The sequence below is a fragment of the Pelobates fuscus genome, chromosome 11, assembly GCF_036172605.1.
Source record: "Pelobates fuscus isolate aPelFus1 chromosome 11, aPelFus1.pri, whole genome shotgun sequence".
In the NCBI taxonomy this organism is placed as follows: domain Eukaryota; kingdom Metazoa; phylum Chordata; class Amphibia; order Anura; family Pelobatidae; genus Pelobates; species Pelobates fuscus.
Window position 1 is genome coordinate 44,148,655 of NC_086327.1, and position 72,089 is coordinate 44,220,743.

The 72,089-nt window shown below is 43.1% G+C and overlaps 1 protein-coding gene across 1 annotated transcript; it reads left to right on the forward strand.

The window, feature by feature from the left end:
• Window positions 1-227: 227 nt before the first annotated feature.
• On the forward strand, window positions 228-23,090 carry KMT5C (lysine methyltransferase 5C). The gene is made up of 9 exons (XM_063436703.1): window positions 228-306; window positions 6,638-6,784; window positions 12,518-12,683; window positions 14,366-14,475; window positions 15,482-15,645; window positions 16,472-16,491; window positions 17,472-17,608; window positions 18,189-18,349; window positions 20,933-23,090. Exons 2-9 carry the CDS (start codon window positions 6,675-6,677, stop codon window positions 22,450-22,452), a joined length of 2,388 nt encoding a protein of 795 aa, XP_063292773.1. The 5' UTR covers window positions 228-306; window positions 6,638-6,674; the 3' UTR covers window positions 22,453-23,090.
• The last annotated feature ends 48,999 nt before the right edge of the window (window positions 23,091-72,089 follow it).

Consider the following 72,089-nt stretch of genomic DNA (forward strand, 5'->3'; position numbering starts at 1 on the left):
TTGGGATCTAAACAGGGGTCACTTTGGAGGTGAGTGCCCTCCTGATGAACACACTGTCCATGTGAGGGTTAACAGCGCACAGCATTGACCCCGCTGCCAGGGATACACAAGTAGTAAGTGTGTGAGTCTCCCAGCCCGCTCTGTTTACATAATGCCCACATCCCGTCTGACTGAGCCGCCCGCTGATTGGCACGCTGCCCCCACGTGACGCGTGACGCCCGCAGTCTCCCAGGTCCAGTTATCATGCGGCCGCCATTAAGCTTTCTTCTTTAACGGAAACCCCTTCTAAAATGGGCCGTTTGTGAGGTGAGGATTATTATTGTTTTTCCCACCATATAATTAGGTCTTTACCTCTTTAAGGCAGGTAGAAAGCCCGGTATAGCTAACCCGGAGGCCTGCGCTGGGCTGTTCCATGTAATTCCCGGTATAAGTGGCGTGCGGTGAGCTTGTTGTCACTATACACACCGGGCGGGGCCTTGTGTGTTTGTAACTGTATGTCCGTGTCTGCTGTGATATCATGCGGGGTCCCTGCAGTGCGTGCTGGGGATGCTGTGTGTGAGGAGGGGGGAGGTCTGAGCTCCCATTATTACCCCCATTACATGGAGCTGCTGTCAGCAAACACTACATTTCCCAGGCATGATCAGCAAGCCGACATACTGGCAGAGAGCATCATGGGAAATGTAGTCTGGCTTATCAGGTCCAGCATGTCTCCTGCTTACACACACAAACAAAGTGCTGCCATGCTTGTCTGTAGAACTCAAATCCTGCAATATGTTTCACTAATCAGTGGCTTGGTTTTATATGTGAATTCTTTGTACACAATCGTAGCACTCTGCCAATGCTACCCTTTGTATGTTTAAAAGGTGTGTGTGTGTGTCCAGTGAAACATGGTGAGTTTGACATCCCTAAATGTTGTTATTGCAGCATCTGAATTCTGCATACAACAAGGCAGTACTTTGCATAGGTTATCATTTTGTATGTTTAAGAGGTATGTGTTAAGCAAAACATGGTGAATGTGACATCCCTAAATTTTTATTATTGCAGCACATTAATCCTGCATACAGCAGAGCAGCACTTTGCATATGCTAGCTACACTTGTGTATTTTTAGGAGGTAAGTATCCAGCTAAACTTTGTGACCTACATTTCGGGATGTCTGATGCACCAAGAAGGGCTGTACCTAGATAGGGGGGCAAAGGACTTCATAGTTTCTTAAATAACAGTGCAATGCATTTTATTCACTTTGTAAATGTAAAATATTAGTAGGTTACAGATAGCGGACTTTCAAAAACCTAACCGAGAACAGTATTGACGTTTTATTACATTGTTTTAGAGACTTCCATTTTATACTCTATAAATTGGTTTGTAACTTATCATTTCAGAGTGGGTCATGTTGTTACAAAACCTTCCAGCATTTAAACTGGATTTTATATAATGGATTATATATAATGGATTATATGTTTCTGTTTGAAATTCTGGGAGTTTTGTGTTTTTTAGCATCATTGGTTGTCATTTATAGGTTAGATTAAAGGGACACTCCAGGCACCCAGACCACTTCTGCTCATTGGAGTGGTCTGGGTGCCAACTCCCACTACCCTTAACCCTGCAAGTGTAAATATTGCAGTTTTTCATAAACTGCAATATTTACATTGCAGGGTTAACTCCACCTCTAGTGGCTGTCTACTAGACAGCCACTAGAGGTCACTTCCTGGGTTCTAGCACAGGTTTCCTGTGCTAGAGCGTGGCTGGACGTCCTCACACTGTGTGAGGACCTCCAGCGTCGCTCAAAACCCCATAGGAAAGCATTGAAATGATTTTTCAATGCTTTCCTATGGGGAGACGTAATGCGCATGGGTGGAATTTCTGCGCATGCGCATTAGGTCTCCTCGGCCGGTGAGCAAGATTAGTCTCGCCCACCGGCCGGCGACGTAATCACTAGGAGGAGCGTCGCGGAGGCGGAGACAGCAGCGAGGGACATCGCCGCTGTCCCAGGTAAGTGACTGAAGGGGTTTTCACCCCTTCAGTAACCGGGGATTGGTGGGTGGGAGGGAGAGGGACCCTCCAGTGCCAGAAAAACGGATCGTTTTTCTGGCACTGGAGTTTCCCTTTAAGCACTCTACACAATACTGAATATAAATGTGTGCATGTATATAATTTTTTGACAAATCCTCCCCCCTCACATTTTTATATTAAATTATTGCAGAGTTTGATAGTGCTATACTTTCATGTAAATGAATGTATAAACCAGTGCTGATGAAATTATGGAATGGATGCAACTAGTATCCCTTAGAGAAGTCAGCAAGGCCCTGACAGGGTTATTAACTAAAGTGAAAATTCAAAGTCTATTTGAATGTGAAAGGAACACTAGTGTTATCAATACAAAACTGTATTCCTAACACTATAGAGCCCTCTGCTCCCACCCGTGGCAAATAAAGGGTTAAAATATTTTTACACTCGCTCAATTCCCACACTGAGGTCCCTCACTGATGGGTCGGGCTCCTCCGTTGAGTGAATCAATGATTTCTTTTAGGGATTTTAAACTGGACATCCTCAAGCAAAGCTAGCATAGTCTGAGAGCACTGTGAGTGTGTTTAAAGGAGAACTATATTCTTAATACTATAGGGCCCTCTGCAAGACACTGGACATCTTTGTGCACAGCGTGAGGATGTCCAGCATCAAGCTCCTTGTGATGTTTTGATAACTTTAAATTACTGTGATTCATTTTTTTTTTTCTCCCCAATTTTTTTTTTCTACAGCTCAAGATTTGCAGTGGATGTAAAAAAAGGGAAAAAAAAGAGACAGTGCAACTGCATGCAACAAACATGTACTGTGGGCCAAATTCATTAATAAAGGGCATTCTATCTTTCAGATGCATCAAAGTGTAGACATCAGCTGTTTCCTCTGTAGTCTGTTGTGTATTGATTCCTTAAGGAATGCAATGCAAGAGCAGGTGTATAGAAAGGTTTGTAGACCATTGTTCTATTTATAATGAGCGTGTTCTACATTTAATTCAGACCCCAGGGTCAAGCATTTTTTTCTTCTTCTGTGAGCTCTAGACTGTATGTAAACTTACACAAGGTTTTGTCACATAAATAAATCATTGCACACTTTGTATTCATTCTCAACTGTTTATTTTTTTTCTTTCTAATTTTATATATAAAAATTGGTAATTCACTTGGGCTTTAATTAAAAGGCATCAACCATTTCTTCACATGTGTACAAAATGCTAATAATTAGTGAACTTACAGGTTTAGGCACTCTGGGACAAAAGGAGACAATGACTGTGCTCAGAGGTGCTTGTTGGTATTGGATATAATTATACAAATGTAGGTGCCATAAGGTGATGTTCTTAAATAGATGCAATAAGCCGATCTTTGAGGATAAATTAAAAGAAAGATGGCAGATGCAGTGACTAATAAACATTTTTTTTAAATCTGAAATGAGAAGGTGGGTCTTTTGGCTTTATTAAGGCAGAGAGATTTGTAACATGTTCACTGGTCTGAGTTAACATGTTGGTGATTTAGGCATGGATGTGACTTGTTAACAACATCAGAATAATTGGATTGAATGAGTTACGTGGAATCAGGGGGGTGGGACTATTGTTGTAGATATTATAGAGGTAGTTTAATATGATATATAGAACTCTGGATAAATCCTGTATATGTGAAACATTCTACAGGGAAACTATTGTTTAAAAAAAATTGTAAATTGTTGTGTTTATTTCCTTATTGTAACCCCTGCCCCGCATGAGCGGTCACGTTCCTTCAATAAGAGGTGTTTTAGTTCTGCAATTTAAACATTGCAATATCTCTAAAATGACAATGTTTTACATTGCAGGAGCAAAACATCAGGGGCACTTCGCACACACCACTCCATGAGATTCGGTGGCCTGGGTGCCTATTGTACCTCTTTAATAAGTAAAGACACTGACTTAACTCACTAGTAAACAGAAGGGACTGTTTTTATTTTTATTTTTTACTTTTTTTACTTTTTCATAAAATGCAGCATGGCATACAGTTGTAGCTTATTAAAATGTGAAACCGCGTATCCAGCTTGTTTAAACTCTTCACTTTTAAACATACTGAGTAAGCAATGTGACGAGTACTTGTGAGGATTTTTAAGGAAAATTGCTACTCTTGTGACTAAACACGACTTGGTGTAATTTGAATAAAATAGAATTTCATCTACCGGTATATACTATGCTAGCCAAACTGCTTGCTTTTCTGATGAAAAGTAAGTTCACTAACTACCAAGTGTTTGCATGTTCCACTTGCCCACCTCCAAATGACTCCATGGCATCACACAATGAACACTGTACCCAATCAATGGGAACTGTGGGAATTATTATTTGTGCTTTATTTGTGTGGAGTGTTCCTTTAATTCTAGATGTCTTCTGAAACTCCAGAGGGAGCCATTCAGAATACTTTTTAAATTATTTTACTTTCTGTTCTATCAGAAATGTTTGGGCCCATTACAGAGCTCAAGGTCTGGGCCCCCAAGTCTGCATACTGACACATGCTGAGTCCGCTCACAAGGATGCAGAGTGTGTGTATAGTTGATGCAGTGGGTGTGTCTGTAATCTATGTTTGTGTAATGGATGCAGTGTGTGTGAGTAGTGGAGTTAGTGTGTATAATGAATACAGAGTGTCTGTGTAGTTGCTGTGTGTGTATATTACATGCAGAGTGTTTTTTTTTGCAGTGGATATAGTGTGTGTAAATATGTGGGGTAGGATAGGGGCTGCATACTGGGGAGGTTTTAAAAAAAAAAAAAAAGGATTTTAATAAAGTTAATTTTATTTCTCCCTATATGACTCTTACGTGTGGCATAGGAGGGGGGACATTACACTCCCCGTTAGTCCGATGACATTGTGCAGGCGGTTAGATGCTGTATAGTAAAGCGGGGGCCCAGCTAAAGCCATCTTTAGTTTCTGGCAGCTGCTCTTTCCAACTCTCGCAAGCCTGGCATGTGTGCTGCATGGAGCGTTGCGATAGTAACCTAAAGCAACGCTGTGATGGCTGAGTACTCACAAGAGTTGAAAAGAGGAGCTGACGGAAACTGAAGATGTTGTTGTTTGCTGGGCCCACTCTTCACTATACAAGCAGCTTGTCTCCGTGTCCTATTTACTATGCAAGACATTATCTAATACCTTTAGATAAAGCTGTATTTGTGCTTTTTCAAGCAGATATGTCTGTACAATCATGGATGTAGCAAGTTTTATAGAATCTGTAGTAAGATTTGTCAAACACACAAATGTATACTCGGTTTTCTAAATGTAGTTGTGGGATTTGAAGTTGTGGTGAAATCCAAATTTTTATAAAAAATGCTATTATATCTTAGTAGAATTTTAATTTTAGAAGTGTTATCTTTTAAATAGTTTTGCTATATATGATGAGTAAAAAGAAAAGCAAACTGGCTAGTTTCTCACAAGAAGGACAATGTCTCAATTTGCATATGAGAATAAAATAAATATCAATATTTTAATAAAAAAAAATATATATATATATATATATAATATGTAAACTGGGAGTGACCGCACTCAGAGGATTTAATGAAGTCCTGTATAATAAAATTTAAAAAAAAATCATTGACGTTTCAGCCCCAATACATGGGCTTTCATCAGGATGGCAATAAAACACATAAATACAAATACAACATACTTATATAGGTAAACATAAGGGTACTCACTGCCTTCATGTGTGGGGAGACGGCAGCTGGCGTTCCGGGTGCACGTGGGCAAGCCGATCAAAGTGCCTTAACCGAAGTTGCTAGGTGATCAGTGGAACGCAAACCGTGTATAAGTTACTGCACTTCAGTATCGGTGAATATTGAGCTGATCCAGCTGTGTGCAGAGCGGCAGTCTGGACCACCCAGACTGTTAAGCTTCAGCTGTGCCTAAAAAGGCTATCAATTTTTTTTTTTTTTACAAGAGACTAAAAAATAAAGATATGTCAGCACTATTAAACACAATGGAGAGTGTGCTTTGATATGACCGTTTACTACACAGCTTTTCTCTAACGTTCGGTATGGGAGAGTGGCTAATCCAATCACACTCCGCCAGCTTGGATCTCCCTTCCTTTTTACAGGAAGGGAGATAACACTTATTGTAGGTTAGTGGGGTGAATTGGAACTTTATAAAAAACTTTCCATAAGTATAGATTACTAGACTGTAGCTATGCTTGCTACTTGATTTAGGAGAGCCCAAATCTTGTCCCTCTCTTTTTTTTTTTTTCTTTCATCCCAGTGGTCATTTTTTCTTGAAGCTCCGTATAGTTGTTGTTTAACAAAGCTGTATAGCAGGTCCCCAGCAATAGTACTCACAGTAATGTAAATTACGTTAAATGTGTTTTTAGAAATCAGTCTGTGTAAATAAGATTCAATGTTCTTGAGAATATTTGAGAAATTTTAGATGACTTACTAATTTCAACCCCGCATTAGGTACCCCTACTCACACCCCTAAAACTAAGGTATCTTCTTTTGTCCATTTCATATGTTGGGAGGTAGGCATTGATGTGTGAGTGAGTGCAGCTATTTTTTTTTTTTTTATATACATGCATAATTCTCCATGTGTGATGTTTACTTGACTTGTATCACTCCTGATAATCATTTATTTTCCATTTTTATTTCTCCATTTTCTTCAGGTGAGAACAGCATGAACCAAGGCCTGATACTAATACTATGGGTTCCAACCGAGTAACTGCAAAAGAACTTTGTGATAATGATGACCTGGCAACAAGTTTGGTGCTTGACCCATATTTGGGGTATAGGACCCACAAAATGAAACTGAAGTGAGTTGTGTTTTCCTGTAAATACAGTAATGTTGTATGCAAATACATCATTTCAAACCTGGAAACTACCAATTTATGTCTGAGTACTTGCTTCAAACTTAAGATCTCTGATGTTATTTGTCAAAGTATGCACAATAGCCTCCCAATGCTTTCCTATGGGAGATCATCAAGATTTCCACTGGCGTGGTGTGGGGGAAAAAAGGTGAGTAAAAACACCTTTCCCATGCGATTGGAGACGGGATGGTCACCTATATAATTTAACACTATAGTGTCCCGAATACATGTGTGTATTTCTGACATTGTGTTCCTTTAAGTATGGTAGACTTCAGTGCAAACCATCTGCTTTAATACCAGGCTTACAATTACAGAATGCAGAGGTGACCTTGTTTTAAATATATTCAATCTGTTTTGTAATGTAGTTATAGATGCAATTTATTATTCATCTGAAAAGCATCTTGTCAAACAGGTCAACTTTAAACAACAAAATCTCCTTACAGACCTTTTGAATTACTTTTTGTCCTCCGGGAGGCATAACCACCGGAGTCAAATGCCAGAGCTGAAAAGGCTTGCGCTGTGCATCTGCACAGCAACAGCCTTTCAGCCAATCAGGTAATCAGGAGAGCCGTGCTGAGCGCGGGATTCCTGATTACCTCAGATTTTTAAAATGGCATCATTGATGGAGGACTCTATTTCTGTGTCTGCCACAGATTTAGTGGATGCCTCTCTTAAAGGCAGCCCCATCAATGTTAGAAAGCTCCATAAAAGAGCTTTCCTTGCCAGGGAACTTTCCTCTTCATCATCTGAGGAGGATTTGGTCCCAGTTTTAAATAAAAAACATAAAGGAAGACAGCTGGTCTCTTCCGCCAGTTCCTCGTCTGAGGAAAACTTCTCCTCTTCTCCTTCCCCTCATACTCGTTTGAGTAAGAGAAAATTTAAGGGGACAGGACCCCAAAAAAGGAATAGTGTGTTTCCCTCGTTTGAGCACCAGAAACACCTTCCAGAGGAAAAGGGCAAATCTCGTTGGAGGTTAGATAGTCCCTCTCCTTCCTCTTCTAGAGCGTTCGCTCACTCTTCCTCCCAAAGCCGTCCCAGTTCCAGATACGGCTCTCCAGAAATAGACTGGGAATCCGAGGAAGTGGTTCGTTCAGCGGCTTCCACTGAGAGAGGGAAGCTAAGCAACGTTCAGATGGCCAGAGTAAGTCTCCTAGGAAAGACTCTCCCATCAAAATTATTTCACTCCAGATGGGCTATGGAGCACGATTCTGAGGTTAGAGATTTTGCTAAACTAGCCTTCAGATCCCCCTTGGTTAAGGAAGATGACCTTCTCCTCAGGAGCCCCAGAGGTAGACCCTGCGCTGTTATCCATCACAGGGAGCAGCGTATCCTCTGATCCCACAGACCAGACTTTTCGCAATATACAGTTTAAAATTGCTGATGCTGTGGGCCCACTATTACTGATGCTGGATAAGGCAGAAAAAGAAGGCAATGTCCAGAAACCTTCCACTTCATCTCTGTTAGCATCTAAGATGGCCCTTTTAAAAGCGTCTGGCAGGGCAGTGCTAATTATTGGCCAAGCCTTTAATTATATATCGAACATCCGCAGATCACGCTGTCTCCGACCTAGCCCCCAAATCGCATGAGTTCCCAAATTTGGAGGATTCTCACCTATTCGGTCCCTCGTTCATTCAGGAGGTTAAAGGCCGTTACAAGGCAAGGAGATCCTTTTCAGAGCTCAAGAAGACTGTCCCTGGCTACAAAAAGCCCTTTCGGACAGAGGGTCGCCCCTATAGGGCTGCAGGAGCGTCCCGAGAAGCCTCTCACCAGGCCCAGTACCGCCACTACAGTGGAAGACATAAGCTCCCAGGCGGTGGCAGAGGAGCGCATTCCAGAGGCGGTTCAGCTTCCAAAAGAAAACCCATGCATTCAAGTAAGTGTGCCTCCTCATATGCCACTAAATTGGAAGGATATTTCCTCAGACAAATGGGTCCTAAAGATTTTTCAAAGGGGTTTACAACTCCTCCTTTTAAGGTTCCCAGTCCAGAAGTTTGCACCCCTCAGAGAGGTGAACCCAGTGCTAGATGCCTTCCTTTCCTTAGCTTTAAGTCAAGGGAAAATAGAGTTGGCAGACACGTCTATTACAGGATGGGTCATCCCATTGTTCCCAATCCCAAAGTCAGACGGTTCCTGGAGACCGGTCCTAAACGTGAGGCCTCTGAACGCTTTCATCAAAAGGAAAAGGTTCAGGATGGAGGGTTTATCAGATCTTCCAGGCTTAGTACAGAAAGCCTTTTTCTGCATAAAGACCTAAAAGATGCCTTCCATTCAGTCCCCATAGCCAAGAAACACAGGCGTTTTCTCAGGTTTCAGTGGAAAGGGAGAGTGTGGCAGTGGACCGTTTTGGTGTTTGGCCTATCCAACGCACCATACACATTCTCCAGAATTATGAAATCAGTGATAGCTCATGTCAGACTAAAAGGTTTCATGTGTCTATACTATCTAGACGACATCCTGCTCATGCATCCAGATGGGGAAGCCCTTGCTTCTCAAAGGGATTACCTTGCTTCCCTTTTACAAGACCTAGGATTTGTAGTAAACCTACAGAAATCAGTCCTAATTCCCACTCAAAGCATCCTCTTTCTGGGTTTCTTACTGAACACCAGGACTATGTCTCTTGGAATCCCTCAAGACAAATGGGACAAACTACTGGTACATCTCAACTCATCTCTCAGGCACCAGAGTTGGTCCTTGAGAGACCTAGCAAAGATTATCGGGAAATTAATAGCTTTAACACCAGCATACAACAATTCCCCCTTACTTTGCAGAAGAAGTCAGCTGTTTTTAGGGAACCGACTAAGACAGGGTGGCCATTGGGAATCAAAATTAGTTCTCCCCAAGAAGGTCAGAGAAGAACTGAAGTCCATTCTGGAGTTAGAAATTCCACTTCCTCGTCCACTGTTAGAGCAGCCTGCGACAGTCACTCTGACGTCAGATGCCTCAAGTCACGGTTGGGGTGCGTTTACATCCCAGAACGCCATAAGGGGAATCTGGTCAGACCAAGAGAGTCACCTCCATATAAACATTTTGGAGTTACGAGCTATAAAATTAGCTCTCAAGGGCCTAGTTCCTCTAAACCAGTCACGGATGTTGGTAAAAGTCCATTCGGACAACAGGACAGCGGTGGCTTATATAAACCACAGAGGGGGTACAAGATCAAGGGGTCTTTGCTTAGAGGCTCTAGATCTTTGTTCCTGGGCCTTAGCAACCAATGTTCAGGTCTTCGCAGAATATGTTCCGGGAGAGGCGAACGAGCTTGCAGACTCTCTCTCTCGCCAAAGTCTGTCCCTGGCAACGATTCAATTAAAGATTGCTCTTTTCAACGGATAGAAAGCAATTTTGGCCAGAGACAGGTAGATCTGTTTGCATCCCAAACATCGTCTCAAACCCCCAGGTTCGTCTCCCGAACCTGGACAAAGGGAGCTTGGAAAATGGTTATGCTTTCCCCCCCTCCATCTTTACTGATGAAAGTGCTGGAGAAGATCCGCAGGGACAGGGTGCAGAGCTTAGTTCTCGTTTATCCAGTATGGACCTCCAGACCCTGGTATCCCTTGATCCATCAGTTAGTCAAGGGAACCAAGATCCCATTAGGCATGACAGTGGACTGCTTTCAGGGAACCAGCGATCTTCTGCTCAAGCTCCCGCAGCTAATGTGGATCGCAGCCCTGGTAGGCTGTTAACACATCCCCTTTTATCGGATCAGGTCTTGGATATTATTAACTCATCTTTAAGACGTAGAACTAGGGTAAGATATAGAAAGATGATCGAGGAATTCAAAGAATGGGAGGTTTCTTTTCTGTCTAACACACAAGGATCTGATACCATTCCTTTGGCGTTAGAATTTCTTACCCTTACCCTTACCCTTTTTCTTACTTCTGGTTTATCTGTCAGTTCAATCAAGACCTACGGATCTGCCTTAAACTTCCTGATCCCCAACCTTACTCAGGATGCCCTGTATTTGAGATTACTAAAAGGGTTAGCCGTCTGCCGCCCATATACCCCACGCTACACATCTACTTGGGATGTTGATGTCTTATTAAATTTCCTTAAGGCAGACAAAAAACATCCCATTTTTCTCCTGGTCCGGTAGAACTGGACTTGGTCCAAGATTCTTCCGATCCAGGCTTATGTTTAGTCAGTTTGTTACAATCGTACCTTCAACTTTCGGCTGTATTTAGAAATGATATCAGTCAATTATTCATTACATCAAGGAATCCCTTTCGTCCAGCCAAGGTTGATACAATTAGAGGCTGGATACTTTCCGCCATGTCTACGGCTGGAATTGATGTTTCAGTGTTCAAAAGCCATTCAATTAGGGGAGCCTCGGCTACTAAAGCAGCAGGAAAGGGCCTTCCTCTCCCTACTATCTTGAAAGCTGCAAGATGGTTGTCCAGTAAAACCTTTGTTAGATTTTACTGGAGGCCATCAGAAGTTGAACGCCTTCAGTTTCTTAGGACCACCACCAGGTGTGTGCTATTCTACCCACTAGCTTTGCTAGGTGGTTATGCCTCCCGGAGGACAAATCAGAGTTTGCAGGAATCTATGATCTGCAAACTTTCTTTGTCTTAGGGATGAGCATAACCACCTAGCAATAGCGCCCGTCCCACCCTCCTCCAAGTTAGAGTTTTGCCTGCTGGTGGTAGTTAGCTTTCTAAAACATAAGGTTATCTGGTGCTTATTCAACATTTGATAACCGTTCTCTGTTTTGTTTTTTACAGACTATAGCCGTACTCCAAGACAGGACCAACAAACCAAAGATCCACCTAAATAGGAGAAGTCGATGCAAGTAGTCTCGTCGGTTCAATATTCGCATGGACTCCCTGCATAAAGAATATGTTTGCTGAGACTTGTTTCAACATTTCTCTTCTCTTTTATTGAACTTATTTTGTTGCAATTTGTTGAATGTTTCCACTATTCATTTGTTACTTTCCTTTGGCATACATTGTTGCCTTGTTTTTCAGTTCAGCTGTTTTATACAAAGTTTCAAGTATATCTTGTATGTTTTCATGATTTATTAAATATTTTCTTGTTCCCCTGTACTATTGGCATCTTGAACTGTTTTATTTGTGTTTAGACGTTTAAATATATTCCCGTACACTGTCGGAAATATTTATCCTTAGTACTTCGTGGGATGTGCTAACCATCCGCAGTTTCCTAATTTAAAAAATCTGAGGTAATCAGGAATCCCGCGCTCAGCACGGCTCTCCTGATTACCTGATTGGCTGAAAGGCTGTTGCTGTGCAGATGCACAGCGCAAGCCTTTTCAGCTCTGGCATTTGACTCCGGGAGGCTGCCGCATACCCACTAGCTTTGCTAGGTGGTTATGCTCATCCCTAAGACAAAGAAAGTTTGCAGATCATAGATTCCTGCAAACTCTGATCTCTCAGTGTAATGGAAATAATGCATGTTTTTGCATATCACAGTGAAGTGTTTAGTGATGGAGGAATGCAGGAGATCTATCTGTTTCTTAGTGGTTTACTCAGAAAACCAAATACTACTCAAATTGTAGTGGGCTGGAAAAAATCTCCAATTCTATTTTTGCCTCAATTATGCAGTTTTCCATTTCCCTGTTTCGTAAATAAAACTCTTTGTAACAGAAAAGCTTAAGTAGAAAAAAATGAATGGAATCCAAGTCTAAATTAGTCTACATTCAATATATATTTATTTCCCTATTTGCAGTTCATTGCCTTCCATTAGAAGACAGCATCACTTGCGTGAAGCATTGCAAACATTCCGTAAAAATAGGGACCTGGATGCAGCATTTCGCCTCCTGACAACGGGAGATTGGGCCAAACAGTATTTCCAAAACCGCACAAAACAGCATGAAACCACATTGAAGACTCATGTAAGTTTCTTCCCATATATCTCTGCTGTTTACTGGCTATATATCTGTATGTAGTTTTAAGGTGAACACGTTATATTCACTTTAACCATTACCTATGTGCAAAACATTTTGTATCAATAAAATTCCTGGTTACATCTCTGACTCTGCAGGCCTTAGTTAGCATGTTAAAGTTAATGACCGTACAATTAGAAAAAGACTGAACAAGTATGGTCTCCCATGCAGGATTGCCAGGAGAAAGCCTTTTCTCTAAAAAGAATATGGCAGCACGGCTTCGGTTTGCAAAGTTGCATCTGAACAAATCATAAAACTTTTGGAACAATGTCCTTTGGACATTTAACATGCTAACCGAAGCCCATAGAATCTGAGATTTAACTCTTGGGTTTTTGCAATTTCTCTGAGCGCTGCATGGTCTGACTTTCTAACTGTTAAATGATCGACTTTAAATTGTTTGGAACTGGCCTTTCAACCCACCCTAGTTTGATGGGCAACAACAGGTGCTTCTCTAAGATCATTGCTTATGTCTTTCCTACTTGGCATTGTGTTAACACACACCTGAATGCTCCAGACTAGCAAACTTGTAAAACTTTGGCTTTTATAGAGTTGGTCACACTTGCTGGGGATCAAATGATCAATGGACATTTGACTAGCAGCACATGTCTGCTACTTGGCCTCTAAATTCCTTTGCCAGCAGTAAGGGTGTACTTAGTTTTTCACACGTGGCTTCTCCATTTTGGCTTTATTTTTGTTAAATAAACCATGGTAAAGTGTAATATGTTATGTGTTGTAAATCTGAGGTTATATTTACCTTATCTTAAGACCTGCTAAGGAACAGATGATTGTTATGATGTCTGGCTATGTAAAAGCCATTGAATTCAAAGAGGGTGTACATTAATTTTCCCATGCTGTGTTTGATCAATACTTCTTACAAAACGTCTGAGTATTATAATGTGTATTACAGCTTCCAGCATAGTTAAAATGACTCTCCAGTGCCAGGAAAACAATCCGTTTTCCTGGCACTGCAGGTCCCCTCTCCCTACCACCTTCCAATCCCCGGTTGTTGAAGGGGTGAAAACCCCTTCAGTGACTTACCAGAGGCAGCGACATGTCCCACGTCGCTGCTTCTTCCGTCGCCGCCGCTCCTCCTCTTCATTACGTCGGCCAGTGGACAAGACTGATCCCATCCGCCGGCTGGGAAGACCTAATGCGCATGCGCATTAGAGTTCTCCATAGGAAAGCATTGAAAATGCTTTTCAATACTTTCCTATGGGGAATTGAGCGACGCTGGAGGTCCTCACACAGTGTGAGGACGTCCAGCGACGCTCTAGCACAGGTTTTCTGTGCTATACTTCAGGAAGGGCCCTCTAGTGGCTGTCTAGTAGACAGCCACTTGAGGTGGAGTTAACCCTGCAAGGTAATTATTGCAGTTTATAAAAAAAACTTCAATAATTACACTTGCAGGGTTAAGGGTAGCGGGAGTTGGAACCCAGACCACTCCAATGGGCAGAAGTGGTCTGGGTGCCTGGAGTGTCCCTTTTAAAACTCTACTTTGTTGTCCTAATTTTGACGATACTGCTTTCTTGGAGTCTAAATATCAGTGTCTACAGCTGTAAATTAAGATTTACCTTTAAGTGGAATATAGCCAATATATTTTAATTTTTTTAATTTTTATATATATTTTCCAGATATTTAGATATTTGCGGATGTACCTGCCAGAGAGTGGTTTTATGATTCTTCGCTGCAACCGGTACTCACTGGAAAAAAATGGAGCCAAAGTAGTCTCTACTAGATGCTGGTAGGTACAAAGCACTCTCTGCACGAAAAAAGCTTTTAAATGGGACTGCTTTTTGTCCTAATCTCAGTACTTTCTTAACTCTTGGTAACCACCTGATTTTAGTGAGAGTAGTTAGTAAAACTAGAATTGATGGTATAGAAGTAATGTAAGTAACTACTTTCTGTTCAGGTATGCAGTATCACTGAAAAAGATATAGATTTGGCTACAGTGAACGCATGCAGCCAAGTTAAATTTCCTCACATTTTACTTACACAAAGCCCATAGTTTAAACCCTGGTGTTGTGAAAAAAGCCCTAATAGCAGAGAACCATTTTATCACGAAGTATAGAAAGCTCTAGCATATTCCTCGTAACTATACAATGTACAGCAGGAAACATTTGGTCACAAAATTGTATGAGTTGTGCCTTCTGGTAATTGCCATGTATGTGGCACAGTCTGAGTTAAATTGGCACTTAGTAATGAATTATCTGGGTGTCAAAGCTTTGAGTGATTTTTGTTCATACTTTAAACCATCGTGTTGAGATTTTAGTCACCTGGGGTCTGCAGTGACGTCTGAATGCACCTGAAAAAATGACAGAACTCCTCAGTTGTTCTCTGTTGTTTGTAAAACACCACTGACGTTCATATTTTTGTGACATTGTTTTTCCTTCTTGGACAAGTTAGAATGTGATTCCTGCAATTGGTTAGTCATTGAGAACTGCAAACAAAGTCATAAATTTACACACATGGTGCATGAAGGCCTAAGGCCTTGTTTGTGGTAATTTGCCATTTGAGGAAGGGCTGTTGGCCAGATTCCTATTTGATTTGTATTTATTTTATTTGGGTATACTAACCAACAAATTGATGCTATATAACGGCTGTGTGTTTTGCCAATTCTTTTAATGTTGCAAGTGTTTCTACCTTTTGACCGCTGATTATTTTTACTGTTTGCTTATAAAACTGTAAATGAGTTTAAAGCTTTCTAAAATTGAATGTAAGGTAAGTTTATTTGATTTTTATATTTTTAGGGTAAAGAATGAAAAGATTGAACTGCTTGTTGGATGCATTTCTGAACTAACCAAAGCAGATGAAAGTCTTCTGCGCTTTGGGGAGAATGATTTCAGCGTAATGTACTCCACTCGAAAGAAATGTGCTCAGCTCTGGTTAGGGCCTGCTGCTTTCATCAATCATGGTGATTTATTTACATATTGTTATTTGACTTAGATCTGCATGCTCCTATGTTAGTGTACAGGTTGAGTAATAATTAAGGGAATACTGTAGGTCATATAACATCTTCACCTTATTAAAGTTGTTATAGTGCCATAATGCTGCCCTTTTTGTCCTAACTTCCAGTTCTACATATTGTCTTATATTGAGGCTTGAAAGCACAGTTTTAATCCACGCTTCCAAGCCATCTAAATCAGAATATATTCCAGAGTTGGTGACGTCAGCATGCTTAGTGTGCTGATTGTGACTTGCAGGTGCTGCTCATCAGTAATTAGTGCCTGTAAGTATAAACCTTGTCATAAATAGAGCTGCCTGAGGCCCCGTGCACATACAGAATTAGCCATCACAGAAGGATGTGTTTAAATGCTTCTCTGTAAGAAGCATTTGATTGGGAGATTGCTGTGATTGCCTGCATGCGTCTTTGGGCCAGCTTCATACAGGAAGTATTGTATTGGACCGAAGTACTCAACAACAGGCTGCAAATATCTGTATCAAACCTCTGTGCTCAAAGTCCTTTATATAAAGGCATTAATTACAGGGCAAGACTTTCATCTTTGTGCACTCAGATAATTCCCATACCGATACTATACTTGCCAAACTTGACCTGTAGAAGACGGATCTTCATTGATCACTGAAAGCAAACTGTTCTAATGTAATAATGGTCTGACTATGAAATAAGTTTCCTATTGCATCTCCTACTGTTGATTGAACTGATATTAGACTGGAAAATTATTCGTATTTTAACAGTCTCTTGTTTTTTTGTTTTTCTTCTCCTCCTCGATGGTCCGAAGATTGTCGGCCAAACTGTAAGGTATGCCTTTGAAAAATTAATTTATATATAACTGCAGAGTGATCTCAGTACATAGTGGTGCTGACAAAATGCCAACAAACCAGGCCTGCACATGTGCGTTGTTAAATAACTCTAACCTGAGCAGGAAAGCTTGCAAGCAGTGTGTTAGTGCTTGCGGAATACTTTCTGTTGACTTTTTATACTGACGTTAGAAGTAGGAAACCATAAAAAAATCTGGGGATAGCAGAACCGTTATCATTTCTTGTTAGACATGGGATAACACTATAATAAAGGTATAACAGACTCTGATATTTAAATTGTTAGCTATATATTATTAAAATGTATTGTAAGTTGCTTTAACCAAACTCCTGCACTCTAGTCCACTAGCATAAAACAGGGTTATGGTTTCTCACACCATTCTTTTTCACATTAATATTTCTGAAGGTGTGCTTAAGTGATGCAGCAGGCAAGATTTGCATATGGCCATTGCTTGCCAAGCACTGTGTGGGTTTGTGCATGGGCTAGTGGCCCACAGTATTTCCCTGTGGACTGCAATAGCTGAGATTGGCCAGGCTGGCAGACTATGACTATTATTATTACTGTTAAGAGTATGTATGATGCCTGTGGGGGTGTTTACAAGTGATATAAGACAACCGTGCTCATGACAGTCATAACAGAATGGATTGTCATTGGCAACCATGGCATTATGGGAAAAACAGTCTGTCTGCGCAGATCTCTGAATGATACATCATGGTGCTCACATCATGTTGATGAAGATTGCAGGCTTATACATTTCACAAATCCAACCTCTATCTGATAAACACTTATTGTAAGCTGTGCATGAGAGGGCTCATCAACACAGAGATCAGAGTTTTGTGTTGTAAACCATGCATACAGGGTTTCATCCATGTGTTTGTATTTGATGCCCTTAGGAAATAGTGTATTAGTATAATCAACAAAAAAAATCCAAAGTAACTTTTTTTTTTTTCCAATTGTTTTAGTTTGTGCCGACAGATGGGAATGCTGCTTGTGTGAAAGTTCTCAGGGACATTAAGCCAGATGAAGAGATTACATGTTTCTATGGAGACAGTTTTTTTGGTGAGAAGAATGAGATGTGTGAATGCTGCACATGTGAGAGGTGAGCTTTCCTTTTGTTATAATTATTTTACTGATCATTCTTTTATATTAATGTGCATAGTAAATTATAGACTTTAGTTTTCCTCAAATGCAGCTTTCTCTCTACATCGTAAATAGCAGTTGTGTGGCACCAATTGTTTTGTAATGAAAATGTCATTGACAAAAGTGGAAATAAAGTAACACAGTAGATTTTGTAAGATTGCCTTAAATTTGTTATGTATCTTAGCCAACCATCCAAAGAGGACAATGAAGTTGACGTGGAGATGACTCTCCCATGACAGGGAGGCATGACTTATAGCATGGGGGAGATTGAATTAAATTTAGGTTTCCCTTTAACTTATGCTTGTATTCTCAGAATATTCAGAGAATAGCTAAATAAAATAAACACAATCTGTTTGTCTCTTGAACTTGTTATATCCAATTACCACTTCAGTTTTAGTTTAAATAATTTCTGGATATTGAGTTTAGACCATTACTATAGATTAAGTTGCCAATCTATGTAAATTTAAACTTTTACTGTCTTGCAGAAGAAGGGAGGGGGCTTTCAACCTATGTAAATGTAAACTTTTTATGTCTTGCAGGAGAGGGGAGGGGGCTTTCAAGCTACGAAAAAGAGAACAGTCTGAATCTACCTCATTAGAAAAATACCAGCTTCGAGAGACAGATGGCCGCCTGCTAAGGTTGCAAGAGCCTAGTTGCAAGCAAAACCAGCATGGTGCTAATCGAAAAAAGAATCTCCACGGTTAGTTAACATGTTAATTCTTATATTTAATTGACATGATTTCCTGTTTCCCGGTGGCATCAGTGGAGGGAGCAGTGCTGGAACAGCAGGCAAGTCAGTGCTCCCTCGCGCCCACACCCCCTCACAGCAGGGGGAAGTAATCGGATTCAGGAGGAGATGCGGGGAGAGAAGAGGAGATGCTGCGGGGAGAATGGAAGAGGAGGAGGAGCATCTGGGGAAGAGGAGAAGGAGAATCTGGAGGGAGAGGGGGATATGCTGTGGCTAGAGAAGAGGAGAATTACTTCAGACAACTGTATGAGTTATTTTTTCTAAACTTAAAGGGACACTATAGTCACCAGAACAACTACAGCTTATTGAATTTGTTCTGGTGAGTAGAATCATTACCCTCAGGCTTTTTGCTGTAAACAAAACTTCACTGGCCACTCCTCAGATAGCTGTTAGAGATCCTTCCTGGGTCATGGCTGCCTAAAATGCATCCGAACATTCAGTGTCTCCTCCCTCTGCATGCAGAAACTGAACTTTCCTCATAGAGATTAATTGATTCAATTCATCTCTGTGAGGAGATGCTGATTGGCCAGGGCTGTGTTTGAATTGCTGGCTCTGCCCCTTATCTGCCTACTTGTCAGTCTCAGCCAATCCTATGGGGAAGCACTGTGATTGGATCAGGCCACCACTCCTGATGATGTCAGCAGACAGCTTGCTATTCTGAGGCAAACCGTATGCAGAGCTACAGCTTCAGGCTTGAATACAAGTATGATTTTGCTATGTTTAGGGAGGCATGCGAGGCCCAGGGAGGCTAGCTGGTGGTTTAAACACTATAGGGTCAGGAATACATGTTTGTGTTCCTGACCCTATAGTGTTCCTTTAAACCTCAGTATTCAGGTTTAATTGAGGAAAAAAAGTTGGCATGTATTGCGGCTTGGACACTCTGGCTGAAAAGGTTTGCCATCACTGTCCTAGGAGACGGTATGACTTTAGGTTTTCTTTCTTTAGTAACGCAATTGCATACATCTGACTAATTCACATCTCTCCATGTATCATTCGAAGCCTTTTAGAAACCATTTTATGTAATGATAGTACATGTAACAGTACTCCAAGCAACATGACCACTTCAGTCTGCATGTGCAGCGTTTCGCCTAGAAACACTGCACATATGCTTAGAAACGCTGCACATATGGAGATTAACTCCTTAGTTGCCAGAGATGTAACTCCACCTCCGGCAATGTCATTAGCCAATTAGCTTTACATTTCAGAAATTTCATGTTATGTCCTAATAGTTCCCTCTTTATTTATTTTTTTCCCCACATAAATATCTACTCTGCTGATTACTCATATTTCAACCTATAGTCCGGTCATTTCCACTGTCTCATTCAGAGACTGACTATGATATCCATCTTCTGAACTCTGTCTTGTAATGTCATGATAAGGGTTCTGTAACATTTACTCTTTTTATTAATTTAATTTTTTCCTTAACCCCTTAAGGACCAAACGTCTGGAATAAAAGGGAATCATTACATGTCACACATGTCGTGTCCTTAAGGGGTTAAAGCTTGACATCATACAAATGTTTATGCTATATTGTCAAGTGTGCTGCATAGACTTTGTTCTGTAATTACGGTGGAAGCTATATTTATATAGTGTCAAAAACCAAAGTGCTGAACATGTTAAGTAAGGGCCTTTCAATACATCTGCTACAAATTATAAATACAAATTTAGTGTGTCTATTTAGCAATACAAACACATACAACTAATTGGTACTTACTCTTTCTAGACTATATGCAGAGATGCCGACAATTAGTTGTCATTATTCCCATGAGTCTCAGCATCTCTTGATATTTTGTTAGCATAAAGTCATGAGCGTGCACGTAGTTTCTCATACATGGTTAGCGATAGTTCTTGTGAAACTAAGATGGGACAATTAGGGGGTTGATGAGAGGCGGGAAGTAGGCCCACGCAGAGGTGTGCCAGAAAGAAAACACAATATTTATAGCAAGTGTATAAACATTTATTACATACTTTTCTTGTTTAATTTTTTTTTTTCTATGCTTGTGTGAGTGTTCGCTGGTTTAAAAAAATAAATAAAATAAATGTCAAGTGATGCATGTCCCTTTAACCCCTTAAGGACACATGACGTGTGTGACATGTCATGATTCCCTTTTATTCCAAAAGTTTGGTCCTTAAGGGGTTAATAAAACTCCTATAACTGATGTTTCAAAATTATTTGCCTAAATAGCAGCAGACAAAGCTATGTATTATATTGATAGAGTTAATGTTTTAGTGTTGAAATAAATAACTTGGTAAGTCTTCTTGACCAAGCTAGAACTCTATATTTTATGTATGGTTCAATACCTCTGACTTTCAGCAAACTAGAAATCTAAATTCTAAAAACTAAAATCTTATTTTACTGCATGCATACGTATACTAAACTATTTTTTAAATATAATTTTATACAGTGTCTTGTAACTTCATCTTACTATATGAACAGGTGTTTGTATGTAAATTACACTTGAATTATGCCTTTGGGATTTGGTGACCTACTAATAACATGCTCTGATTAGTTTGTAATTTCTCTCTCTCTTTCAGGTTCAAGATACAGGCTGTCGTCCAGTCCAAAAAAGAGGCATGCAAACCGCAGAAATCCAATACTGTCTCCAAGACTCAGGTCACCTACTTCACCTCCAAATTACCGCACTTTGAATCCAGTGAGGTACTCGACCTCTGAAGAAAGGAATTCATACTCCGTGTTGAAATTTGCTCTACCCAAGGGGACTGTTTTAAAACATGTTCGTATCATCCTGCATAACTATAAGAAGTGTAAAGATGGTCACAATCTCCAGAGGACACGTGGTGGTCACTGCTGCAAACTCTCAAAAGAGCCTGTAGTGTCTCTGCGACGGCAAACTATTGGCTTTGAAAAGTTACAAGTCCTATCAAATAATGAGACTGACACAAGCACCCCAAGCATACTGTCTCAAGCAGTTGAAGATGTTGAAACTGTTGTATTAGAACAAAATGCCAAAGATCACTCTTTGTTTGAAACATGTGTAGGAGATAACCGCGTGGAAGAGCAAACTATGGATGTGCTTTGTGAAACACATTCAGTTTTCTCTTTTACTGATTTGGATTCCCAAACTAGCAGACAAAATTGTGATGGTACCTCCAGCTGTGTTTCTGACCAAGATGTTTCAATGGTATTGTTGGACAACAGTAGGTTATCTCCTGATATAGGGACAACATATCAACAGCTAGAGACTATAGACAATGATTCTCCACCTTCAGGCTCCCAAGCTGAAAATCTCCAATGTCTGCTAGATGATGCAAATGCCCCAAAATCAAAATTAAACAATATTTCACCTGTGCAGTTTGGGATAAAACATGTTACTGTAAATCTAGGGAAGCCTGTTGTATATGAAACTCAAAACCTAAAATCAGCCAGTTTAAACACCTCAAACCATATAAATAATACATATAATTACTCTCTACCTGCTATGATCTCTCAGGCCCAGGTCAATTTAACTCATGAAACCCTCAACCACACTGTTGACCAAGACACTGAAAATGTAGAATCTGCACAGTTAAACAAGCCATATACGCGCAAAATGTTCTCTTTAAGGTCCAGACCAATACAGTTTACGGAAAGGAAAGATGCAATTAATAAGGATCACTTAAAACAAAAGAAAGGAGCCTTTATTAATTCAGGGCAAGAAAAGATGAATTTTAATGGTCATGTAAAGATGACCAGTCAGACTGCCCATGCCGTACCTCGTCAGTGTAATCTGGTTATACAAGAACACCTTAATGTAGAAATGCAGTTGGATCCCAAATTGTGTCTAAAGCCATATGTGAAGTTGGGTTTGAACAACACTCTAAAACGAAAATGCTCAGGTACTGGAAAATGCTCTAACACCTCGCTAACAGAAATATCAACTAGTGATTTTATTCAGGAAAGTAATACACAGCAGGCAAAACTCCCAACAGAAGATAAACAGAAAATACATGTCACATTCAGTCCATTTACTCCTTCCAAGAGACTACGCCTGGTGGTGAATCATGGGTCTATAGATCTAGACGTTGCGTCCACCTCAAGCGAAGAAACTTGTTGAATGGTTTATTGAACTTGCCCTTCCTTTCAGCCTATGAAATATAAGTTATTGTATTTTGCTATACGACGGTAGAAGAGAGATTTAACTGGTGCTGGCATTGTCAGAACATTTTACTCAGTTTGGGTGCTAGGATATCTTTCCTCATCTTATGTTTTCTGCCTAATAATGGCCTCTACTTAATCATCTTCACTAATGTCCAAAAGAGCTATTCATAGGAGATGCACACCAGTTTGCCTTAGTTTCCAAAGCAGGTGGAAAAACAACTGTGTAATCCCTTTATCAATCCTTCACTAGTATAGCACAAACAAGTGTTTTTGTTTTGTTTTTCGGTATTCCATTGTAAGTTATGCACCTGCTCCTATTGGGTTCCTATTTTCTTCTCCTCAACTTTAATGGTGCTAAATCAAAGACATTCTTTAAGGATCTGAAATGCACTTGAAATTTATAAGATTATGTCGATGTAATGAAAGAAGAGTTGTTACTTTTAGCGAGTAGTCTATTGTACTAGTGTAGGTTCTGCAGCAGTCAGGTGCGCATGTTGTGTATCTCAAAGGACTGAAATAAATTTTTGCAGGGGGGGGGAATAAATATAAAGATTTGTCACTGATACAAAGTAAAGCCTTAAGCATGATGCCTCACTCCCTCTTTTTCCTTTTCTCTATGATTCAAAGTGCAGAATCAAAATGTTCTTACAGTTGAGTTTATGTTGCATTTTCAAATTAACCCCTTAAGGACACATGACATGTGTGACATGTCATGATTCCCTTTTATTCCAAAAGTTTGGTCCTTAAGGGGTTAAGTGCTGCAAGCTCTTTTTTGTTTTTAATTCCCCCCCCCCATGTTTACCAATGTTTCAAGTAAGTGCACTACCTTTTGTGTAGGTATAGGAAACTAAACATATCGGGTCTGACCTGTTTTAAATTGTTTATGGTTACTTGAACTAAACAATGTTGATCCAAACTACACATATTTTATAGAGTACAGTTCATGCTTGAAAAAGAGCAGTCTCTTAAAACCTTCATCCTACCATATCTCCTAATAAGCTGTCATTTGAATTGACACTGGATTCAATGGGTTTAAAGGAATACTCCAAATACCATAACCACTACAGTGTGCTGCAGTAATTATTGAAAGTAGTTAAACTGTTATTAGAACAAATTTCTTTCTTACCTGACGTCAGTTGATGCTGCTTCCCACCTCCACTTCAGCTAGCTACTGCTTAGGAGCTTCAGTTGGCAATTGTGAACTAAGCCCTGCAGTGCCAGCTTATTGGCTGAGACTGTCAGGCAACAAGGTAAGGACTGCACCGCCAGGCTTAGTTCAGACAGAGTGCTTCTGACACTCCTGTAACTGTAGTGTAGGTAAGGAGCGGTAATAAGTCAATCTTTTTATAATTTTTATTTTTTAAATACTTAACATTGGAGGGCTCCAGGACACTTTGAAAACAAAACCACAACCACACACTATAGCTGGTATTATGCCTGAAGAACCTTCTGTGACCGTTCTTTTGGAGAAGTCCCTAACATGATGCCCTCGTTAACAGCTGTCCGATCCACTTTAACTCAGCCTTACTTTATTTCATTAAATGCTTAACTGCAGAACATTAACCTCTTCATGACAGGTAACCTGTCACCTTATCACAAAGGATTTAAACATACTGGCCCAGGGGTTGTCAAAAATGTGTCCTTTCAGCTGTTTGTGGACATCAGCCCTCCTTAGTGCTAGCCATATAATAACAGAGAAAACACTCTGAGGTTGCCAGTTTACTTGTTTATGTTGGTCTATACAGCTATTGGGATATAGAGAAGTTGAGTTTTGTATTATGGTTTAATTTGGTTATGTTACTTGTTGCAATTTGCATATGGAAAAACAAACACCTCCTTCCGATACAGTTTAATCCGTGTCTCTAGTTTATTGATTGCTAAGAGCTTTATATGCCATATTGTTGTATCTATACAGAATCTAGAATGAATTTTTTCTTAAATGAACGTTCAGAAGAGATTAAGTAATGTAAGACGAGTAGTTTCCTGTATGAAAAGATGAGCCGTTAGTGTTTTTATCTTCAATATTTTAGTATATTTAATAAAAAGCATTTTTAATAGTTTTAGTAATATACCTCCTTGTTTTACTGCAAAATATACCACTAACAGCATAAACCTTCTATGACCTGCAAAGGTGGGGTACAGGGTCTATATTTTTAATTCTAACATTTTATACAAGTGAACTTTTCCTGCTTTTCCATGTCAATGTATGTGGCATGTAATATTATTTACCATGCCTGTGAGCCATGAAACCTCTTAGATATATTTGATAGTGCAAGTGCTTATTCCTGAAACACAGTCTGTTAAATTCTGGCTAAAATATTCATACTTTGACCATAACTTTGCTGAATTTCTAAATCCAAAAGTATATTGGTCTGGAGTTTGTATTTTGTCTTTCAAAGTACAGTTTAAAGGACAACTTAAAACAGACCACATCATCTCAATAAAGCGGTCTGGGAGCAGTGGTCCTGTAGCTATAACCCTGTAATGTAAAACATTGCATATATATATATATATATATATATATATATATATATATATATATATATAAAATTTTAATAGATATGTTTACATTGCAGGGTTAAACACACCTCTTGTGGCTTTCTGCCAGACATCCACTGGATACATTTCCTATACAGTAACTGTAGGTGAGGGGGTACAGCAAAAAAAAAAAAAACGAACAGCTTGCTAAACCTACATGTTTCTTGTTTGCGGCATTTGCAAGCCATCTTTTTACAACCCAGCCTAGACTTTGTGTGTGTCCAATCACAGACTTCCCAGCATGGTTTAAACTCTTTGCAAGTTAGGTGCTCTGGGCACTTGCCTGCCTTTTAAATATAGCTTCACTGAGCTAAACTACCGGGAAATAACAAAAACAGTTGTCTTATTGAGAGCCAGCTGGTTGTAACACCGTTAATTTATAAAATTGCCAATTTCTGCTGAAATCTGCACTTTTTGTAAAATGGGGAAGAGAAAATACTTTTCACACACAAAGCACTTGGGCAAGCTAAAGTGATTTAGGGATCTGGAGTGTCCCTTTAAGGCAGTTAGCAAGGGCCAAAATGTCCAGTCGCCCACTAGCCATTGGCGAATGAAAATTCTACCTTGGCGATTAGAAATTTACCACTACCACCTGTGACTTGAACCCTACAGCCTGTAATGTTTATGCCTGTCTTGTAGATAAACCAGATGTTGTAGATAAACTACAGATGAAATGTTTATGCCTGTCTTCTAGTAAAATGTTCATCCTGCATATTAATGGTGATCTATAGCAGGGATTCCCAACCCATAGTACGCGTACCCCCAGGGGTACAATCCAGTACCACCGAGGGTAAGCAAAAAAAGTAAATCTGTAATGGCACACAGCACAAGTTGGGAACCTGGGTGAAAGGTTCCCACGTGGCCCATGCACATAGGGCCACACGATGGACATGTGCCATGAGTGCCCCGATCATGCGCTGTAGTCTTTTAGAGTGTTCAGACACCTTCTTATCTGCAAGCTGAGCTGGGAGGAAGTGAAATAGAGCCAGGCACTTCCTTCTAGCTCAAACAAACTCTATAGCGTGGGAGGGATGAGGGCCGTGAGCTGGTACTGCTTGACCCCACACGCCCACAATATCTCAACTCCCTTTGATTGCTGGTTTAACTTTTCATCTGCCCGCATAACGCTGTCACTTGCCAGCATAACTTCGCCTCTGAAGGCATAACCCTGCCAAGTGCACCTTAATCCCACCCTTTGGCTTTGTCTGCTCATTAACTCCCAACAATCCCAGACAGCAGAAGCCATCCTTTTGCTCCCATAAGGTAGGAAACTTGAGGGTATGTAGTGTTTGTATCAGTGTGTATATCTGTATGTCCATGTTTCGTATCTGCATGTGTGTCAGTGTTTCTATCTGTGTGTCAGTGTTTCTATCTGTGTGTGTGTGTGTGTCTATCTGCATGTGTGGCAATGTGTGTATCAGTGTGTGTATTAGCATGTGTGTCATTGTTTGTATCTGTATCTGCATGTGTGTGTGTCTGTGCAACTGTATGCATGTCAGTGTTTGCATTGTGTATCTGCATGTGTAGCAGTGTTTATCTGTGTCTGTCAGTGTGTCTGTATCTGCATGTGTGTCAGTCTTTGTGACCGTGTGTGTACATCTGTATGTGTGTATCTGTGAGCCTTTATCTGTATGTTTGGCAATGTTTGTTTCTGTGTATCTGCATGAGTGTCAGTGTGTGTGTCTGTTTATCTGTATCGTTGTGTCTGTGCAACTGTATGTGTGGCAGTGTTTCCATCTGTGTGTCTGTATCTGCAGGTGTGGCAGTGTTTCTATGTGTGGCAGTGTGTGTCTGCGCAACTTTGTGTGTTAATGTATCTATGTCTGGTTATCCGTATGTATGGCAGTGTTTGTATCTGTATAGCAGTGCGTTTTTCTGTATTTATCAGTATGTGTATCTGTGTGCCTGTATCTGCATATATGTCGGTGTTTCCATCTCTGTGTTGATGTATCTGCATTTGTGGCAGTGTTTGTAGTTGTGTCTTCTCCATCAGTATGTGTGTCAGTGTTTGTATGTGTAAGTGTTTATATCCATAAGTTTATCTGCATGTGTATGTCTGTATCTGTATCTGTGTCAGTTGGTTATTGTTTGGATCTCTATCTGTACATTTGTGTGTGCGCATGTGTATCAGTGTCTGTATCTGTGTCTTTGTGGGATTTTGTGTGTGTGTGTCTGCACTGTAAGAAGCATGCGGAACTTAGGCCAGAGGAAGAACAGGTGGAGCCTGGGGCAGAAAAAAACATCTAAATTTGAAATAGCAACTATATTATTAAACATTGTGCTAATATGAGGGGTATAATTTATGGAAATGGTCTGCCAGGGGGTACTCAAGTGAAACAAGGTTGGGAACCACTGATCTATATGATTACTGCATGTTAGACTTGTGCACAGCAAAGACAATTTAGTTTATCTATTCTTCTGGGGGAGAGGGCGGGGGGGTAATGTTTCATGCAATTTGGGTATTTTTCCATTTGAAGTTTTTGTTTTGGACGAACTTCCTCCCTGGGGAGGAGGGTGTGGTATGGATACAGAGGCACACTATAGTGTTAGGAATACAGTATTTACAGGCAATACGGTAAGACAGAAACAAGTAATTATTTCAAAAATAAAAATACATCTATGTAGCATCTATCTACCTATTTATTTAAAGCTTTCGTACAGAGTTTTATACAGAATGTCAAAATGTGATCAAATGTATTGTTACTGTCATATAGATATAAAACTAGATATATACTGATACCAAGGAGTAGAGAACCCCACCCATGTACTTTTGTAGTGATCTATATTTTGCTTGTATTGCTATTTAACTATTGTTTTTGTGATACCCTGTACCTAGCAATGTGTTCCTCCTGGGTCCCTCTCCCGCCCGAGCAGCTACCTGCCGTCAGCCCTCTCCTTCCCCCCCGCGGGTCGTGGGTGGCCCCCTGGTGGGTGGCCAAACCTGATCCAAGCCTCTTTTTATGGTAGCGGCGGCTCCCGCGTGTGTGAAGGTCGGGCAGCGTGGTTTTTGCACGCGCGCCCTTCCCCCCTTCTGTGTACTAATCTAACTTTGCTTGCATCCTGCCTCGTGCAGTGGCCATTTTCTCACCTCCCGACTGCGATTTTCGGCAGGGTTTCTTCCTATCCCCTGCTCTCAAGGCTGTTTAACTCTGGGTTCCCCTGGGCACACCACCTGTCAGGTACTGTATCATATATTCCATATGATTTTATTTTAGCGCATTTTCATTTTTTTCTTTATATGTTCTTTATGGGTTATTAAACCCTATCCTTTTCTTTCCTGTATATTTATCTAGTTTTTTCTCTCTATTGCAGGCATTTTTCCTCTCTGTCAGTTAACCTATCAGCCATATTATGCAGGCTAAGGGTGAAGGGTCTGAGGGCCAGCTTAATGACTTTCCTCAGGGGTTGCCTGAGGAGCATGTGGCATCTGAGGAATTTCAAGCACTTTTAGACTCCACAATGGCGTCTTCTCTCCAAAGGGCCTTTGCCTCTGCTATGGGAGCGGTGTCGTCATCGTTCTCCCAGGCGCATGCGCAGGCTCTTTTATTGCCCTCGGCGGCCACCACTGCCCTACTGGGTACGGGACCCCCTTCTGCCCCTGCCTCGCCCAAGGCCCGTAAGGCTATGGCGAAGGCCAAACACCTCATCTCCCACTCCTCGATGCAGGTTTCACATGCCATGGTGGACTCGATTGAGACGGTCAAAGATGGCGCGCTACCACCACACAAAAGAGCCCCTTCTCGGGCAAAAACGACCAGATTGTGGAAACGGGCTAGATCCTGTGAAGAAGGGTCAGTTACTGACCGGAGTGAGGAGACTGACTCTGAGGAGATGGATTATGCCTCCAAAGATGAGGCCGGCTCGGAGGAGGAAACTCCCCCTGCCGTGGCGACCCGTACTGGGGTTGCCGCTCCCACTCAGGGCACTGTCGCTCAGAGAGCGAGTGGTGACGTGGCCCTTCTGGATCCTCAGGGTAATCCCCTGTTTGATCCGGATGATCTGCGTCATCCCCGCTCTGCTCAGTGGGAACTCCCTGGGCATATTTTCCAATACATTGCGCATCGGATGTGCACTCCCCTCTCTATAGAAGGCCGCAGTAAACTGTGAGCTGAATACCCTAGGCCAATTTCTTAACAAGTCGGGCTGGAAGCCGAAAAAGGGCCTAGATTTCTCCCTGAGAAACTGCCAGGACAAAATCATGGATACTCTGGGGCCCTTGTCCAAAGTATACAAATTACTAGATTCTGCCAAGACTGGAGAATCAGAAATAGACTTGGACGTGGCAATAGGTTGGGTACAATGGGCTATCTGCCTTCTGGGCAACGCAAATATGGCCATGTCGGCCGAACGTCGGAAGGCTATTCTCCTTAAAATTGACCCCAAACTTGCTAGTATGGTCATATCGGAACCAGGTCCCTCGGCTAAGGGGATGTTGTTCGGTGCGGTGCCAACTTCATGAGAGATCTGGGGTCCTATGTTAAAACTTTCGCTGCCATAGCTAAAGCCCAGGCTAATATGAAAAGGGTTTTTTCCCCGAAGGTTTTTGGAGGGGCCAGGTGTAGCAGGAGCCGCCCACCCGGCCGTGGATTCCGGGGCTTGTTCAGAGCTAATCGAGACTTCTTTTTCCCGTCACAGGGCTTCCAAGAGCCCAAAACTCCTCCATTCTTTCCATCCAGAGGGAGACCCTGGAATTCCCGCTACCCTAGAGGTGCCATGTCGGGCAGACGCCCTTATGGTGTGTACACCTTTTTTCCTTCATGTTCAAGTGCGAAGGCGTGCAGATTGGCCCAGTTTTTACAATGGGTGGGCTGCCTTGACAGCAGACGCTTGGGTTCTTCCAAGCTGTACAGGGTTATAGACTAGAATTTGTGTCCATGCCTGTCCAACATTTTGTCCCCAGGGAATTGTGCCTGCCACAGGAGCAGGAATCATTGATCTCCACGGAGATCCAGGAGCTACTCGCCAAAGGGGCGCTCCAAGAGTTGCCGTTCACCTACCCGGGTTTTAACCTTTTTTTGGTACCAAAGAAAGGAGGCGGGGTGCGCTCCGTTATCAACCTCCCACCTCTCAATGCTTTTCTCCGGTACCAACATTTCCAGATGGAAGGCATCCACTGCCTTTGGGACCTCCTCCAGGCGTCGGACTGGCTGACCAAGCTAGATTTGAAGGACTCTTATTTCACGGTTCCTATAGCCGAGGAACCCTGTTTGGGTCACTCCTTAGAGACAAGGTTGAGGCTGGACGACGAGTCCAGAGATGAACTAATTTGGTGGCTGGCTCACATGGAAGCATGGAACGGCAGAGCCATCTTCGGATCGATCCCAGATGTGGTGATCGAATCGGGCGCCAGCTTACACGGCTGGGGTGCGCGTTGTGGCACCGTTTCCACCGGAGGCAGATGGTCGGACTTCGAAAAGACGTTGCACATCAACTGTCTGGAACTGTTAGCAGGGGCTTTTGCGATTCGCAGCCTTACCCCCGGTCGAGCGAACTGCTGCGTGATGCTCAAGATGGACATTGTGCGTTACATCAACCACCTAGGGGGCACAAAGTCACGCATGTTGGCACTCCTGGCAAAGGACTTCTGGCAGTTCTGTCTCCGCAACAACGTCTCAGTGAAGGCGGAACATATTCCGGGCCTGGACAACTCGACCGCCAATTGGAACTCACGTTATTTGAGAGACTCTGGAGACTAGCGCTTCGGCATTCATGGACCTGTTCGCATTCCGACTCAATGCCCATTTGCCGAGGTTCTACAGTTGGAGACCAGATCCGGCGGCTATTGCGACAGATGCGTTCATTCAGGATTGGCCAATGGCTCGAATGTATGCCTTGCCCCCGTTCAACTTGATAGCTCGCACGCTCTCAAAGTTGACCCGCCACGATTGTACGATGGTGTTGATCACTCCTCTATGGCGGTCACGATCCTGGTTCCCTCGATGGCTGGAGTTGGCAATAGATTACCCGCGGTTGATTCTGAATCTTCCGAATCTCCTGGTGGATCTGGATCTCCTTCTACATCTAATGGCATGGCTCCTTTCAGGAGACCTTGGACTATCTCGGGAGTTCCGCAGTCAACTCTCAACCTCCTCGACAAAGCATGCGCACCAGGCACTCGATCGGCCTACTGGTCCGCCTGGCAGATGTGGTCTGTTTGAGTCGGGGAAAGCGTATCGCACCATCAATCTGTGCTGTTCGGCTATTTTGGCTGGACATCATGGTCTGGATGGTTCACATGTCGGTCGGGACCCTTTTGTGTCGTCTGCTTAACCCCTTAAGGGCACATGACATGTGTGACTTGTCATGATTCCCTTTTATTCCAGAAGTTTGGTCCTTAAGGGGTTAAAGGGATTCGTCTCGCCAGACCACCTAGAGCTTGATTTGTTGCCTTTTGGGACGTCAATGTAGTCTTACAGTTCCTGTCGTCTTGGTATCCGACTCAAGATTTGACGCTGAAGCAGCTGTCAGCTAAGGTGGTTATGTTATGTTTGATTTCATGCAAGCAGGTATTGGATGTCAGAGTGCTTGACTGGAATGCCGTTAAGTTTACCCCGGAGGGTATCTCCTTTAACATCTCCAGAAGGACGAAGTCAGCTTAGAAAGTTTTTGTTTATCCTAGGTTCCAAAGCGTCCCAGCTCTCTGTCCAGTGGAGTGTCTCAAGACATATCTGGAAGTCACTCAGCTGTTACGTTCTCCAGAATTGTATCCTCTGTTCATTTCCATTTGCGCTCCACACCTGCCGGTATCTACACCTACGTTGGCACGTTGGGTTCGGGAACTATTGACATTGGCTGGGATTGACACGTCTATCTAGTGGTTCAACTTTGAACTTGCCTTCGTGTCTTTAATAAAATTCAAAAAAAACGTGAACCCAAGCTGTGGGGCAGCTTCAGGAGCACTGGAGATGGGTACTGCAGGGATGATTCTAACCAATATGGCAGACTTAAAAATTCAACTTTATTGTGGGCACCATAACCACTGTATGGTCCCAGACAGATATATACATATAGAGAAAGGAAACTTAATATCCCACAACCGCTATGAACCAAACGGGGAAAACAAAAGTATAATAGGTTGTACCTACAAAATGGCTATAGGAACCTGTGGAAGCTAGCCCTGCTGTATACTGCTTTTGAGTAGAGAAAAGCTGAGAATGTATACGCAGAGGCTGGGTAACAGGTATTGCACAGTGCAGACTTATGCTCTTGCTGGCAGCTGACCTCTACGACAGGGATAGGTGAGTGAAAAAGGCTCTAGAATGACAGGAACAGGTTGGACCAAACGGTTCAATCCAAGTACTGGAACACTGTGAGTCAATAATAGAGCACACTCAATCCTGTCTATAAAGGAATCAGATGTTGCCTTGGAAAGAGGCTATACTCCGTGCTGGAATTACTCAAAACGCCCTTGAACCGCTGGTGATGGCACAATCTACCATACAGGGAGAGTGCCTAGCGGTAACAGACTGTGAGAAGGTAGAGGGAGTTGGAACTTACTTGATAGCAAGGCCTCTAATCGGTGCCAATTGCTAAGAAGCCCCCCCCAAGAAAGTAAAATAAATAATAATAACAGTCTTGCTATAGAGCTTGTCGGTATAACAGCTGGACGGAACAAACTCTCCTATGTATGGAGAGGACCCAATATGGGTAGGGAGACACAGATGTATCCACACTTGGAACGTAAAAACGCTACCATTAGGTGCAGTAAAACTGTCTCCCAGTAACCCGCTAGCTGTCTTTGCTTTGTGTCAGCAGCTTGCCGGTGTGACAGCTGGACGAGACAAAACTCTCCAATATGGAGCAAGACCCGATGTGGGTAGGGAGACACAGATATATCCACACTGTTAAACGTAAGAACGCTACAGGTAAGTGCAGTAACGCCGTCTCCCCAATAGCCCACTTGTTGTCTTTGCTTGATGTCAACAGCTGGAGAGGCTTCTCTCACACTAGTGGAGAGGAGCTAAAGTAATTCACCTGTAAGGAGTAAAAAAAGATTCTGCACTGAAATGATTAGAGTAGCTGAAGAGCTACTTGCTAGCTCAGTAGGTGCTAAGGTAGTTTCCCCTGGTGATCACATCAAATCGTGTAGTTTAAAATAAAGAAGTTGGCGACCTAACGCACGTTTCGGCGCTGCTACAGCGCCTTTGTCAAAGGTGAGGTATGTACTGCTGCCTACAGCGTTTAAATGCCGATCTAGGCGGCTTTTGCAGCCAATCAGGACGATGGGCGTGTACTGCCTCCTGGTGTCCGATTGTGACATTGGATCTATAAACTGGATACACTATCACCCAAAGGCCTAAATGAAGGTTTCACCTTCACCCCGTTCATTGACTCTTGATTCTTCAGCACCTCATGTATATATGTATATAGATATGTAGTATTTTTGATTCACACCATTGGCCCCTCCTAAATAATTCTTTTATGCTTTTCGAATTAATAGAGTATTTCATCATGTACTTGCAGCTCCCATTCTATCACACTGAATCTCTCCAACCACGGCAGAGACTGTGAATAAGTGGAGTGACAGCGAATACAGCCAATCACAATCGGACACCAGGAGGCAGTACACGCCCATCGTCCTGATTGGCTGCAAAAGCCGCCTAGATCGGCATTTAAACGCTGTAGGCAGCAGTACATACCTCACCTTTGACAAAGGCGCTGTAGCAGCGCCGAAACGTGCGTTAGGTCGCCAACTTCTTTATTTTAAACTACACGATTTGATGTGATCACCAGGGGAAACTACCTTAGCACCTACTGAGCTAGCAAGTAGCTCTTCAGCTACTCTAATCATTTCAGTGCAGAATCTTTTTTTACTCCTTACAGGTGAATTACTTTAGCTCCTCTCCACTAGTGTGAGAGAAGCCTCTCCAGCTGTTGACATCAAGCAAAGACAACAAGTGGGCTATTGGGGAGACGGCGTTACTGCACTTACCTGTAGCGTTCTTACGTTTAACAGTGTGGATATATCTGTGTCTCCCTACCCACATCGGGTCTTGCTCCATATTGGAGAGTTTTGTCTCGTCCAGCTGTCACACCGGCAAGCTGCTGACACAAAGCAAAGACAGCTAGCGGGTTACTGGGAGACAGTTTTACTGCACCTAATGGTAGCGTTTTTACGTTCCAAGTGTGGATACATCTGTGTCTCCCTACCCATATTGGGTCCTCTCCATACATAGGAGAGTTTGTTCCGTCCAGCTGTTATACCGACAAGCTCTATAGCAAGACTGTTATTATTATTTATTTTACTTTCTTGGGGGGGGCTTCTTAGCAATTGGCACCGATTAGAGGCCTTGCTATCAAGTAAGTTCCAACTCCCTCTACCTTCTCACAGTCTGTTACCGCTAGGCACTCTCCCTGTATGGTAGATTGTGCCATCACCAGCGGTTCAAGGGCGTTTTGAGTAATTCCAGCACGGAGTATAGCCTCTTTCCAAGGCAACATCTGATTCCTTTATAGACAGGATTGAGTGTGCTCTATTATTGACTCACAGTGTTCCAGTACTTGGATTGAACCGTTTGGTCCAACCTGTTCCTGTCATTCTAGAGCCTTTTTCACTCACCTATCCCTGTCGTAGAGGTCAGCTGCCAGCAAGAGCATAAGTCTGCACTGTGCAATACCTGTTACCCAGCCTCTGCGTATACATTCTCAGCTTTTCTCTACTCAAAAGCAGTATACAGCAGGGCTAGCTTCCACAGGTTCCTATAGCCATTTTGTAGGTACAACCTATTATACTTTTGTTTTCCCCGTTTGGTTCATAGCGGTTGTGGGATATTAAGTTTCCTTTCTCTATATGTATATATCTGTCTGGGACCATACAGTGGTTATGGTGCCCACAATAAAGTTGAATTTTTAAGTCTGCCATATTGGTTAGAATCATCCCTGCAGTACCCATCTCCAGTGCTCCTGAAGCTGCCCCACAGCTTGGGTTCACGTTTTTTTCTATTTTGTACACATACAAGGGTTATGCCCTCCTGGGTCTGCAGACACACTCTAGTTCCCACCCACTGGGAACACTTGCACTAACGTGCTACTTTCTTTTAATAAAATTCCCAGATTTTACTATTAACATGACGTAAAGTCATAATTTTATTAAAGACATGGAGGTGAGTATTATTCCCACCCGCCCTCCCGGTTGTGGAGATGGTTGCAAGTGAAGGTTGTGTAGAAGATCGGTAGGTATTCTCCTTGGAGATTTCATATGTTTTATTATTTGTGAAGCAGGTGTGTTTTGGTAAATCACATGTTATCTTTAATGTCTGTTATATTATTTAATGATGATAGTGGGGATAACTTGCATTGCTGTTGCCAATATGTTATTATGCACATTACGGTTGGAGTTCAGAAATTACCATATTTTTCTCTGTCCCCTTTCTAGCTTGAATTTTCGTGTTTCCGTGTTGGTTTTGCTGTTGGCTACGTAAGCTTAAGTTGGTTCCTATATGCTGGTCTTCGTTCTCTGCAAGAAACAGGGGGATTGTGGGAGTCACAAGCCTGTTATAGTCACTTCCTGTGTTAGGTGATTGGTTGCTTGTGTACTGTACAGTTTTTTTTATTTTTTTGTTTATTTCAGTTATTTATTCATTGCTATCTTTGCTGCTGAGAGTAATAAAGAAAGAGATATGCATAATACTTGCCTCCGTGTCTTTAATAAAATCATGACTTTACGTCATGTTAATAGTAAAATCTGGGAATTTGAGGAGGCTATTGCACGTGTGAGAGTTTAACAATTTGGTGAACGGACGAGCTGGTGTTGTAATTTCACACAAACTAAAGGGACACGCCACTGAATCATGCATTTAATTATACATTTTAAATTTGTCGTATATCTTAAATCAACTTGCCAAAGCTGCTGATATCTTGTCAGCTAATGTGCCACCAGATAGGAGTGGTGAGTTTAGTATTGTTCTGATCAGTTTAATACCTTCCGCGTCTCCTATCAGTGGACGTGTAAATGGCAGCGATTTTTAATTGTGGAATCACCTCCCCTTTTTAGGCCAAGGTGGGAAGATGCTTAGACCACTGGTATATTGGTGCCATCTTGGAGGATTTTTTTTTGGTTTGGTTTTTGAAGCCACAGTGCTGCACCAGTGGGCCTAAAAATTAGGCATGTACACATGTCTGAAAAATTTGGTATTGTTTCAGCCGCTGCTGTAGCAGCGGCCAGAAAAATTGATGTTTGTTTCACAGGCAGAAAGTGCCCTAAAACATGGCGGCTTGAACCCTAGTTGGTGGCGGATAAGTCACGCAAGTCGAACGTCATTCAGAGCTAAAATACAGCAGCGTGGGGGGCGGAGCTTAACCAGCGAGCTAAACGGACGCCATCTCGACAAGCTCCCCAGTAAACGGGCACAATCTATTAAAAATCCCAACACCCTCAGCCGATCCAACCTCCTCCAGCCCCCAGCTGGACTCCCTACCTACTCCCGAGCCGATCGATGCCCTTCTTTGCGGCTTCCACGCAGCAGAAGCGGAGACGGAAGGTTGGGGCCTACCCCACGCTCACTATCCCAGACCTGGAGAAACTATTCGGCGGCTACGGAGCGCGACAAGCGCGGGACGAAGCCTCCCTCCAAAGGTCAGACCATCCGGCACACACACCAGCCATGGGCCGCTGCTCACAGCGTCCACAAGCCATAGAACAAAACCGGGACATAGGGACCATGCTTCAAAGGCCTGCTCCGGCTAAAACTACTCCCGCGGACACGCCGCGTACGGCGCCCCACTACCAACACACTGATCAACTGGAGGCAGAAACAACCTCAGAAGCCCACATAGGGCCACAACACCAACTAGACCCTCCAGCAGACATGACCCCAACATCCAGGCATGATTTTAAAAATCCTATTTTCGGACTTCCATAAAATCCTTGCGGCAGAACTGGCCCCCTTCAAAAAGGACATCACTGCCACTATAAACAGGGTACACACTAATGAAAAACACATTACAGACATGCAAACTCACCTAGCTGAGCTGCAAGAATCAATGCACCACCTTCAGGTGCAACAAAGAGCCATAATGGCACAGCAGACAACCATGGAGGAACGCCATCGGCGCACTAATATAAAAATTAGAGGCATCCCGGCAGCCATCTTGCCAGATGAACTACCGCACTACACAAGACGCCTTCTGGCCACTATTCTGCCTCACACCACGGTCAAGAAGATGGTCACTGAGGAGATCTACCGCCTGCCTACGTCCTCAAAGTTACGCTCAAACACACCCAGAGATGTGATACTCAGGTGCCCAAATGTACACGACAAGATTCAGGTCATGTCTGCATTAAAAGGTAAAACACCCCTGATATTTGAGGGCGCTAGCCTAACCTTTTTCCAGGATCTTACAAAGTCTACCCTCATGTGGCGCAAAACCTTCAGCTCCCTCATCAACAGACTGAGGGCAGCAGACATCACCTATCGATGGGGGGCACACGGATCCCTGGTGATACCACAGAACGGATCCCAACTCACACTTGCCTCCATGGAAGAGGCACCCACAATAATACAGGCCTTGGGACTGGACCCACCGACCGCCAACTCACCCTCAAGACCCTCTACTACCAATTGGGACCCAGAGCGCACCGCAACGTTTGTACCGCGGAACAGAAGCCCTCGGTCCTCGGACCCAAGACAGCCTCAAGGGACTGGCTGACAATGAGGCACAGTAGGGACACCTTCCCAGCGCTCACCTTTACCTCAGGTCTAAAGACTGCAAAGTTATTTTCATTGAAAGTTTAACATTTCTTATAGTACCCCATTGTTCTTGGGGGCAACAATATATATATATATATTTTTTTATTTTTTTTTGTGAGCCCAATTTTGGTAACCAAGTGCCGTTTTGGAAACGTTACCATAATTCCTACAGTTCGTACACTCAATGCGAAAATCACAATTGTTTGTTACCTTGTTCTTTCTCCTGAACCCTGTTTTTGAGCCGGTGGCTGTCAGTTTGTAAGGTCTCCAAACATCTGATAGAGGTTAAAGCCAAGCTCAGTGTCCCATGACTAGGGGACATTACCCTCCTAAGGCTGAATAGGGGCACTAAAATTTAATAAACACACCTCACTACTTTCAAGCTACAAAAGCAAGATTAAATGGTCTGACAAAATGTATATATTGCTAAAGCCCATTAAATGCTGACCTTATATAGATGACTAATCTAGAATACTGAACAGTAGCCGGCCTTTAAGAGGGCAGCATAGTAAAGGTACAGGTTGTATACGACCCATTACCTACCGTCAAAGTGTCCATATGGCAACGTACATTATTCTGCAAAGATTAGGGTTTGTCCTGCACTCTTAGTGGGTGTAGAGCTTTAAGCTCGAGGGTTTGTGAAGTCTAAAACGAGTCAAGAATTGCATACAAAAGCATAGGTCAGGAGAAACCTATCTAACTTCACACCATACCTGAGTTACAAAAGGACGTTTAAACGGTTTATTGTTTATGTTGTTGCGATCCCTACTAGAAGACTGACACACGTACAACAATCGACAGGCCTAACCCTGACATGGACCGTACTTGACTGACACCACAGGCTCAACGGGACCCACTCTCGCACGACTGGTACACCTAAGACGGGGACATACCACAAACGCTTAATGGAGTGACTGCTACACTCTTACCACGACCACCCCCCCCCCCCCCCCGCGACTCCCTAGGTTAGGAGTTTCGATCACGTGAGGCAGAGACCACACTCACGGCAGGAGGCTGCACTGGACAGCCCACACGCTTCAGAAGTCACTCACTAGTACACACCCATCAATATGCCCACGGGACACCATACCGACACATACAGGCACACCCAAGTGTCATAACCATGGAGGCACCACATACTCCATAACTACTTCACACACGGAACGCGGATACCAGCACCGAATATATGACTCAAACACAAAAATAACACAGGTTAAGCGGTTAATGACCTGGATCCAAGTTATTGCTTGTATTTTATAAAATTATATAATTGGTGCAGTCTCACAAGATGCAAGATAAATATGTTGATGCTATATACTGGAAATTATGACTTGCAATGTACTGTTTTACTGTCATGCAAAGCACCTCAAAAATAAAGAATTCAAAAAAAAAAATACAGCAGCGTGTGGACCATTTTTAGCCCAAGGCAGCTCATCTCATCAGGCCTTTTTTAATCGAATGTATCGCCCAGTGTCAGTCCCTTCGGGATCCATCCCTCATTCATCTTAATAAAGGTGAGGTAATCTAGACTTTTTTGACCTAGGCGACTTCTCTTCTCAGTGACAATACCTCCTGCTGCACTGAAGGTCCTTTCTGACAGGACACTTGAAGCGGGGCAGGCCAGAAGTTCTATCGCAAATTGTGATAGCTCAGGCCACAGGTCAAGCCTGCACACCCAGTAGTCAAGGGGTTCATCGCTCCTCAGAGTGTCGATATCTGCAGTTAAGGCGAGGTAGTCTGCTACCAGTCGGTCGAGTCGCTCTCTGAGGGTGGATCCCGAAGGGCTGTGGCGATGGATAGGACTTAAAAAGGTCCGCATGTCCTCCATCAACAACACGTCTTTAAAGCGTCCTGTCCTTGCCGGCATGGCCGTGGGAGGAGGAGGAGGATGACTTCCACCTCTCCCCCTGTTAGATTCCCGTTGTGCTGTGACATCACCCTTATACGCTGTGTAAAGCATACTTTTTAATTTATTTTGCAAATGCTGCATCCTTTCCGACTTGTTGTAATTTGGTAACATTTCCGCCACTTTCTGCTTATACCGGGGGTCTAGTAGCGTGGACACCCAGTACAGGTCGTTCTCCTTCAGCCTTTTTATACGAGGGTCCCTCAACAGGCAGGACAGCATGAAAGACCCCATTTGCACAAGGTTCGATGCCGAGCTACTCATTTCCCGTTCCTCCTCCTCACTGATGTCATTGAAGGTATGTTCTTCCCCCCAGCCACGTACAACACCACGGGTACCAGATAGGTGACAACGAGCACCCTGGGATGCCTGTTGTGTTTGGTCTTGCTCCTCCTCCTCCTCCTCAAAGCTACATTCCTCCTCTGACTCCTCTTCCTCACAATCCTCTTCCAGCGTTGCCGCAGGTCCAGCAAGCGATGCTGATAAGGCTGTTTCTGGTGGTGATGGTGACCACAACTCTTCCTCTTCACGCTCATCTACGGCCTGATCCAGCACTCTTCGCAGGGCACGCTCCAGGAAGAAAACAAATGGTATGATGTCGCTGATGGTGCCTTCGTTGCGACTGACTAGGTTTGTCACCTCCTCAAAAGGACGCATGAGCCTACAGGCATTGCGCATGAGCGTCCAGTAACGTGGCAAAAAAATTCCCAGCTCCCCAGAGGCTGTCCTAGCACCCCGGTCATACAAATATTCATTAACAGCTTTTTCTTGTTGGAGCAGGCGGTCGAACATTAGGAGTGTTGATTCCAACGTGTAGGGCTGTCGCAAATCAAGCGCCTCACTGGCATGTTGTTTCGCCGCTGGATATCGGCAAAGTGAGCCATGGCCGTGTAGGAACGCCTGAAAGGGCCACACACCTTCCTGGCCTGCTTCAGGACGTCCTGTAAGCCTGTGTACTTATGCACAAAGCGTTGTACGATCAGATTACACACATGTGCCATGCACGGCACATGTGTCAACTTGCCCAACTTCAATGCCGCTATCAAATTTTTTTTGTCACACACCACTTTGCCGATATCCAGTTGCTGCGGAGTCAGCCACTTTTCCACCTGTGCGTTCAGGGCGGACAGGAGTGCTTGTCCGGTGTGACTCTCTGCTTTCAAGCAAGTCAAACCCAAGACGGCATGACACTGCCGTATCCGGGATGTGGAATAGTACCTGGGGAGCTGGGGGGGTGCCGTTGATGTGGAGCAAGACGCAGCAGCACAAGAGGACTCAGCCAAGGAGGTTATGGAAGAGGATGGAGTAGGAGGAGTAGAGGAGGTGGCAGCAGGACTGCCTGCAATTCGTGGCGGTGTCACCAACTCCTCTGCAATGCCACGCATTCCTTGATTGTCAGTCGTCAGCAGGTTTACCCAATGCGCAGTGTAGGTGATATACCTGCCCTGACCATGCTTTGCAGACCAGGTATCAGTGGTCAGATGGACCCTTGCCCCAACACTGTGTGCCAGACATGCCATGACTTCCTTTTGCACAATCGAGTACAAGTTGGGGATTGCCTTTTGTGAAAAGAAATTCCGGCCGGGTACCTTCCACTGCGGTGTCCCAATAGCTACACATTTTTTGAACGCCTCAGACTCAACCGGATTGTATGGTAAAAGCTGGCGGGCTAATAGTTCGGACAAGCCAGCTGTCAGACGCTGGGCAAGGGGGTGACTTGGTGACATTGGCTTCTTACGCTCAAACATGTCCTTAACAGACACATGACTGTGGGCAGATGAGCGGGAACTGCTCAAGGCGGGAGACGGAGTGGCGGATGGTTGAGAGGGGGCAAGGAGGACAGCAGTGGTTGACGTGGCTGAAGATGCTGGACCAGGAGGAGGATGACGGCTTAGAGTAGGCGTGCTGCTTGTACTCATGTGTTGATCCCATAGGCGTTTGTGATGTGAGATCATGTGCCTACGCAAATCAGTTGTACCTAGGTGGGTGTTGGACCTCCCACGACTCAGTTTCCTTTGGCACAGGTTGCAAATGGCATCGCAGTTATCAGAGGCAGACACAGAAAAAAAATGCCACACTGCTGAGCTCTGCAATGACGGCATTCTGGTGGTGGACACAGCATGCGTTGATTGGCGTGCTGTCGGGCTGACCCCGGGTGCCGATGCATGCTGTCTGACTGTGCCACTAGCTCCTTGCGACGACCCCCCCTGCTTCCAACTCGTCTCCTCCTCCTCCTCTCTGTCTCCCCATCTGAACTTTCGCCCTGTTCTTCTTCTTGCCGAGCGGGCACCCACGTGACATCCATGGACGCATCGTCATCATCAACCGCTTCGCTTGTATCTGACAACTCAGAAAAGGAAGCAGCAGCGGGTACAACATCATCATCATCACACCGTACCTCCATGTGTTTAAAACTGGGCATTATTCTAGGGCAAAAGGGAATCACAGCACCACGACCACGACGGCCCCTGCGGGGTGGCCTGCCTCTGCCTGTCATTTTTTTGGGGATTAGTGGTACTATGCGTGCAAGCTACTGTGAGACCAGATATGATTGGCAATGTGAACTGTAACAGTTCTGCAGAGCACACACTGTAGGCCTGACACACCCGCTTGAAGACAAGTAACTGCTATTCAATCTATAACAGTGAAAAACAAATTTTGGTTTTAAAAGCACGCTATAGAGACACCAGATATGATTGGCAATGTGCACTGGAACAGTTCTGGAGAGCACACGCTGAAGGAAGGACTGACAGAGCCGCTTGAAGGACACTGACTGGCTGCTATTAGCTTACACTAGAAACCTTTTTTCTTTGTAAAAGCACGCTATAGAGACACCAGATATGATTGGCAATGTGCACTTGAACAGTTCTGCAGAGCACACACTGTAGGCCTGACACACCCGCTTGAAGACAAGTAACTGCTATTCAATCTATAACAGTGAAAAAAAAATTTTGGTTTTAAAAGCACGCTATAGAGACACCAGATATGAGTGGCAATGTGCACTGGAACAGTTCTGGAGAGCACACGCTGAAGGAAGGACTGACAGAGCCGCATGAAGGACACTGACTGGCTGCTATTAGCTTACACTAGAAACCTTTTTTCTTTGTAAAAGCACGCTATAGAGACACCAGATATGATTGGCAATGTGCACTTGAACAGTTCTGCAGAGCACACACTGTAGGCCTGACACACCCGCTTGAAGACAAGTAACTGCTATTCAATCTATAACAGTGAAAAACAAATTTTGGTTTTAAAAGCACGCTATAGAGACACCAGATATGATTGGCAATGTGCACTGGAACAGTTCTGGAGAGCACACGCTGAAGGAAGGACTGACAGAGCCGCTTGAAGGACACTGACTGGCTGCTATTAGCTTACACTGGAAACCTTTTTTCTTTGTAAAAGCACGCTATAGAGACACCAGATATGATTGGCAATGTGCACTTGAACAGTTCTGCAGAGCACACACTGTAGGCCTGACACACCCGCTTGAAGACAAGTAACTGCTATTCAATCTATAACAGTGAAAAACAAATTTTGGTTTTAAAAGCACGCTATAGAGACACCAGATATGATTGGCAATGTGCACTGGAACAGTTCTGGAGAGCACACGCTGAAGGAAGGACTGACAGAGCCGCTTGAAGGACACTGACTGGCTGCTATTAGCTTACACTGGAAACCTTTTTTCTTTGTAAAAGCACGCTAAAGAGACACCAGATATGATTGGCAACTGTCAAAGCACGCTGGCACAGGTCTGCAGAGCACACGCTGAAGTAGGCCTGACACTCAGACGCTTGCAGACAACTAACTGCTCTTCTATTACAGTGAAAAAAAATTATTTCTTTTAAATCTAAAGCTTAACCTATTGTAAAAAACAGATATGAGTGGTGGCACTGACTGTGCAAATGGGCAAGGCATCCAACCTGACACAGAAGCTGGCAGCCAGGCAACTGCTCTTCTATTACAGTGAAAAAAAATTATTTCTTTTAAATCTAAAGCTTAACCTATTGTAAAAACAGATATGAGTGGTGGCATTGGGCAAGTGGGCACAGTATCCAATGTGAACCTCACACAGAAGCTGGCAGGCAGGCAACTGATCTTCTATTACAGTGAAATGTTTTTATTTATTTTAAATCTAAAGCTTAAGCTATTGTAAAAACAGATATGAGTGGTGGCACTGACTGTGCAAATGGGCAAGGCATCCAGCCTGACACAGAAGCTGGCAGGCAGGCAACTGCTCTTCTATTACAGTGAAAAAAAATTATTTCTTTTAAATCTAAAGCTTAACCTATTGTAAAAACAGATATGAGTGGTGGCACTGGGCAAGTGGGCACAGTATCCAATGTGAACCTCACACAGAAGCTGGCAGGCAGGCAACTGCTCTTCTATTACAGTGAAATGTTTTTATTTATTTTAAATCTAAAGCTTAAGCTATTGTAAAAACAGATATGAGTGGTGGCACTGACTGTGCAAATGGGCAAGGCATCCAGCCTGACACAGAAGCTGGCAGGCAGGCAACTGCTCTTCTATTACAGTTAAAAAAAAAAAAATTTCTTTTAAATTTAAAGCTTAACCTATTGTAAAAACAGATATGAGTGGTGGCACTGGGCAAGTGGGCACAGTATCCAATGTGAACCTCACACAGAAGCTGGCAGGCAGGCAACTGCTCTTCTATTACAGTGACATTTTTTTATTTATTTTAAATCTAAAGCTTAAGCTATTGTAAAAACAGATATGAGTGGTGGCACTGGCTGTGCAAATGGGCAAGGCATCCAGCCTGACACAGAAGCTGGCAGGCAGGCAACTGCTCTTCTATTACAGTGAAAAAAAATTATTTCTTTTTAATCTAAAGCTTAAGCTATTGTAAAAACAGATATGAGTGGTGGCACTGGGCAAGAGGACACAGTATCCAATGTGAACCTCACACAGAAGCTGGCAGGCAGGCACCTGCAATTACATTACAAAAAAAAAAAAGCAGCCTGATGTTCTAGCCCTAAAAAGGGCTTTTTGGGGTGCTGTCCTTACAGCAGAGATCAGATGAGTCCTTCAGGATTGTAGTGGACACTGAATACCCTAGCCTAGCTATCAATTTCCCTATCTAATCAGCAGCAGCTAAACTTTCCCTCCTCTCACTAAGCATGCAGCTTCAGAATGAATCGAGAATGGATGCTGGGAGGAAGGTTGGAGGGTGTGGAAGGGAGGGAGTGCTGCTGATTGGCTGGAATGTGTCTGCTGACCGAGAGTCACAGGGTCAAAGTTTGCCCAATGATGACGAATAGGGGGCGGATCGAACCGCCCATGTGTTCGCCCGTGGCGGCGAACACGCTAAGTTCGCCGGGAACTGTTCGCCGGCGGACACTTCGGTACATCACTAGTCTTGAGTGTTCCTTTAAGACATGTCTACAAATTAAAGAGAAACCATGGTTGCTTCAGGTAATCTGAAACAAGGCAAGCAAGGGAGATAGAAAACAATCAATAAAAAAGGGTATTAGGATAAACAAGTCTGTATCACTCAAATAAACAATCACTTTAAATTCACACAAAAATAAGACAAAATATACAAACATTACGGAATACCCAGGGAAGTCTTGTATTAGATTAAATATTAAAGGGACACATACACCCTGTTCCAAATTATTATGCAAATTTTATTTAAGTGTCACAAAGATTAAATATTTTGTTTTTTAGTTTAACTCATGGATGGCATTGTGTCTCAGGGCTCTTTTGATCACTGAAAACAATCCCGGACACCTTTGATAATTAGATTGCCAGGTGAGCCAATTTAAGGAAAAACTACTAATGGAGGGAGTTCCACATTAATAAGCAGAGCACCATTTTCATGCAATATGGGGAAGAAAAAGGATCTCTCTGCTGCGGAAAAGAGTGAAATAGTTCAATGCCTTGGAGTTTGAATCAGACGAACAACAGGAGCATTCTGCACGAATCAGCTCTACTCCATCTATGGCAGTTTTCTCTTGCTACCAATTCTATGGAACTCCTTTTCGGATTCGAACTCGTGGCAGACCGGTCAAACTTCTACATGGTGCCGTTCGAAAATCACTGAACGGATTTGTCTGTATTTTTAGTATGTTGCTCCCATAAAGTTCAAAACCATAGAGTTTGATGCTGTATAAATTGAATGCCTTTGTTTGCCATTAAACGAGTCTTGTTCCAGCATTAAGCTTTGGCTCATGTGTGGATTATTATGCAACACCAGCGATATTTTAACCTGTGGATTACTGGCCATATTATTTTATTGGAATAAGGAAATGACAGACAGTAACACTTATTCAGACTGTCACAACTGATTGGCAGCGGCGGGATCATCCCTTTTTCCTGCACTAAGAATCCAAGGAAGGCACTGGTGTACAGTGAATGGAAGGCTGGTACACACAGCTTAAGCACAGCACATTAAAAGAACTATTCGGAGTTTGTGGAGGTATTTCCAAGCCAAGCGGGTCATAATTGTTGAATTAATTGAGCTAGACCAAGAGAACTTGGCTGCGGCAACACCGACCTTTGGGAAAATTAAACCCTGATCAACAGGGAGATAAGGGAACGACTGGCACTGTTTTGGCCAAACCCACCTACCGAAATCATCCTGCAGGTGATGAATAATGTGACTGAGAGTGCGATAGCAAGGGAACAGCGAGAGCTACAACTGAGGCTGGCTGAGAACCAACGAACGGCAGCGATTTCACCGAATGGAGGTAACCGCACAGTTGATTTGTGGAAGATTCCCTCCAGCGCATTTAAAAGTTTTAACGAGACTGAAAGCGAGATTGATGGCTATTTGGCAGATTTTGAGCGCCAGTGTGCCCTTCACAGAGTGGATGCAGACGAATGGGTCTCAATATTATCAGGAAAGCTGTCGGGCAAAGCAGCCGATGCCTTCAGGGCTGTACCAGATCAGGAGATCCACAGAAATGCACGAGTAAAAGAGGCGCTCCTAGCCCAGTGCGTGGTAACCCCTGAGGCGTACCGCAGAAAATTCAGGGAATCCCGCAAAGTGGACAGAGATTCCTATGCAGAGTGGGCCTGCCACTTACAGCTATCTGCCTCCAATTGGATCACAAGCTGCCAGGCAACCACAGTAGATGACATCCTGCAGCTTATACTACTGGAACAATTTTACAACCACATCCAGACTGACGTCAAGGAGTGGGTAAGGGACCGCAGACCCCTCTCCCTACTTGAGGTAGCCAAACTTGCAGACGAATACACCAATGCCCGCAAGGCGGAGCGTACTACGCCTCGGATCCAACCCCTCCGGACCGAGACACCACTGATGTGGAATTATTAAAAATTATTATTGTACTTGTATTGAATTATTGTACTAACTCCATTTTAACCTTATATTGTGACAATCCTCCATTTTGTCCTCCTAACCTGACTTCTTCAAATCCTCCATTTTGTCCTCATGACTTAACTTGTTCATTTTAAAACTACCTTACGTGACTGAACTTCTCAACCCAATTAATACAGTAGACAAAGACCGTGTTTCCTACAAGGACAAGTACCAGGAGGTGCTGGCTACTCCTTAAGACTTGTAAGATAGTATAGTTTGAAGGCCACGAGAACACAGTAGTAATGAAATGTTCTATTCATAAGAGACCTTGCACCTGGACATGAGGCCTGATATCACTGACTGTGTAAAATGACGCTCAAGCCCCCCTTTCCACCGAGTAAACCTCATGCTGGGAAAGATGGCGCCTGAGCCTTCTGTCCACACCCTTGTCCAGAACAATACCACCTCCCGGTGGGAGGACACCTAGCTGGTCACTCAAACCCCTGAGCCAATTAATAATATTGGTGGGTGGACACGAAGTTAGTCACATAATGTTTAATCCAATCAATGATGTTTATTTGTTATTATCTGATATTCAATGATGATGTCATTTTGCTTTTAAAAAGATCTGCACAACTGTTTTCCAACCAGATTGTATTAAATTTTCTGAAGTGCTTTCAACCTGAACTCCATGTGTCAGTGTGAGCTTACTTCTGCGTATACGCAATTTAATCATCTCAGATTTGGACAGGAACAGATAGACTTTGAACATTTTGGTTTACTTTCAAAAAGTACCATAACAACTTGGCGCCCAACGTGGGGCATCGGGCTATGGCCTCTGGCCGGTGAGCCGTCCTAAGGAAGATGCTGTTGGACGGGGGAATCCTGGGGGTAGGAAGGGAGATTGATCACCTCCAGATACACGGTAGAGACTTCTGCAGAGCCACCGGTACGTTCCGGCCCCTTTGATTGACCCGTCCACGTGTCTGTGACTGCTTCCCGGGAGGACATCAAAGACAGGTAATATCTTGCCCGGTGTCTCGTTACTCACTTGTTTACCTGCAATTTTAGTCTATCTGTTGCCTGGGTGTGTTTGAATTGTGTTTGAATTGTTTGCCTGTTTCCCCATTTTGAGATAAAGGGGGGGTGGACCTGCAGGGGATTTGCCTGGGGTTCTGTCTTGCTTGTTTTCCCCTTTTTGGGATAAAGGGGGGTGGACCTGAGGGGACTTGCCTGGGTCTTCGGTTTGTCTGTTTATCTGTTTGTATTTTACCTCTTTTGGGATAAAGGGGGGTGGACCTGAGGGGATTTGCCTAGGTCTTCTGTTGCCTGTTTTACCCCTTTTAGGAACCACGGTGCTGTGGTTGTAGGGAAAAAGGGGGGTTGACCTGTGGATGTGTTCCTGGGGGTCATCTTTTCCTGTTTAACTCTTTTAGGAGCCTCGTGGCTGGGGCTGTAGGGAAAAAGAGGTGTGTTGGATCTGTGGAGATTGTGTAGACTCATAGTTTCCTGGGGATCCTTCTTGTGTCACTTTGATAGCCTAGCTAGCTTCTCTGTGCACGTTACTCTGCTTGCAGAGTGGTGGTACCCTCCAGCTTTGAGCGCTGAGCTGGAGCCATTCCAATTTTTATTTTGTGGTGTGTGAATTCGGGCAGGCATTGCTGTCTTCATCACCACGGAGTAGTGGGACTTATAAAGTGGGTCTTTATAGGGGCACTACAAGAGTGAGGGTAGCGCAGACACTATTAGTGGGCTGCTGTGACGAGGGAGGCATATGGATTTCGGACCGGTGTTAGTTGTTATCCTTGGCCGTTGGTAGTAAGATACTACGGGATTGAGGGAGGTGACTTTGGAGTAAGCACACGAGTAAAGGAAAGGAATTACTGTTGATTTCATTTGAACTGTGATGCATGCACTGTATTTCAACTGTATTGTTGTCTTGTCTGTTTAATCAGGAGTCTCATGAACTCCTGTGTCTGTCCCTAAGGATTTTTTCCTTACTCTTTACCTTTTCTATACTTCCTATATTATTATTCTATCCTCTTCTATTTCTATTGTGAGAGAAGTGATTGGTCACACACTTCTCACCTCCAATTAGTGACTAGTCTACGTTTTGGAAAGACGCACTGGGGGGGGACCCACCCCTCTCGGGTGTCAGTCCACCATTGTAGACACTGTTTAAAACCTTTCCCCCCTATATCTGGGACGCCTGTATAGGAGGGGAATGGAACAGGGTTAGAAAAGCCCAATAAGGGCTGGCTAGCGCGTGTGATCTAGTTGAAGATAGAGATTGCTAAAGTGTGTAAAATTGCTGTGCCTTCATGTGGTAGATTACTGACAGAGAAGAAAGCAAGCTTACTGGTACAGAGTAGCAATGCTATTCAGCAGGAAGGTAGGGTTGAGGAAGAACTAGATCACAAAGGGTTAAGAATGTATGTATATTATAATAATTGTTTTTTGTATTTTGTGTTAGCCATTACCCTGGTAGAGGGTGGGGGTTTTGTATTGAGTTTCACTAAAGAGTATTATTAAATGTTGTGTTTTTGTGTCCCTTTGCTTTTGCAATAATTGTAACGTAACTGTCTTTCCAGCGCTGACATGGTTAAAAAACTTCATGCTGGCTCTCTCCTTGCCTTCTGTGAGACGCGAGGGGGGAGAGGGAGGGGTGACATTCCTGGTTTTTCAGTTCAGCGTTCAGTAAAATTATTCAGAAACTAATAAGATTTAGCAATGGAACAAAGTATTTTCTCCAAGACTGTTGTATAAGATAAGGAGCCAGGGATGTAGCTCAGTGTTTATTACAAAGGTTAGGAAAGTGAATCTGATGCAGGAATAGAGAATTATTTGGACGAGTTAAAAATGTAAAGGCAAGTGTGATTTGTTGCATTGCTATGCAATGTGGATAGAGGGAATATGCAAAGTTGTTAAGCTAGATTGTGAAGAGGAAAAGTGATTAATGGCTGTAGGTATATTGTTTGCATTCCGTGAGTTTATTTATTTATTTATTTTTATTTATTTTTTTATTTTTGCACCATGTTATTTCAAAGCTTCACGGGCTGTTACATGTATATTGCTTTCATTTGTCAGCTGAAATGCCCTAAAAGAAAATGGCCCCTAGAACAAAAGAAGGTTGTCCTTAGTACCCACGCCTCCTCCTGCCCTCACTCTGCCCTTACCATATCAGTGAGGTCATATGCCCGTGTATTGTGTCATGCTCATCCTATCTTAAAGACATGCTGTCTTCCTTAATTCCCATATATTATGAACAAAAAAGTTACAATTACTAAAATTATCCTACTATTAGTTTCCCTATATCAGGAAAGTGTCTGTGTTAATATGTAGATAGAATATATATGTCTATCGTTTCACGTATAAGTAACAAGTGTCTTTTAGCTTTGTGTACAAAGATTGATAACATGCTGAAAGAAGGGTTATCTTAAAGAACATTTACTAAAAGAAAGTTCTAATAAACCAAGATTTCTTGAACAAATGAATAAGCCAAGTTTAAAGACTGACTAACATAATTTTTGTTGTAAGCCCAGATATTTTATTATTGCATATGCGTAGGAATTGAGACTTTGGGCATTATAGTATATTAATTCTAGATCTGTTACTAGCAGCAAGTGCTTAGCCTTATGCCTATCCCACGCATGCTTAAAACACTTCTACTGAGTTAACCTCTACCACTCCAGTTGGAAGGCTATTCCATGCATCCACTACCCTCTCAGTAATGTAATACTTCCTGATATTATTTTTAAACCTTGGTCCCTCTATTTTTGAGACTATGTCCTCTTGTTATGGTAGTTTTACTTCTTTTAAATATAGTCTCCACTTTTACTGTGTTGTTTCCCTTTATGTATTTAAAAATGCTTTTATCATATTTCCCCTGTCTCGTCTTTTCACCAAGCTATACCTGTCAAGATCCTTTAACCTTTCCTGGTGAATTTTACCCTGCAATCCATGAACCAGTTTAGTAGCCCTTCTTTGAACTCTCTCTAAGGTATCCATATCCTTCTGAAGATATGGTCTCCAGTACTGTATCCAGTACTCTAAGTGAGGTCCCACCAGTGTTCTGTACAATGGCATGAGCATTTCCCTCTTCCTACTGCTAATACCTCTCCCTATGCAACCAAGCATTCTACTAGCATTTTCCGCTGCTCTATTACATTGTACATTGTCATCAACAGCCAGAAACTGGAGAACAAGAAATGTGAATCAATGTATAGCCATTTATAAGCTTAACAAAATCTCCATTATCTTTTCCATTTATTTTGCAGAAGGCAATGTTATTTGTCTATTTTGTATGTTTTAAAAATACATTATCAGTGAAGAGTAGAATAAATTTTATCCCATTTACGAGACATAAAATTGTGATAATGTATATTTGTGATATAAGTAGAAATTACATTTTGAGATGTTAGATATAAATTATTAAATTAAGAACTAGAGTCAGGGATAGCGTCTGTCTCCGCGGGCACAAGACCCCGTGTGGAGAAGTGGTGGGCAAGCCATCATGGGCCACCCATGGGAGTGAAACGTTCGAGGCTTGTGGAGACAAGATGAGCATGTTAGCCTTTTATTATTTTTCTCTAGGGAAAGCATAGGGCCAGTTAATAGTTGTTGTACATGGGCTATTTGCAGCCTCCATTGCATTTCTACCTAGTCTTGATTTCTGATGTCTCCTCCATTGCTACATCACCTGTCTGCTCCTTTACCTGCCCACCCCCGCTTATTCCTCCCACCGATCCCTCCCCTTCATCTGCAGTCCCCCACTTTCCCCTACTGCCCCTCCCTCTACTCCACCTTCTCCTCCTCCTACTCCTCCTTCCTGCTCTTACTCCTCCCCCTCTTCCTACTCCTCCCTCTACTCCACTTTCTCCTCCTACCCCTTCCTCTACTCCACCTTCTCCTCTCTCCTCCTACTTCTCCTCTTCTCCTCCTCCTACTCCTCCCTCTACTCCACCTTCTCCTCTCTCCTCTCTCCTCCTACTTCCCCTCTACTCCTCCTTCTTCTTCCTACTCCTCCCTCTACTCCACCTTCTCCTCTCTCCTCCTACTTCCCCTCTACTCCTCCTCCTACTCCTCCCTCTACTCCACCTTCTCCTCCTCCTACTCCTCCTTCCTGCTCTTACTCCTCCCCCTCTTCCTACTCCTCCCTCTACTCCACTTTCTCCTCCTACCCCTTCCTCTACTCCACCTTCTCCTCTCTCCTCCTACTTCTCCTCTTCTCCTCCTCCTACTCCTCCCTCTACTCCACCTTCTCCTCTCTCCTCCTACTTCCCCTCTACTCCTCCTTCTTCTTCCTTCTCCTCCCTCTACTCCACTTTCTCCTCCTACTCCTCCCTCTACTCCACCTTCTCCTCTCTCCTCCTACCTCCCCTCTACTCCTCCTCCTACTCCTCCCTCTACTCCACTTTCTCCTTCCACTCCACCTTCTCCTCTCTCCTCCTACTTCTCCTCTACTCCTCCTTCTCCTCCTCCTACTCCACCTTCTTCCCTCTCACTCTATCCGCTACTCATTCTTCCATCTCCCCACCACCATATCTGTATCCTTTATATGCTTCCTCCCTTCTTATTCCTTACCAATTTCCTCCACTCATAGACGACTCTGCCTCTACCTGACAACATTATATTTTGAAGAAAAGTTGCTCTGGCCACTCTTCCGCCACTTCCCAGGGGGGAATACCACACTAACGAAAAATTAAAATTATTCAGACATGAAAGAACTGTTTTGGGCACTCTCAAAGAAATAGTGCGGTCCTGACCCAGATTCCCATGGAAGTAAGACACCTGTAAGGGAGGTGGCTGTCCCTCATGTTTTTTCTACACTAAGTCCCCAGAAATCTCATGAAAGGAACCTGACTCATTAGAACAAAACATGAACATTCAATTTACAGATCTCTACAGAGGGGGGTCAGCAAGAGAACTGTGAATAGAAAGACAAATACCCCCCAATCTCACACAGAAATAGGTGAGGAAACCTCTTCTACTGCTCCTCATGGTTGCTTTGAACAGATGAAAGAAGAAACAAGACACCTTTCAACAGAGCATGCAGTAGCTTTACCAGATCCTGACTCCACTCTGTTTGCGGATAAAGAGGAAAGGTACCATACTGGATTTGCTGTTGCTACAGAAGATCAGGTACGTCAAGCACCTTCACTTTCCTCACTCACATCTGCTCAAGACGCTGAATTGACAGCCTTCTCAGTGGCATACAAAATGCCTGAAGGAAGACATGCCAATATCTACACTGACTCAAGACATGCCCTGGGTGCAGCACATTATTTTGGATCAATCTGGAAGATAAGAAGCACCACTCAGCTGACTAAAAGCTGCCAACCAAGCCACAAGTGCACCAAGGGAAGTGGACAGAATGGTGTCCGCTAAAGAAACTTCTATACTCACCATGTAGATCCTACCTACAGATCTCAAGCTTCTAAGAGAATGACAAAGCAGCTACTGACCCTGAAGAAATACAAAGCTGGAAAAACAGAAAGGGGCAACCCTTGAAGACGGGCTGTACTCCAACGCTCTTAAGCTCTGTTTACCCAAAAACATGTACTGGGCAGTGAGCCCATGGAACTTTATACCTATCCAAGACCCTCATGAACTCTTTGATCTCTAAAATACTCCTAAGCACCTAGCTAACTCTCAATATCCCTTTCAAGAATCCAGATGACAAAGAGCTACTGGGTCAAATATGCACTAGTTATCATAGACATTTTGTCAGGATGGCCAGAAGTCTAGCCGGTCATCAATGTGACATCCAAGACCATATACCCAGTAGTGCATTGTGAAAGTTGCAGAGATCACTCAGTGGATTCATTGTTCCAGATTCAAGACTCTCTCTGCAACATGAGAAGTGACATTTGTTGATTTTGACACACTTTTGACTCTAAAGAAAAAATGACTTGTTAAATAAAAAGATACCAGCAAGTAGGTGTTTGATGGCCATAATAATGCCTGACCACCTGCCATCGATGGAAAGCCGAGGACCCCAAAAGGAGACCTCGTGAAGCTAAAAAGATCCAAACGCCAAGCTCCCTCAGGATTATTTGCCCATCCTGAGTTTGTGGTGATATTAATATTGACTAAATGATCCGAGTCCACCTACGCTGATGTAGCGTGGGACAGGTTTAATACTACACCCTAGCCAAGGTTATTATGTCCATACACATAATACATGACAAGGTACTCTTGACACACCACATTCATGCTTCAGAACATAAAGAGGAGCACCCCTCTAAAGGGAAAGTTTGATTGATATATATATATATTGATGCCATAGGTGTGCCAAGGGGGGTACCAGATGATTTTGCAGTAAAGGGAAAGTTTGAGTCCATTTTCCCAACCGTCACTGCTAATAATAATAATAATATTTTGATTTGCATTTATTATATCTATTGCAACCAACAACGTTTACCTGTCACCATGACTTGTTGTGCCTATATTCCAGATAACACAAGTCCATATGGTAATGTAAGCTTGTCTATTTATGATGTCCCTCTGAAGAACTAAGAAGACTTTGAGAACCGTTACTCCAGTCATTTTTGTGCCTTTGGGTTAACACGTCTTCTGATACTAACATAATAAAGTTTTATCTCTTAGAATCTAACATTTCATAGGGGGGACTGATGTGGAATTATTAAAAATTATTATTGTACTTGTATTGAATTATTGTACTAACTCCATTTTAACCTTATATTGTGACAATCCTCCATTTTGTCCTCCTAACCTGACTTCTTCAAATCCTCCATTTTGTCCTCATGACTTAACTTGTTCATTTTAAAACTACCTTACGTGACTGAACTTCTCAACCCAATTAATACAGTAGACAAAGACCGTGTTTCCTACAAGGACAAGTACCAGGAGGTGCTGGCTACTCCTTAAGACTTGTAAGATAGTATAGTTTGAAGGCCACGAGAACACAGTAGTAATGAAATGTTCTATTCATAAGAGACCTTGCACCTGGACATGAGGCCTGATATCACTGACTGTGTAAAATGACGCTCAAGCCCCCCTTTCCACCGAGTAAACCTCATGCTGGGAAAGATGGCGCCTGAGCCTTCTGTCCACACCCTTGTCCAGAACAATACCACCTCCCGGTGGGAGGACACCTAGCTGGTCACTCAAACCCCTGAGCCAATTAATAATATTGGTGGGTGGACACGAAGTTAGTCACATAATGTTTAATCCAATCAATGATGTTTATTTGTTATTATCTGATATTCAATGATGATGTCATTTTGCTTTTAAAAAGATCTGCACAACTGTTTTCCAACCAGATTGTATTAAATTTTCTGAAGTGCTTTCAACCTGAACTCCATGTGTCAGTGTGAGCTTACTTCTGCGTATACGCAATTTAATCATCTCAGATTTGGACAGGAACAGATAGACTTTGAACATTTTGGTTTACTTTCAAAAAGTACCATAACACCACCACAACCGGCAGTAACCAGGTACCAACCCCCCAGCAGGCCTGTAACTACCAACCCACGACGTCCAGCTAGCAATGAGCCCTGCTGTTTTCACTGCAATCAACTGGGGCACCTGCACAACAACTGTCCCCTGGAAGCCCCCAGGTTCAACTGGACTCGCCCCGGGTTCTCCAAACCCCTGGGCTGCAGCCCATTGCGTGGACTATCCTGTACCCTCTGCTTGGGTTGCCAAGGAATTAAGCCGTGAGGAACCCCTAGGCACGCTGCATGAAGCCCACCTGGTCCAGTCACTGACAGGAAACTCCATTGTCAGTTAGTGATGGTCAATGGGAAAACTGCCCGAGGCCTCCAGGGACACTGGAGCCACCATCACTTTAGTCCAGAAGCACTTGAATGACAATTCCAAACGACCAGGGAAATCTGTTGCTGTTCGAGTAGTGGCAGGGGGGAAGGCGTTATATCGGATTCCCACTGCCTAGGTCCACCTGGACTGTGGTGCTGGAGCCGGCAATGTCAATGTGGGGGTAATGAAGGAATTACCTGCAGAAGTCATATTGGGTAATGACATTGGGCTGCTAACCTCCTCTTTTATATCCACACCTACTCACGTGGCTCAAGCCGTGACAAGCAGGGCCCAAAGCCGTGCTGCCGAGAGCCATCCGCCTCCTACTGAGACACCCCTGACTGTAGAGCCCCTTCCCTGGGATACCCCGGAGGATTTTTGGAGGGAAGTACTGGGGGACCACTCACTAAGGAAGTACAGGGAAAAGGCTAGGGTAGGCCAAGGGGGGCTAGGAGGGGAACAGTTAGTCTCACCCAGACCCCGGCAAAAAAGCCAGCTGGTTATCCCAAAGAAATACTGGCGGGAGTTACTGCGTATTGGGCATGTTGTCCCATTAGCAGGGCATTTGAGGATACGCCGGACGTTACACCGAGTAACCCAGAACTTGTTCTGGCCTGGGGTATCCGATGACGTCCCGAAGTATTGCCAGACATGTGAGGTATGCCAAAGGGTGGGAAAAAAGGGAGGCAACCCTGAAGCTAAAATGGTCCCGATGCCCATCATAGAGGAACCCTTCACGAGGGTAGCGGTAGATCTCATAGGACCCCTGGCCCAGCCTAGCCGCTCCGGTAAGCGCTATATAATTACCGTAGTGGACTACGCTACCCGCTACCCGGAGGCAGTAGCTGTCTCTAACATTCACGCTGAGACTGTGGCTGATGCCCTGGTCAAGATTTTCTCTCGAGTAGGATTTCTCAAAGAGATTTTATCAGACCGGGGTACACAGTTCACTGCCGAGTTGACTCAGCAGCTATGGAAGATCTGCAGAATTAAACCCCTGATAAGCTCCGTGTACCATCCTCAGACTAACGGTCTCTGTGAGCACTTCAACGGGACTCTGAAGCAAATGCTGAAGACATTCACGGGAGCCTACAGAGACTGTGAGCGATTCCTGCCGCACCTCCTCTTTGCGTACCGGGAGTTGCCCCAGGAATCAACAGGGTTCTCGCCCTTTGAGCTGTTGTATGGGAGGCAGGTGAGGGGGCCCCTAGACCTTATTAAAGATCATTGGGAGGGCCAGACAGAGATCGAGGGGACCCCGATTGTGTCCTATGTACTGGAGCTAAGGGACCACATGGAGGAGTTGGCTCCGACAGTAATGGAGAACCTACAGGCGGCCCAGCAGCACCAAAGAGTATGGTCTAAGGCCAGTCCGAAAAGACAAGCTCCAGGCAGCTTGGCAGGGTCCGTATAACGTTATAGGGCAGGTGTGCGATACCACCTACACTATAGCAAGCTGTGAGAATGAAGATGTGAAATGGACGTTTCACAAAGGCCACGTTCTCCCAGGAACCCGGGTATACCCAGTAAGCAATCCACAAGGTGGACACTCCAGGGCAGGCCCATTTGAGACAACTCCCATACCGCATTCCCAAACCTGTTAGGGACGGGATGCGGAAAGAAATAGAAGAGATGCTTCGGCTAGGAGTGATAGTACACTGAGAAAGTCCTTGGGCCTCACCTGTGGTCTTGGTACCAAAGCAGGACGGCACGACCCATTTTTTTGTCGATAACAGGTGGCTCAATGACAAAACGGTGACAGACGCCTATCCGATGCCCCGGATGGACGAGCTGCTCGACCGCATATCTAAGGGGAAGTATCTGACCACGATTGACCTCTGCAAAGGATACTGGCAGATCCCCTTAGCGGAAGATGCTGTCGCCAAGTCAGCCTTCATCACCCCATTTGGCCTATACCAATTTCGGGTTATGCCGTTCGGGATGAAGAACGCTCCCACCACCTTCCAAAGGATGATGGACCGCCTCCTAGATGGTCTCCAGGACTATGCTTGTGCATACCTGGACGACATCGCTATCTATAGCAATACCTGGGAGGCTCACCTAGAACACATATGGTCAGTGTTAGATAGGATTAGAAGGGCCGGTTTGACCTTGAAGCCTGATAAGTGTCACATCGGTATGGCGGAGGTACAATATTTGGGCCACCGGGTTGGATGTGGTAAGCAACAGCCAGAGCCAGCTAAGATCGAGGTCATTGCTAACTGGCCCACTCCCCGTACCAAGACACAAGTCATGGCCTTCCTAGGGACAGCCGGCTATTACAGCCATTTTGTACCCGACTATAGCGCCCTGGCCAAACCCCTGACCGACTTTATCAAAAAGAAGTTACCCCGACAGGTCCTGTGGTCCCCGGAGTGTGCCCCAGATCCTAACAAACGTTTTCTCATCCATACAGTTTTGAGCCAGGTCGGAGAGGACGGAGAGGAGCACCCGGTGGCCTATCTGAGTCGGAAACTTTTGCCTAAGGAGGTCAGCTATACGGCCATTGAGAAGGAGAGTTTGGCCTTAGTCTGTATGGCTGCTCTTATCATTGACCACAACCCCCTAGTCTGGCTCAACCGGGTCTCTGGGGACAATGCTCGTCTGCTGCGGTGGAGTCTTGCCCGGAAAGGTCCAACCGTGTCTGCCTGAGCAGGGAGTAAAAGGGGGGCCATTGTGAAGGATTTCCCAGTAACTGTTCGGTTATTTCCACTCCCTGCTACTTAACTCCCATTGTTATTTGTTTTATTTTTCGTAGTTCGGTTAATCATTCGTTTTACCGAACGGAGACCACCCTGGGTACTAATCAGTACGTGGAACACTGTGTAACCATACGAAAACTGCAGACTAATTGAATGCTCTTAAGTGGCAGCCATTTTGTGCATACGAACGCATGTGGTGAGAACAATGGACGGCGTCCATCTTGTCTCCCGAACGCGGCCAGTGGGACTTGGTCGTCGAGTGCCTGGAACTGTTTTGGGCATGGCACTCACACGAACACTGGTCTAAATGGAAGTCCCCTACGTACTACTTCCCAGTACAGTAGACGAACGGCGTTTGGGAGTTTGAATCAGACGAACAACAGGAGCATTCTGCACGAATCAGCTTTACTCCATCAATGGCGGTTTTCGTATGAATTCACGCGAACGGAGACCGGCTCTTGCTACCAATTCTATGGAACTCCTTTTCAAATTCAACCTCGTGGCAGGCCGGTCAAACTTCCACATGGTGCCGTTCGAAAACCACCGAACGGATTTGTCTGAATTTTTAGTATGTTGCTCCCATAAAGTTCAGCTACCCAGGGATATTTTTGTGGGTTTGAGGGTTTTGTGGGTTTTTGTGTTTTTTTTATGCATTTATATGGTATTTATGAAAAATGTGAAATTGTAAACTATTTTCCGGCCAACAGATAATTGAGTTTAGTATGTTTCCAAAACTCAATTATCTCGCTGGCTCAGAGGAGGAGTTTGATGCTGTATAAATTGAATGCCTTTTCTTGCCATTAAACAAGTCTTGTTCCAGCATTAAGCTTTGGCTCATGTGTGGATTATTATTCAACACCAGCAATATTTTAACCTATGGATTACTGGCGATATTATTTTATTGGAATAAGGGAATGACAGACGGTAACACTTATTCAGACCATCACAGACACCATTCGGAGGATCTTGAGTGTCATACAGCCCGTGGGTCAAATAAGGGCAAACCCTGGGTATCAATGAATATGTCTTCATCTGTGTAATTTGTAAACTTGTGGCTACCCTTTTTGTGGGGGGAAGGCTTCACTAAGTATTCCTTGACGTAGCGCGATTCTGTACCCGGCATATCGTGCCATTCGTCTTCGTCAGAGGTCGAGCCGCCTGCTCGCCATTCATCCTTGGAGGATGGAAGTGGGGTTTGATGCATGTCGTGTGATTCCACACACTTAGGTCTCTTGAGTGGTGCCTTCTCTTTGGATCTCCTGGTCATGGAGTTGAAGCCTTTCCAGGGCAGCTTAGGAATGGAAGTGGGAACTCTGGAATTTGACCCGTGCTTTCCAGTGGTAGGGTTCGCACTCTTGAAAGCGCCTTCTCCACCGAGGTTGCAATGGCAGTTGGGGCCTGTAATGGCAGAGTGGGATACTTGTGAGCAACACCAGTATTGCTCCCAGAATTTGAGTGCCCTATAATAGTATGCACAGAGTGATAGAGTGCCAAATGAGAGAGGGTCATGCTCTCGCGACCGGTGCCAGCGGTCGTGTATATATGCAAGGTGATTCCACTTGGTAAAATTGGAGACACTGACAGTCCCATAAATCAATAGGGGGTCACCCCTGTATCGTCCCGTAGGATGGGACAGGTACCAATGGAGGGGGTCACCCTTAATTAAAGCTGCCCGCCAAATGGTCAGGATGCATGAATGTGGGCTTCACCCCAGTTATACAGCGGAGCTATACCTCTGAGATCTGATCAGCATAAAATGGGCGCCGAGGATCTTGCAAGATTCAAGATGGCCGTCATTCGCACCCAAATCCTGGACAGCGTGGCCACGAAATCACATCCTCGTCAGCTCGAAAAAACTATCTCGCACCCCTAACACCCTCAGCACCCACCCAGACCCTTAAACCAACTATAAAGTTCCTAAAAAGCAGCACGATCGTGGCAATGGCAGCCGCGACACGTCAGCAAAGGCAGCCGCGACGCGTCAGCAAAGGCAGCAGGTATAAGGGCTAGCTGTAGCAGCCCAGACCTGACAATCCCAGAAAAACTGCAATAGAGGGGGAGGGTGGGAGAAGAAAGTTAAACTACACAATACACACGTACACAATAATAGCTAAAAATAGTACCAGATAAACAATATTTTAAAACAATGGCATAAAAGTATATATAGTAATAAGATATATAGGAACAAAATACTCTGACTTGTGCTAGCAGGAGCAGCAAAGAAACAGAAGGAGATAAGGAGAGAAGGGCCTTTTATACAGTGTTGCAATATGTTGTTTTCATTTGATTACACTTTTATGGTTAAATCTGTGCTGCTGGAGTTTAGTAAAGAGAGTTTAATACAAAATATTCGCCTCCTGTCATGTTATAAAAATCACAGTTTAACAATGAGTACAGCAATTTCATTTTTTTTTTCATTTCTTGGTCAAAGAGTGACACCTAGAGGCAATCTTAACATATTGAACGTATTTATACCAATGTTCTGGTTATATTATAAAGAACAATATTGGTGTAACTAAATATGATATATAAATAAATTGAGGCGCATAACCTACTAATCAAAGCTAATATATATTTCTAAATAGGAAAGTGTTGTAGGACAATCTGAGACTCTATGGTGGATATATAGACATATGAAAATCTGGGCAACAGTCTCAACTTGATACAAATAATTAAAAAGCATCTCCATAAATACAGAATGCTTACAACACAAATTTACGTAAGTTGTGTAATAAAAGTAATGCAAATAAAAGTATGAAAATTGCCAATTGCCTAGGGGTGGGGTTATTTATTATAACATCAGAGATTATTTAAAATGTTAGGTCAAAATAGCCAAACTGCAAACAAGCTGGCTCAGAGTCTTTTTCCAGACCTAACATTCCAGCATCATAAACACTACAGCCCGCATTTGTGATTATGGTGTCACGACTAGAGTTGAGCGGAGACCTGGATGTTCGGGTCCGGCGGGTTCGGTCGAACTTTGAAAAAAAGTCCGGGTTTGGGCTCGAACTTGACCCTGAACTTGACCTCGAACCCGAACCCCTATTGAAGTCAATGCGGACCCGAACCTTTGGCCAACAAAAAGGCTCTAAAAAACTCCTGGAAAGTGCTAGAGGGCTGCAAAAGGAAGTAAAATGGGGGTAAGAGTAGGACAAGTGCCCTGCAAACAAATGTGGATAGGGAAATCACTTAAAAATAACATAAAATAAGCAGCCGCTTAGTAGATAACTCCCTAATTCCCATGGTATTAGGGAGCTATCTACCAAAAGGCTGAAAGACCTAAATTGGTCACCTAAATTGGTCTTTCAGCCACATTTACTAATACTAAATAAAGATTACTTAGTATTAAGTAATCTTTACTTAGTATTAGTAAACAGTGAGCAGCCAGTGACTGCTCACTGTAAAAAAAAAAAAAACAACAAAAAAACCTATTGCCTTCACCCCTGTGCGACGGATGGGGGCCCTAAACAAGAATGAGGAGGGGAAGGACCTACTGTCCTTCCCCCCAGCCCCACCCCTGCGCGGTGGGTGGGGGCCATAAATAAAAATTGGTTGGGGACCAATGTCCTCCCCCCGGCGCCCACCCCTGCACGCTGGTTGGGGCCCTAAATAACAAAAAGGGGGGGACCTAATGTCCTCCCCCCCGGCCCCCACCCATGCGTGGTGGGTGAGGGCCCTAAATAACAATAAGGGGGATGACCTAAGGTCCTCCCCCGGTCCCCCACCCCTGCGCGGTGGGTGGGGGCGCTAAAAAACAATTAGGGGGGGACCTAAGGTCCTCCCCCCATCCCCCACCCCTGCGCGGTGGGTGGGGGCCCTAAATAAGAATAAGGGGAGGTCCTAAGCTCCTCCCCCCGTCCCACACCCCTGCGCAGCGGGTGGGGGCCCTAAATAACAATAAGGGGGGGACCTAATGTCCTCCCCCCCAGCCCTCACCCCTGAGCCGTGTGTGGGGGCCATAAATAAGAATTCACCCTACCTACCCCCCTCATCCTAAAAATAATGAGGGGGGACCCTTGTCTAAATACCTGTAAAAAAAAAATAGACTTACAATCTAATGTCTTCTTTCTTCTAAAATCTTCTTTTTTCAGTCCCAAAAAAGGCCAAATAAAAATCCAGAATAACTGAAGCACTTCAAAAAAAAAAAAAAGCGAGCGCAAAAAAATAATAATCCTTCTTCACCCATGGAGGGCTCCACGCAGACTGAGCTCTGCAGGGCGGGGGTAGGCTTATAAAGCCTTCCCCCGCCCTGCAATTAGGCTCAGAGCACTCTGATTTGTGTGATTAAGTAACCAATCAGAGTGCTCTGTGTCATTTTACACAGCGTGGGAAAGTTCTTTGGGTATTTCAAGCCAACCAATCAGAGTGCTTTGACAGGTAAATGTAGAGACTTACCTGTCAGTCTCTTCATTTACCTGTCAGAGCACTCTGATTGGATGGCTTAAACCCACCAATCAGAGTGCTCTGAGCTTAATTGCAGGACGGGGTAAGGCATTATAAGCCTTTCCCCACCGTAGAGAGCTCAGTCTGCGTGGAGCCCTCCATGAGTGAAGAAGGATTATTATTTTTTTGCGCTCATGTTTTTTTGTTTTTTTAAGTGAGTCGGTTATTCTGCATTTTTATTTGGCCTTTTTTGGGGCTGAAAAAAGAATATTTTAGAAGAAACAAGACATCAAATGCTAAGTCTATTTTTTATTTACAGGTATTTAGACAAGGGTCCCCACTAATTATTTTTAGGATGAGGGGGGTCGGTAGGGATAATAGGTCCCCCCACCTTATTGGTATTTAGGGACCCCAACCTCCGCTCAGGGGTGGGGGCCGGGGGGGTGGCAATAGGTCCCCCCTTTAGTTTAAAAGCCCCCACTTGTGCATCGTGGGGGGGGGGGGCTCAGGAGGCTACTTACTGTTTAATAGACACACCCCTACTCGCGGTATAGCGAGAAGGCGCATAATTTACTTATACTAAGTGACCAGCTTCTATAGAGGCTAGGTCACTTGCTGCACTGGCCAATCACAGCCATGCCATTAGTAGGCATGGCTGTGATGGCTTCTAAAGGCACACGAGTCAAACGCTTGTTGATTGGCTGCCCTGCAGGATTACTGTAAAGTTGTTTTTTTCATGTTTAGCCTCTGAATACTTACATTTGCGACTAAGGAAAGCGTTAGTTTGGGTTATCGGAAGGGTAACATTTAGGATTAGGGAAAAAGGATGTTTTAGATCATCTGAAGTTTGAAGAGTTATTTGCATTTTTTGTAGTGCAGTGCAGTCTGCCTCCTTTGATTTATAGTAGAGCTGCAGGAGCTTTTATACAGTGTACATCACCGGATACCAGAAATTTGCCAGTGGGCCGTTGCACCAGAGTCTGGCAGTGCAGTACATATTTTTCCCTCCTCAGACTTTTTGTTGGGGCCTGTGGTAGACAGTTAGTTATGTGGCCGTAGTGAGGCTGCCAGAAGTGGTACACAAGCAAAGTAAGCAGCCTGGAGGAGTGAGAGAGCACTGAAAGTCTCTCTCACAGAACCACCTTTTCAGTTTCCAGCTCTGTATGGCCAGTCTGACAAGAGCCAACTCCCGTAGTGGAGCTACGCCCCCCAGTCTCTGCCGGATGACATTTCACACAGGAAGAGTACCTGTTAAGGACACCTCAGACTGCCCTCTGTGAGTGTACTTTTGTGTGTTGGTGAGTTAATCTGTAGTATGTGTGTCAGTGAGCCCGTCTGTAGTGTGCTTGATTGTAGTGGGCTTCTGTGTGTGTCAGTGAGCTTGTTATTAGTGGGCTTCTGTGTGTGTCAGTGAGCTTATCTGTAGTGGGTTTCTGTGTGTGTCACTGAGCTTGTTATTAGTGGGCTTGTGTGTGTCAGTGCATATGTCTATTGTGCTTATGTGTGTCAGTGAGCCTGTCTGAAGTGTGCTTGTGTATGTGTGTCAGTGATCTTGTCCGTAGTTAGTTTGTGTATGGGTTAGTGAGCTGGTCTGTAGTGAGCTTGTTTGTGTGCATGAGCTTGTCTGCAGTGAACTTGTGTGTGTCAGTGAGCTTGTGTGGGTTAGAGAGCTTCTGTGTGTGCCACTTCATTTGTCTGTAGTCAACTTATGTGTTAGATAGCTTGTCTGTAGTCAGCTTGTGTGTATATACCACTGTGTGTGCCAATGAGCCTGTGTTATTTATTAATGTGTAACATGCTTTTTAAACATATATATTTGCCACAGTGATGCCATTGACGTACTGATGCCGATAGGATTGCCCTGCTTTTAGAAGTGTCCCCAAGCAGGGCCCATCACAACAGACAGGGGGCAGCCTTGAGGGTACAGCACTGTAATACCCACAGTTCTTCTGTAGTGAGGGGTTGCAGGTAAGAAACAATATAACAGCTCCCAATACACATAAAAATTAAATATGAATACACTATTTGACACAATTAATTATAGGGCTGAAATAATATTTTTCCAGGGCTGCTTTCTGTTCCCAGTCTGTCCCTGTATCTCTGCTCAACCTGTTAGTGGGCAAATGAGAAGAGATCTCTTCCACTTCCTGTCCAGCCTCACTTACAGACAATGGAGGAGCTGGGAGAGCACTGAGCTTTACACCATTTATAAATATATCGTCAACTTTGCTATCATACTTAGGAGGCTTACTGGGCTACAAGGGACCTTGGTCAAGGTTCCTGCCTCTCCCTGCAAGCCTATTAAAGCTCCACAAAGTTTAAATTATAAGTGTTAAAAACAGACGCTCCCTAGAGGACATGTACATGTAGGCAGGTGCATACTCTGTGTAGTGGGAAATCCAGCCCTGTTAGGTCGTGATTAAAAGAACAAACCTTGTTAAATGATGTCTTGTACCAATGCGACTTCTGATGGGAATAGGTAGTAACAATTACTCCAGGATAAATGACAATGTGCGTTTTGGCTCTGTATCCACACCCACTATTCTCGTTGATCTAGCTACCATGTAATTGTTTAATTATGGTCATCCCAAGTGTGGCGAAACCGACCTCGCCACGTGTCCTTGGAGGGGGCTGCTTGCCCGCCTCTTGCCTTTGGACTATGGACCCGACTTTATGTGAATGTGTTAACCCAGATAGCTATGCCATGGAGCCCATTCGTGTAGTTAAAGACTTCGGCTCCATGGCAATTGAACTGTGTGAATAGGATCTGAGCGCTATTCAGTACTTTTGTGCGCTCAGATCCCAGCTATCTGGGGATATGTGAAATGTCTGTGTGTTATGTGTAAAAGGTGACTTTATGTATTTTAAAGTGTTTTACTGTCTTTGTGTCCCCATGTGCATAATGGAGTCTGGACTGTGTCCTGGGAGGTAATTGGATTACTTCTCCCTTATCTCCAGGATGGAAGACTCTGAAACCAGTTTGAGCCAGATAGCCATGTGCCAGCCAGGGCCCAAAATATATTTTACTAACTTCTGAACCCCTGGTCTGATTCATGCCATGTTTTCATATGTTGTTCCCCTGAATGGATTGATTGTGAATATGTAATTTGTATGTGAATTGGATGTATGGTTTTAGAGTTATGAATGTTGGTTAAAAAGTATGTTTTAAAATGTATGTATAATTGGATTACCTCCCAGGCTAAGGGGAGGGGATCTGTGGGATGTAACCATTGTGCGATTGGTGTATTGTAAATCCCTCCCTTGCATGGGAGAATCCTTTATAAGACAGTGTGGGAATAAATCTGTTGTTCCTGCTTAACCCTCAAAGCGATGTGTCGTCTCGTTCTTTGGGGGAATTTGAATGTATACCGATTGCCAGGAGTGTAAGCTGTTTTATGGCTTTTCCTGTTCGGCTGTTTCCAGTGTTCATATGATTCCTCTTCGGGAGATTGGGTAATACATGTATGTGCAGTTGGGAGTTGGCGAATTCGTGTAGTCTGCAGTTCGGAAGAGTGATGCTGTGTATCTGGAAAGGGGGATATCGCCTAAACGGTTTTTATCCTCTTGTGGGCGAAATGGTCCGTTACACCAAGCATCTTTGACAGTTCTTAATGTCTTATTGAATATGTATCCATTGCTAATTGAATAGATATGAAAAAGACTGTAGGAATATAAACTGCCACAGAGTGCAATAGGTAAGACATTCATTTTCAGTATATTAAGACATCTTGTCCATGTAAAACGCATATTGCTAAGCAAAGGTCTTATATATTGGTAAGAATGTGTTTGGCTGAATGCCCAAGTACTTAAATGGAAATGTTAAAGGGATACTGTAAGTGCCAGGAATACAAAGCTGTATTCAAGGCACTATAGCTTCCACTGTCTCTATTACTTTTATGCTATATTATTATTTTCATTAAATGGTGCTATCACTCTGTATGCCATGTTGGTATTTGAATGGTTTGTTCCTGCTGTCATGGCATTGCAAGCGTGCATGCAATACTTTACATAACAAAAATAAAGAATGTTAAAAAAATTATAATAATGAACAGACAAGAACCATTTTTGTTTAAAACCTCCATTTGGTTTGTCAAATATAACATGTGTCTCTTGTATCTGATTGGGTAGGGACTTCCCAGCATTCCCTCATGCACAAGCTTGCACAGGCAAAGCAGTCTTTGAGAGAGGGTTTCTCCCCGGGCTGCCTAGTAATTGAAGATTTTGACATTTTCCCCTTTTACTGAAAAGAAAAAAGGAAAAAATCTGAAGAACTCAGCGAATTCAAGTGTGGTAATGTGATTGGATGCCACCTTTGCAAAAAGTCAGTTCGTTAAATTTCATCTCTGCTAGATATTTCATGGTCAACTGTTAGTGGTATTATTGGAAAATGGAAGTGTTAGGAACAACAGCAACTCAGCCACAAAGCTGAGGTACATGGTGTATAAAAGTTGCCAACACTCTGCTGATTCCATAGCTGAAGACTTCCAAACTTCCACTGCCATTAATAACAGCACAAAAACTGTGCCATGGGAGCTTCATGGAATAGGTTTCCATGGCCGCGCAGACATCACCAAGCACAATGCCAAGCATCGGATTGAGTGGTGTATAGCACAATGCTACTAAACTCTGGAGCAGTGGAAACATGTTCTGTGGAGTGACGAAACATGCTTTTCTGTTTGGCGAGTGTGGGTTTGGAAGATGCCAGGAGAATGTTACCTGCCTCATTGAATTGCATCAACTGTAAAGTTTAGTGGAGGAGAGATAATGGTATGGGGCTGTTTTTTCAGGGGTTGGGCTAGACCACCTCACTTTCAGTGAAGGGAAATCTTAATGCTACAGCATATCAAGACATTTCCCAGAAGGATGGAAGCTGTTATAGCTGCAAAGTGGGAGACCATCTACTTATTAATAAAAAAAAATACATCAGAAAAAAACTGATCATGAGACCAGAAGCTCATAAATAAATGTTAAGTAAAAAATAAAAGTACTGATCCAGGTACAATAAAATCACAAATACGTAGGTACTAAACTAGATATAACTCAAATCATAAAAAAGTGAAATTCATTTGATACAATTACGTATGAGATAATGTCGAGTCCCTTGAGTCCTTTTACAGTACAAACATAAATATGGATATTGAGTAATAGAATGCTGTACTATAACAGACTGTAACACCACTCTGTGAAATGTAAAGAAAGACCAGATGGTAATATATGACAGATACAGATAAGTTACAAATATACCATTGGAAAAATAGGGTAACAAATTAACTATGTTCACAAAGAGTCCATTCAAAATTGGTTTTACATAGTAAGTTACATAGTTACATAGCTGAAAAGAGACTTGCGTCCATCAAGTTCAGCCTTCTTCACATATGCTTTTGCTGTTGATCCAAAAGAAGGCAAAAAACCCAGTCTGAAGTGCTTCCAATTTTGCAACAAACTAGGAAAAAATTCCTTCTTGACCCCAAAATAGCAGTCAGATGTCTCCTTGGATCAAGCAGCTATTTCCCCACTAATTAGAAAGTATATCCCTGTATGTTATGTTTTTGCAAGTATTTATCCAATTGCAGTTTAAACATCTGTATAGACTCTGACAAAACCACCTCTTCAGGCAAAGAATTCCATATCCTTATTGCTCTTACTGTAAAAAAAAAACCTTTTCTTTGCCTTAGATGAAATCTCCTTTCTTCAAGCCTAAATCTGTGACCTCGTGTCCTATGTATAGCCCTGTTTATGAATAGATTTCCAGATAATGGTTTGTACTGGCCCTGAATATATTTGAATAATGTTATCATATCCCCTCTCAGGCGCCGTTTTTCCAAACTAAAGAGATTTACATTTTTTAACCTTTCTTCATAACTAAAATGCTCCATTCCTTTTATCAATTTTGTAGCTCGTCTCTGCACTTTTTCTGGTGCCCAAAATTGCACAGCATATTCAAGGTGTGGTCTTACCAGCGATTTATAAAGAGGCAAAATTATATTTTCATCTCGAGAATTTATGCCCCTATTTATACATGACAAAACCTTACTGGCCTTAGCAACGGCAGATTGACATTGCATACTGCTACCTAATTTGTTGTCTATAACAATTCCCAAATCCTTCTCGTGTGTGGTTATCCCTAGTTCACTACCATTTAGGGTGTAAATTGGTTGTGCATTCTTAACCCCGAAGTGCATAACTTTGCATTTTTCTACGTTAAATTTCATCTGCCATTTTAGTGCCCAGTCCCCCAATCTATCCAAATCCGTCTGCAGCAAGGCAATATCCTGCTCACATTTTATTACTTTACAAAGTTTTGTGTCATCTGCAAACACTGATACATGGCTTTCAATGCCCATTTCAAGATCATTTATAAATATGTTAAATAGAAGCGGTCCCAAAACAGGGACACCACTTACCACTTTTGTCCAGCTTGAAAATTTACCATTTATGACAACTTGTTGTACTCTATCCTTAAGCCAATGTTCTACACAAGAACAAGAATATTCATCTAGACCAATTTCTTTTAGTTTGAAAACTAACCTATTGTGAGGAACCGTATCAAATGCCTTGGCAAAATCCAAGTAGATCACATCCACTGCAACACCCTGATCTATATTTCTACTTACTTCTTTGTAGAATGCAATTAGGTTAGTTTGACATGACATATGTTTCATAAAACCATGCTGATTATTGCTATTAACACAGTTCTTCCCAATGAATTCCTGAATATTATCCCTTAATAGCCGTTCAAATAATTTCCCAGTCACAGAAGTTAAGCTCACAGGTCTATAATTTCCAGGCAAGGATTTTGAACCCTTTTTAAATATAGGAACAACATCTGCCTTCCTCCAATCCTCTGGTACAATACCTGAAACAAAAGAATCTTGAAAAATTAAATACAGAGGTTCACTTATTTCCCCACTTAGCTCCTTAAGTACTCGTGGGTGGATACCGTCAGGCCCCGGAGCTTTATTTACATAAATTTTCTTTAACCCCATAACGCTGTTACGGCGTTCTATGCCGTCGCGGCTTTAAAGGGCTTTAAAGCCGTTGCGGCGGCATAGAACGCCGTAACGGCTTGCAGCCCCAGGAGCAGAGGTGTACTCACCTCCGCCGCGATCCTCTTCTGGGGGTCTGTCTGAGAGCCCAGGCAGCCCCCCTCCGGCAAATGAGGCCCCCGGGGGCCATGTGATCGCTCTCAAAGAGCGATCACATGGCCCCCTATAGCTGGCTATGGATCTGCCAGCAGGGGGACTGTCTAAAATATTAGACAGTCCCCCTGCTGGTAGGTAGTGTAAAAAAAAAAAAATATTAAAATGTTATAAAATAAATTAAATGCCTTTTTATATATATATAATATGTATATATATTATATATATAATATATATACATATTATATATATGTAACGTCATACGTAATGTATTTTAATATTAATATTAGTATATATATTAATATTAAAATACACTTAGAATGACGTTACATATATATATGTATATATATTATATATATAATAGATCTACATATATATATTATATATATATAAGCATAATTACAATAATAAATAAATAAATTAAATAAATAAATAAATAAAATATTGAAACAAAATATCAAATAAATTATATATTCATATGTAATTTCATTCTAACTGTATTTTGTTATTAATATATATATATTGGAAACAGAATACACTTAGAATGACATTCTATATATATCTATCTAAATATAAAATACAAATAACCGCAAATATATATATAGAGAGATAAATACATATAATTACATAAAAGATTACATTAGTATACACGTAGAATTTATATACCTATAAATGCATATATATTAAAATTCTACGTGTATATTTAAGTAATTTTTTAACATAATTATGTCATTTGATTAATTAAAATTTGATTGACATGCCTGACAACACAGGGAGAAAGTGCAGAGAATTTAATTCGCAAGCACTATATTAGACCCTGTAACTCTCCAAGACACCATAAAACCTGTACATAGGGGGTACTGTTTTACTCAGGAGACTTCGCTGAACTCAAATATTAGTGTTTAAAACTGGTAAATTGTATTACAACGATGATATTTTAAGTAAAAGTGACGTTTTTTGCATTTTTTACAAACAAACGGCACTTTTATGGACTATATTATTGTTGTAATATGTTTTACTGTTTTAAAACACTAATATTTGTGTTTAGTGAAATCTCCCGAGAATAACAGTACCCCCCATGTACAGGTTTTATGGTGTTTTGGAAAGTTAGAGAGTCACATATAAGGCTTGCATTTAATTTTTTTGACATTGAAATTTGCCAGATTAGTTATGTTGCCTTTGAGACCGTATGGTAGCCCAGGAATAAGAATTACCCCCATGATGGCATACCATTTGCAAAAGTAGACAACCCAAGGTATTGCAAATGGGGTATGTCCAGTCATTTTTAGTAGCCACTTAGTCACAAACACTGGCCAAATATTAGTTTTTTGCTTTTTTCACACAAAAACAAATATGAACGCTAACTTTGGCCAGTGTTTGTGACTAAGTGGCTACTAAAAAAAACTAAACATATCCCACGTTCAATACCTTGGGTTGTCTACTTTTTCAAATGGTATGCCATTATGGGGGTAATTCTCATTCCTGGGCTACCACACCGTCTCAAAGGTAACATTACTAATCTGGCAAATTTCAATTTGAAAATGGAACGTTCTATATTTGACCCTGTAACTTTCCAAAACACCATAAAACCTGTTAATGGGGGGGGGGGGGGGGGGTACTGTTGTACTAGTGAGACATCGCTGATTACAAATCTGTGCATTTTGTTGCAGTAAAACCTAACAGTATTATGACATTTACAGCTAAAATGTGAGGCGGAACTACAAATGTAAAAAAAAATTTAAATTTCTCACAGTTTTTTTTTATTTTATTCATAATAAATTGTTTCATATACAAATATTTTATATGAAATGAAAGCCCTGTTTCTCCTGAACAAAATGATATATAATAAGTGTGGGTGCATTTAATATGAAAGAGGGGAACTACGGGTGAACAGACATATAGCGCAAATTCCAGTTTTTGTTTACGTTTTGTTTTGATCAGAACGTGTACTATTGACTCCGTCCTGAAGGGGTTAATAGCTGTAGCACCTTGTCTCGAGTTATCCAATCACAAGTTATCTGCAAGTTTGTTGCTGCAATCATTTGCATATCTCTTGCCAAAGAATCCTCATTAATATATACTGAAGAAAAATAGTTATTTAAAATTTCTGCCTTTGCCTGGTCTTCATTGACTAACAGACCCATCTCTGTTTTCAGTGTACCTACAC

Excerpts from the sequence above, each read along its gene's own strand:
- KMT5C (XM_063436703.1), top strand. The coding sequence starts at position 6,675 with ATGGGTTCCAACCGAGTAACTGCAAAAGAACTTTGTGATAATGATGAC. Across the intron at positions 6,785-12,517 it reads ACCCACAAAATGAAACTGAA|TTCATTGCCTTCCATTAGAA; the intron begins GTGAGTTGTGTT and ends CCCTATTTGCAG. Across the intron at positions 14,476-15,481 it reads GTAGTCTCTACTAGATGCTG|GGTAAAGAATGAAAAGATTG; the intron begins GTAGGTACAAAG and ends TTATATTTTTAG.